Here is a 63,408-nt window from a genome sequence, read left to right on the forward strand (position 1 = left end):
GTGCATTTGGCAGCCATCACGACTTTTCACGATCAGATAGACGGCCACTCCGTCTTCACCCACCTGCTCACAAAATGTTTCTTGAAGGGCCTCCAAAATCTTTATGCACACATACTGGACCTGACCCTGGCCTCATCCTACACTCTTACTAGACCTTAATTCGAAGCAATGACAACATGTTCTTACATTCATTTATCTATGAAAACAGCATTCTTTGTCGCTATCACCTCTGCTCGAGAGGTTGGCAAAATTGGAGTCCTTATGACATGCCCCTTGTACACAATTTTTCATAAGGACAAGGTTACACTACATCAGGGGTCGGCAACCTTTCAGAAGTGGTGTGCCGAGTCTTCATTTATTCACTTTAATTTAAGGTTTCATGTGCCGGTAATACATTTTAATGTTTTTTAGAAGGTCTTTCTCTATAAGTCTATATATTATATAACTAAACTATTGTTGTATTGTAAAATAAACAAGGTTTTAAAAATGTTTAAGAAGCTTCATTTACAATTAAATTAAAATGTTGATCTTACGCCACCGGCCCGCTCAGCCCGCTGCTGGTCTGGGGTTCTGTTCACCTAGGCCGGCAGCGGGTTGAGCGGGGCCTGCGGCCGAGAGCCCGTCTGGCAAGGGTCTGGCAGCCAGAACCACAGACTGGCAGTGGGCTGTGCGGGGCCGGCGGCTGGGGCCCCAGACCGGCAGTGGGCTGAGTGGCTCACTGCCGGTCTGGGGTCCCAGCTGCCAGACCCACTCAGCCCGCTGCCAGTCTGGGGTCCCGGCCCTGCCCACATACAGTGGGTACCTACCTTCTCCCTGGTTCTGGCCCATTCTCTCCGGCAGGCAGCAGCGTGCCATTAAAAATCGGCTCGCGTGCCATAGGTTGCCGACCCCTGCACTACATCAACATCCCAAGTTTTTACCCAAGGTACCATCCTCTTCCCATCCATACCAACCTATCCACCTTCCTTGCTTTTTTCCAAAGCCACACAGCAACGAACAGCATTACACACCCTGGATGTCAGACGAGCATTAGCTTTCTACCTGGACAGAACTAAACCTTTCCAAAAATCGCACGATTATTCCTCTCAACGGCCGAGAGATTGAAAGGCGCAGCCATCTCCAAGTGGATCTCACAGTGTATACATCTGTCCTACCAACTACACAATCAACAACCACCTCCTGAAACACATTCCACCCATTTGCTCTCCACTGCAATTGCCTTTCTCAATAATGTCCCCATTGCTGACATTTGCAAAGTGGCCACATGGGCATCAGCAGACATTTTTAGCCATCACTACGCCATTATTCATGATGATGCAGCAGATACTTTACTAGGACACACTGTCCTATCATTTGCAGTAAATACTGCTCCAAAGCCTTAGCCTTTCAATTAGGGGCACTGCTTTCTAGTCACCTACAGTGGAGCAGCCATAGGGACATCACTCGAAGAAGAGGAGAGGGTTATTTGCTCTGTGCAGTAACTGAGGTTCTTTGATATGTGTGTTCCTGTGGGTGCTCCTCTACTCGCCCTCCTCCCCTCTGCTGAACCATAGGCTCTGTGGCAGAGAAGGAGCTGGGGGTGGGTGGACTGCACAGCGTTATCTGTACATCCTGCTCAGGGCGTGAGACGGGGGAGGTGTGCATGCGGGGGTGTAATCAGGAAGGCCAAAACACAATTGGAGTTGCAACTAGCAAGGGATGTGAAGGGTAACAAGAAGGGTTTCTACAGGTATGTTAGCAACAAGAAAAAGGTAAGGGAAAGTGCGGGACCCTTAATGAATGGGGAAGGCAACCTAGTGACAGATGATGTGGAAAAAGCTGAAGTACTCAATGCTTTTTTTGCCTCAGTCTTCACAGACAAGGTCAGCTCCCATACTGCTGTCCTGGGCAACACAGTATGGGGAGGAGGTGAGCAGCCCTCAGTGGTGAAAGAACAGGTTAAGGACTATTTAGAAAAACTGGACATGCACAAGTCCATGGGTCCAGATCTAATGCATCCAAGGGTGCTGAGGAAATTGGCTGATGTGATTACAGAGCCATTGGCCATTATCTTTGAAAACTTGTGGTGATCAGGGGAGGTCCCAGATGATTGGAAAAAGGCAAATATAGTGCCCATATTTTAAAAGGGGAAGAAGGAGAACCCAGGGCACTACAGACCGGTCAGCCTCACCTTACTCTCTGGAAAAATCGTGGAGCAGGTCCTCAAGGAAACCATTTTGAAGCACTTGGAGGAGTGGAAGGTGGTCAGGAATAGTAAACATGGATTCACCATGGGCAAGTCATGCCTGACCAACCTGATTGCCTTCTATGATGAGATAACTGGCTCTGTGGATATGGGGAAAGCAGTGGACATGATATATCTTGACTTTAGCAAAGCTTTTGATACAGTTTCCCACAGTATTCTTGCCAGCAAGCTAAAAAAAGTATGGATTGCATGAATGGACTATAAGGTGGATAGAAAGCTGTCTAGATTGTCGGGCTCAACGGGTAGTGATCAACAGTTCAATGTTCAATGATCAATGTTGGCAGCCGGTATCAAGTGGAGTGCCCCAGGGGTCGGTCCTAGTGCCAGTTTTGTTCAATGTCTTTATTAATGATCTAGGTGATGGGATGGATTGCACCCTCAGCAAGTTCGCAGATGACACTAAGCTGGGAGGAGAGGTAGATAAGCTGAAGTGTAGAGATAGGGTCCAGAGTGACCTAGACAAATTGGAGGATTGGGCCAAAAGAAATCTCATGAGGTTCAACAAGGACAAGTGCAGAGTCCTGCACTTAGGACGGAAGAATCCCATGCACCTCTACAAGCTGGGGACTGACTGGCTAAGCAGTAGTTCTGCAGAAAAGGACCTGGGGATTACAATGGATGAGAAGGTGGATATGAGTCAGCAGTGTGCCCTTGCTGCCAAGAAGGCTAATGGCATATTGGGCTGCATTAGTAGGAGCATTGCCAGCAGATCGAGGGAAGTGATTATTCCGCTCTATTTGGCACTGGTGAGGCCACATCTGGAGTATTGCGTCCAGTTTTGGGACCCCCACTACAGAAAGGATGTGGACAAATTGGAGAGAGTCCAGCAGAGGGCAACGAAAATGATCAGGGGACTGGGACACATAACTTATGAGGAGAGGCTGAGGGAATTGGGCTAGTTTAGTCTGCAGAAGAGAAGAGTAAGAGGGGATTTGATAGCAGCCTTCAATTACCTGAAGGGGGGTTCCAAAGAGGATGGAGTACGGCTGTTCTCAGTGGTGGCAGATGACAGAACAAGAAGCAATGGTCTCAAGTTGCAGTGTGGGAGGTCTAGGTTGGATATTAGGAAACACTATTTCACTAGGAGGGTGGTGAAGCACTGGAATGTGTTACCTAGGGAGGTGATGGAATCTCCATCCTTAGAGGTTTTTAAGGCCCGGCTTGACAAAGCCCTGGCTGGGATGATTTAGTTGGTGATGGTCCTGCTTTGAGCAGGGGGTTGGACTGGATGACCTCCTGAGGTCTCTTCCAACCCTAATATTCTATGACTCTATGTTCTGTCCGACGGGCGCTATTGATGAAGATCTCTGATCCCAGGTGCAGGGGGCACTGCCGCTTCTACAGTGAAGCACCCACAGGGACACAGCTCGAAGAACCTCAGTTACTGCACAGGCTGAGTAACCCTCTCATCTTGTGCCAACATTGCCCTTAACTTAAATAACTCCTCTGGTGTTTATCCCTCTGATGTACTTATATAGAGCAATCATATCTTGCCTCAGCCTTCCTTTAGACAGGCTAAACAAGCCAAGCTCCTTAAGGCAGGTGCTCAGCATCTTTGAAAATCAAGTCATTTGTTTAGATGCCAGCCTTTAGGAACATAAGTTTCAAAATGTTGGCTGTGGTTCCCCGTCAGCCCTTCTGATCATACCACTAGCATTTTGTGGAACATGTTTTTATTCACAGTGTGTTTGCTGTGCTGGAATCATGGACCAGTTGAGCTGTGCAGGCTCCTGGAGGGGACTCTGACTGTCTCACTCCTCAGTGTAAATGGATAGTTACTGGTATCACTGTTGCTGTCACTGTCCCAAAAAGTATTGGACAGCACACCAGTGTAAATATTGGGCCATCCTTCCTTGGCCAAGCTCCCAACTGAGTAAGGACGACAGGATGGGGCCCAAGGAGTTGGAGATTGGGGTACCAGCCAGGGCCGGCTCTAGGTTTTTTGCTGCCCCAAGCAAAAAAATTTTTGCCTGCCCACCCCCCAGCCCTGAGCTCTCCCCCCCGCCCACCAGTGCCCCCCCCACACCCCGTGCCGCCCCAGCACTGGGCTCTCTCTCCTTCCCCCACCCACACCCCCTGCCGCCCCAGCACTGGGCTCCCCCCCAAACATGGGATCCGCTACCAGCACACGGCGGCCGAGCCCTGGCCCAGCCGCGACTCTGTCCCCATGCGGGTGGAGCTGCTGGGCAGCGCGGAGCGGGAGTACTTCCAGGTGGCAGTGCGGCTGCGAGGCGGCGCGGAGAACAGAGCCCCCTCCCTGGGCTTTGCGGCGCTGCTGGTGGCCGAGGTGGATCAGTTCGTGCTCACCACCCTCACCCCCGACATGCTGGCGGCTGAGGACCTGGAGAGCCCCCTGGACCTGCTCCTCTTCAGCCTCACCATGCCCTGGCCCAGCCCCGGCGGGCGGGAAGGTGAGGATCTCCGGCTGCGGGGCTACCTGCTCAGGACCGACGAGCCCAGCCGGCCGCTCACCTCCTCACACACTCCGGGAGCCCCTCTTGCCGCCGCCGCAGCCCGGGCTCGGCTCCAGGGGACCCCGCTTCCCTCCCTCCCCGGCTCCTCACACACTCCAGGAGCCCCTCTCGCCACCGCCGCAGCCCGGGCTCAGCTACAGGGGACCCCGCTTCCCTCCCTCCCCAGCTCCTCACACACTCTGGGCAGGGCTGCCCAGAGGATTCAGGGGGCTTGGGGCAAAGCAATTTCGGGGGCCCCTTCCATAAAAAAAAGTTGCAATACTATAGTAACGTATTTGGAAATGTAAAAAGTAACTAGTGAAATACATTCAAAAATTAATTTGTAATAATTTGAAAATACACTAAATACATTATTTAAAAACATTAAATGCTTTAATGGTATGTATACATTTGCAATTACATAATGGGCTGTTACTGGGTGATGGTGATGGTTGGTGCCAATGGGCTGTCGCTGCCTGGGGGTGGTGCTGCTGTTGCCCAGGGCTGGGTGGGGAGCTGGGCTCTGGGTTGGGGAGTGCCCAGCTCACAGGGGCTGGGCTCAGGGCTGTGGGGAGATGGGGTCAGAGGGTGTCCGGCTCAGAGGGGCTGGGCTCGGAGCTGGGGGTCAGGGCTGTGGGGGTAATGGGGTTGGGGGGTACCCAGCTCAGAGGGGCTGGGCTCGGAGCTAGGGGTCAGGGCTGTGGGGGTAATGGGGTCGGGGGGTACCCGGCTCAGAGGGGCTGGGCTCGGAGCTGGGGGTCTGGTCTGTGGGGGGGATGGGACCAGGGGGGTGCCCGGCTCAGGGGGGCTGGGCTCAGAGCTGGGGGTCTGGTCTGTGGGGGGGATGGGGTCGCGGGGTGCCCGGCTCGGAGGAGCTGGGCTCAGAGCTGGGGGTCAGGGCTGTGGGGGGGATGGGGTCGGGGGGTGCCCGGCTCAGAGGGGCTGGGCTCGGAGCTGGGGGTCAGGGCTGTGGGGGATGGGGTCGGGGGTGCCCAGCTCAGAGGGGCTGGTCTCGGAGCTGGGGGTCAGGGCTGTGGGGGATGGGGTCAGGGGAGTGCCCGGCCTCGGCCCCTTACCATGCCGCTTACCCCCTCTCCCGGACAGCGCTGCAGCGGCGTGGTGTCTCCAGCGGGGCCTGAGTTCCCGCCACTCAGCCGCAGCTCGCAGCTGAGGCGCCAGGGGATGGGGGAAGACGGAGGCGGGGGGAGCCTCCGACCAGGGCCGGCTCCAGGCACCAGGCAACCAAGCTGGTGCTTGGGGCGGCACCTGGAGGGGGGCGGCGCGGCGCTCGGGCCGCCGGGGAGAGCGGGGCCACAGCCGGGCTCGCCGCCCTCCCCCCGGCGCTCTGGCCGCCCTCCCCCCCGCGCCCTCCCCCCGGCTGCCGAGGGAGCCCCCGCCGGCGCTCTGGCCTCCTCCCAGGGCTTCGGCTGCCCTCCCCTCCGGCGCCCTCCAGGGGGAGAGCGGAGCCCCCGCCGGGGCTCGCCACCCTCGCCCCGGGGCTCCGGCCGCCCTCCCCCCGGCGGGAGAGCGGAGCCCCCGCCGGGGCTCGCCGAACCCTCCCCCCCCCCCCGCGGGAGCCAGCCCTGCCTCCGACATACTCGTGGGGGCCCCTGCGGGGCCCGGGGCAAATTGCCCCACTTGCCCCCCCCCTCTCCCCCCGGGTGGCCCTGACTCTGGGAGCCCCTCTTGCCGCCGCCACAGCCCGGGCTGTGGCGGCGGCAGTGAGAGGAGCTCCCGGAGTGAGTGAGGAGCCGGGGAGGGAGGGAAGCGGGGCCTGGGATGCAGGGAGGGAGGAGGGGTCCTGCTGCCGCTGCCGCTCCAAGTCTCCCCAGGGCGGCGCGGTGTTTCCCTGAGTGGGCTGTGCAGGGCACCGCCAGGCTGGGCAGGGGGCGCGGATCCCAGCTCGTGCGCTGACAGGGCGAGTGGCTGGGCCAGGGCCGGCTCCCGGCAATGCCGCCCGAAGCAAAAAAATTAAAATTAAAAATAAAAAAGGGTGGAGGGCGGAGTGCCGCCCCTTAGAAAGTGCCGCCCCAAGCACATGCTTGGAGGGCTGGTGCCTAGAGCTGGCCCTGGTACCAGCTAATCTTTCCAAACAGAGCCATGGAGTGTTTAAGTTCCATCTGGAGATGTGGGGAGAAATGGGTGATGGCACCCCCGCCCCATCGCTGCATTGTTACTAAAGATCACAAAGTCTGGGCATGGGAAGTGCCAACCACTGGTGCCACACACACATCTGTGGTGGTTTTGCTTGTAGGTTTGAGGGCATTTGTCTCCATTTACCCCATCCTGTACTACTTGGAAGCACCAGCAATAATAATAAATAATAACAATATCTAGGTCTTGTCTAATGCTGTGGACCTGCATGTGACTGGAATGTCTGGGCCAGCAGCTACTGGCATGTACTCTGTAAATGTAGGGTGGAGTGAAGAGAGCTTCCCAAGGAGCAGTCCAGGTAGCTCAGCGACAGGCTGCAGAACTGTGCATTGGCAGGTAGCTGCTGTGTGGCTGTTGTGCCCTGCTCTCTGGTCTTGCTGTAATTAGACCCGCAGGACATATGTGTCTGTGTGTACTGACAGGATTGTTCACCAGCCTCCTGTGCTAGAATTACATGTTCTTTTCAGTACCTTTGGCACCCTCTTCCCTCCTGTTTCCTCTTTGCTGGCACTGTCTTTGTTCCACTCTGTGCCATTTATTTCTTGTGTATTTATAAAGCCTTCTCAGCCAGCCCTCAGGCACCATCCCTTACCATCATGTCTGAACTGGCAGACTGTGGCACGAGGTGGTTTGGGTGCCAGCTGCAGCCAGCTTTCCTATGCTATTCCCTAGAGCAGCTCCTTCCAGGGGTGCTGTAACAATGTGTATAGTGGGGGTGCTGAGAGCCATTGAACCAAACTGTAAACCCTGGATATAATGGAAACCACTTCAAGCCAGGGGGTGCTGCAGCACCCCCCGCACCCTTCGTTCCAGCACCTATGGCTCCTTCAGGCTGAGAATTTGGGACTAGAGTTACAGTGAATGGCCTACTCCCTAGCATGCCCCCTGCTGGGATGGCTGAGGCCCTGGCCTTGTCATATGATTTCTAATCCTGATGTCTAATGCACTGCTCACCCTTCTAGCGTATTTTCTCTAGTGCTATTAGTGGTTCCAGACTGGAATATGAATGAAAGATCTGGTGGTTGGGAGGAAGGAAGGGAGAATTAAGCCATCATTTACACTCCTTCACTCCTGGAGCTGGCAAGGGGCACAGCCAGAGGGGGGCAATCCAGGCCTCAGCATACATTAGAACAGTCTCCAGGCTACAGTAAGAACATAAGAATGGCCCTACTGGGTCAGACCAATGGTCCATCTAGCCCAGTATCCTATCTTCCGACAGTGGCCGGTGCCGGATGCTTCAAAGGGAATGAACAGAACAGGCAATCATTGAGTGATCCATCCTGTTGTCTAGTCCTAGGAGCTGACAGTCAGAGGTTTAGGGACATCTAAAGCATGGGGTTGTGTCCCTGACCATCTTGGCTAATAGCCATTGATAGACCTATCCTCCATGAACTTATCTAGTTCTTTTTTGAATCCTGTTATAGTCTTGGCTTTCACAACATCCCCTGGCAATGAGTTCCACAGGTTGACTGTGCATTGTGTGAAGAAATACTTCCTTTTATTTGTTTTAAACCTGCTGCCTATTAATTTCATTGGGTGACCCCTAGTTCTTGTGTTATGAGAAGGAGTAAATAGCACTTCCTTATTTACTTTCTCCACACCAGTCATGATTGTATAGATCCTGTCATATCACCCCTTAGTCATCTCTTTTCCAAGCTGAAAAGTACCAGTCTTATTAATCTCTCCTCATATGGAAGCTGTTCCACACCCCTAGTCATTTCTGTTGCCCTTCCCTGTACCTTTTCCAGTTCTAACGTATCTTTTTGGAGATCAGGCCATTCCAGCAGCCGGGAAGCAGCTGGGGTGAAGGGATAGCCTAGCCATGCCGCCATTGGCCTGGCCACTTCCCCTTGTGTGGGGGCTGAGAAGGAATGTATAAGAGCAGGAAGGTGCCTCTAAGCAACCCAACGATTTCTCCAAACAGGGAGCATCCTCAGGATCTGGAGCCATGTGCTTTCCAGCTGCTTGAACAGCACAAGGCAGCTGGGACTTGGATCTGGCCCCTCATCTCAAACCATCCTTGTTCTTTACGTACTCTCTTTGATGTAGTGTGAACATCCCAATCTCTGCGATTGAAGAACACCACTCCTGCTAATATACTAAGAGTTCTGTGCAAAGGGAGTGGAGGAGAGTCTTCTGTTAGAATAATGCTGTAAAAGCATTAACCTGTGGCAGGGAGGAGAGAGGTTGGTACCTGAATCTGTAATTGAATCTCAGCATGCTGATAATTGCTCCGAGTGCTTTGATCTCATGGGTCATGATTGTACCCTAACCTCTCGATTGAATTACACATTTGTAACCTATCTCTGCACATCCATTATATCCATGTATAATGTATGGAGGCCTGGAGAAGAGGCACAGAGTAGCAGTAACAAAAGGCAAACACTGTAGGACAGTGATAATGCCGATTTCACTATTGTCCTGGGCCATGGGGGAGATTTTCAAAGGCACAAATGGGAGTCAACACTCATTGACTTTCAATGGGAGCTGGGTGCCTAACTACCTTGGGTTCTTTTGAAAATGCCAACCAGCGCATATAACCCTCTGATGAAATAGCAATGGATACAGTTCCAGAAAGATGGGAGCCTTGTAAGGGGCTGATCCTGCCAGCATTCACACATGTGAGTAATGTGATGCAGGGAAGAGCTCTCCTTGAAGTCAATACGGCTACTTCTGTGAGTGAAGTTACTCCCGTGTGTATGTAGGAGCAGGATTCAGGTAAGCAGGCAGCTCCAGTTCAGTGAGCATTGTTAGGGGAAAGCCCCTCCAAGAATCCTGCACTTAGGGGGACGGGGAATAAAAGAAGTTTTGTCTCGAAGGACGTGATTCTGCTCCAACTGATATAATTCTGTATGTTCTATTGTATTGGCAAAACGCCCACTGATGGCAGTGTGCGCAAAGCTGGACCTGGCATTACTCAGATAGGCAAATATCATGCCGAGTTAAAGTTCCAGATACAGACATGTCAGCTCTGATTTCCTAAGTGTGTGTTATTTGGTTACAGGTGTTCTCCAAGTTCTTGTGTTAACCTATAATAATAGCCTCATTTTAGGGGGTTGGGTTCTGAAGCGGCAAATTGGCAGGCAACGTCTTTCTAAAAGGCATACTGGAGTTCAACAAGCAGCTATGGGCTTGATGCACAAATTACTGGGTGAGGTTCTCTGGCCTGGGTCAGACTAGATGATCATAATGGTCTCATCTGATCTTAACACCTGAGAATCTGTCAAAAAGCAGCATAACTTCCATCTCTGATGGGTATTTTCAGTGCAAAGCAAGAGAGGTAGAACCTCTGTGGTGAAGCAGAGAAAGAGAGAGGGGCCATAGGGAGAACATTGTTACCCTTATTCTAACAAAGTTCCTTGTTCAGTGTTAGAAGAAAGTGACTCTGATTCTTTTCCATTGTTACCTGCCAGCATTGGTCTTGGCTTTCTGTAGCATATGTTCGGACGGCAGCTCATTCCTTCCTCAGGACAAAATTATGCTCCTGCAAGTGCGAGATGCTCTTCAGGGGAAGCGGAGCAGCAATAGGGAAGTCTCTCCCCTATCCTGCATCTGTAGGGCAGGATGTCTCAGGGGGCTAAGAGACCAACATCCTGCAACACTCTTCACCGCTGCAACACTCTTCACCATGTGTTCCTCCTTTGTGCCAACTGCTAGAGACAGGATGTCCACTGGGGGCTACCCTCTGTAGCCAGGTGAACATGCCCTGCAAAGGCTCTGGAATGATGAGGAGTGTAACTATACTGCAGATCAAGAGAACCTTCCTCTCAGCTTCCATCCATGCTGCCAGAGAGCTCAAACATTTCATCAATCTCAAGTGCCTATAGCCTGCAACAGAACCCAGCAAAAAGCATCATGGATCTGCTCCCCTTCTAAACCCACCAAGCAACCAGAGTTCAGCACATTCAAGAAGTCCTGGGTATGCTAAAGGAGTCTCAACCCAACACCTGTGAATCTGAACCATTCCTGGTGAAACAAAACACTCCATTGCATGCCCAGTTCTCCCCCTGGGGAGAGGATGAGAGCACAAACATGAGAGAGATGTTAGTCACAGCTGGAAATGAGAATAGAATAGGTATGTTATCTGGGCCTGCTGCTTGAGTGCTAGGTCTGTATCCTGCCCCATGTTGGCCCTTTGTGTGCTGTGGGAGGGAGAACACCCTCTGACTTCCCTCCCCACAGATGATCCACACACAGCAGGTCTGAATTTTGCAGTAAACAGATGATCTGGTGTCACAGTGCCCTTTGCTCCTCACTGAAAGGTTCGCTTCTATGGAGATATACCTATCTCATAGAGCTGGAAGGGACCTCAAAAGGTCATCGAGTCCAGCCTGCTGCCTTCACTAGCAGGACCAAGTATTGATTTTTGCCCCAGATCCCTAAGTGGCCCCCTTAAGGATTGAGCTCACAACCCTGGGTTTAGCAGGCCAATGCTTGAACCACCGAGCTATCCCTCCCCCCTTGAAGTCAGTGCAATACTGTTATAGCAAATGGCAAGATTTGTGTGCCTGTTGAAATCTGACACTGGAACACTGATCAAGGGCAAAGTCAACAGCGATGGTCAGATGAAGAATTGAGACTGCAGCTGGTGCATGGCTGGGGCAAAGCAAATGGGGAATCAGCACCAGGGACAGGACAGGTTACCAGCCTGTTTCCTTTGAGAGGTGCCCCTGCAGATCCCCACTCTTTGGATTAATGCGCCCAAGCATGCAAGTTCAGCATCTTCTGGAAAGCAGCGGCCTTGCCATCACTCGCCCTTGTCCTCACACAGGGTTCTGGGCAGGGCCGGCTCCAGCTTTTTTGCCGCCACAAGCGGCGAAGCGGGGGGGGGGGGGGGGAGATAAAGCTTCATTCTTCGGCGGCAATTCGGCGGTGGGTCCTTCCCTCCAACATGGACTGAGGGACCTGCTGCCAAATTGCCGCCAAAGACCCGGACGTGCCACCCTTTTTCATTGGCCGCCCCAAGCACCTGCTTGGTTCGCTGGTGCCTGGAGCCGGCACTGGTTCTGGGGTATAAACAGGACACATGACCCCAGCTGTCCTTCACTTCTTGCTGATAGCCAAAGGTGTATTGAGCCCAGAGCTCGCCTCTGTCCTCAGCATACCCTCCATGCTTTGCTCCTCTGTTCCGCCCCTTAGACTGCTATTTTTCTTTGTTTTAGATTTTTGTTAAAGAACCAACATCCTCCAAGTGTTGGTGCCTGTGCCTGGAGCCCAGCCCTCTTGGCTGCTCCCTCTTTTCTAAATATCGGTCCTGTTGGCTGACTTCGCATCACTGCTCTCCCTGTCTTGGATCTACTGAGCCGGCAGCCAGCATGGCAGAGCAGCACTGCCTCCCTTCGTAGAGTCAGGAGCTTTCAGAAATAGCAGTGGGGAGCCAGAGGGGAGGGAGTGGAGGCAGCCAAGCAAATCTTTTCCATAATGGCCTCAGGTAAAAGATCCAGGCCCCTCCCATCCCAAGCTGCTTGCCACTTGACTCCTAGTCTTCAAATATTAATGCAATGCTAATTGTGACGCTCTGACCTCCCCTCCTGCCACCTCCTCTTGCTGCACAATACAGTCTCTGACTGTCTCCAGGCTAAAGGGCTGGGAGCGCCAGTTTCTCCTGTCAGGAAGCCACCTGGGACCAGCAATGATTCCTCAGCCATCCCAATTCTGAGCTTCCAAAGCTCTGGATCCACAGCAGAATTTACCCTCTCCTCCCCTGTGGGGGGTGCTTCAGATGAACTCTGGACAGGACTGGAGGGGTGGCACTGGTAAGCATCTTCTCATACAGATTTAGTTTTAGGCTGTAGTTTTGGCTCAGGGGCCCTCACTAAACCAGATTCCTCTTTATCTCTGTTGCCACGGTGCCCCCTATTGGTTGAGTGAGACTGCATTCCTGCCATTAGCTTGCCCCAGGGAGAAGGGAAATCTTGTCAACCCACTCATGGACAGAGCCTTGACTGCTTGCCTTCTGTACTTCAGCCTAAGCAGGTTATGTGTGAGTGTGGTCTTTGTGCTCTGGATGTGCTGTCCGGGATCCAGACATGAATCACTGATATCAGGTTGTTCTCAACCTGAAAACACAGTGGAGAATAGAAGCATGTTCTTGTCAGGACTAGTATCTTCAGGGCTTTTTCTGTACTCCAAAGAGTCCCACTCCTGCTAAATCTCTCCTAGTTGATCAGTAAAGGATAGTAACTGGCAGAGAGCGTCATAATCCAGCAGTTCACAGGACCTTGCTCCTCCATCTCTACTTTCTAAATTCAGTGACATACTGCAAACATGAAGGAGTAACTAAGCTGCTCTGGGCTTACTGGGAGCTGAGCTCCAGAACAGCTGGACATCTTTCTAGAAGAGTTGCTCTAGCTGAATGAGAAAGTAATGGGCTTGGTACAGGAATCACAGGATGACGTTCTATGGACTGGGTCAACAAGGGCTCAGACTAGATGATCGTAACAGTCCCTTCTGGCCTTGAATTCTCTGAATCTTGGAGCTGAGACACTGCGGGTCCTAATGTTACCAAAAAAGTTCATACTGATTCCTTTGCAACAAGAACAAAATGCTCCAAGGCTGACAGGATGAAATAGAAAGTAAAAGGAAAGAAGGAAAGACAGCAGCTAGTTGATCAAGCTGAGCTCTCTTGTGCAGGATTAGTCTTCTATTCAGCACAGTTTTCTGTGCTCAGCCAGCTCAGCTCTTTGGACTCTACAAACACTCCAAATGCTAGCCTAAAAGGGAGTCTAATCAGAACACTGTACAGTGTGTGGATACATGCACACAACTCCCAGCAGAGGTAAACCGCATAGAGGAGTGGGAGGGGGCACTCAGCATACTATGTTAGGAATTGATCTCCCAGTCCTTTTGGGATAATCATGCTTCTCCAATAGATTATAAAGAGTTGATGACGAAGCAATGTAAATACTGATCCCCATGTAAGGGCTAGTGCCCTAGAAAAGAGCAGGCTGCATGTTTACATGTTTAATTCATTGTAAGGGTTATTATGAATGTTCCTTGTCAATCATATAGTTAATGAGTTTATTGACCTAGTACAGTAGTGCATCATTTTGACTGATACTACAGGACTCTTATCAGAGAGATCTCTGCTGCTACAAAAACTCAGGTGAGTTACAAGCTCAGTCTAACACATTTGTCAAATAATGATTCATGTCTTTTAAAATGTCTATAACTGCATTCCTCAGGACCTAGCTATGAGGATGGATCACTTTTTTTTATTTAGACAGGAAGTACGTTTAGCCTGGCCAATGCTGCCTGGGACACTATCCTGAGTTCAGGGCCGGCTCCAGGCACCAGCCTACCAAGCATGTGCTTGGGGCGGCACCTGGAGGGGGGCGGTGCTCAGGCCCAAGAACGGGGCCGCGGCCGGGCTCGCCGCCCTCTTCCCAGCGCTCTGGCCGGTCGGTGTCAGTATGGGATGCTCCTGTGGTGCCCCATGCATAAATTCACAGTGGAATGGCCAGAGAATGGCAGAGGGTGAATTCTACCCTTCTGTTAGAACTGCCCTGCTGGTGCAGGAGGGTGCAGATTGCAGCCCCTGCAGCACTGGAGGGAGTCAAACCCATAATGTCCTACCTCAGAGGGTTACTACACTAGCAGATAACAGATCATGGTTTGGAGCACTCCTGATACAGGTGGTGTATTCTCCTAAGGGCTTCGTTGGTGTAGCAGAACTGTATGTGCGTTACAATCAAACAGTTCACTTGATCAAATTAACATTTCACGCTGAGACCTGGCCAGAAGACTGAAACTTCTAGGCATTCGATTGGCTGAAAATGAGGACCAGACATTTGTTCAAAACCCTACATTTACTTCCTGAATTAAACACACTTTATTGCATTGTGTCAAGAGCCCAGACAGTCTATTGCTGGTAGGTACATTAGTAAGGCACTGTGGTTGGTGTCACTCTGTGCTAAGCAACCAGTGTGATGAGACTTTGTTTTACAGTCTTTCCACATTTTGCTATGACTCAGGTACCTACTGCTCTTTCCCTGAGGTTGGCTTTCCTTCCTTGGAGGATGGCTCATCCCCAGGTGCTGCTTCTAGCTAACACTTAGATGGGGTCTTACATCACTGCTTAGAACCTGGGATAATAGAAATGAATATTCTGTGCAAAAAAATCTGTGCAAGGTAATCCCTTGACCTTAATGTGCCACTGATGGAGCCCATTGGCAACTGCTATGCAAAGGGTCGCAGGGCTTCTGCAATTTGTACCTCTGTGTACCAGCCAGTCAGTGTCCTTTGTACCCTCTGCTCCTCCCATCTCCTTCAATGAGAGTCCCAGTAGGAGCTGGGGTGGGTGCCCATGGCCTGGAACACTGCACAGCTGGCAGAAAAGGTACATTAGAACAGCAGAAAGATTCAAGTAGTGATTTACGGTGCCCTCCAAAGCTCTACTGTGCATGGTCATGCACTTAGGGTCTAATAAAAATTTATGCTACAAGCTGGGGGCTCATCAGTTGGGAGTGACCGAGGAGGAGAGAGACCTGGGTGTGGGGGTCCATCACAGGATGACTATGAGCCACCAATGTGATGCAGCTGTAAAAAAGGCAAATGGGGTATCAGGTAAGACATTTCCAGTTGAGATAGGGAAGCGGTAATGCCACAGTATACAGCATTGGGGATACCTCATTTGGAATACTGTGAACTGTTCTGATCACACAGTTTAAATCCATCTTTTGTGATGGTGGAACAGATGCAGAGAAGAGTTACTAGATGATCAAGGGAACAGAGGATCTATCATCTGAGAGGAGACTGGAAGAGCTTGGCTTGTTTAGTCTCACAAAAAGGAGGCTGAGAGGGGATACGATTGCTCTCTATAAATTCATTGTAGGGTAAATACCAGGGAGGGTGAAGCTTATTTAAGCTAAAGGGTAATGTTGGCACAAGAACAAAGTGGTATAAACTGGCCACAAATAAATTCATGCTGGAAATTAGAAGAAGGCTTCTAACCAGCAGAGAGGTGAGGTTCTGGAACAGACTCCCAGTAGGAGTTATGGGGACAAATAACTTAACTAGTTTTGAGAGAGACTTGGACAAATTTATGAGTGCAATTGCATGATGGGATTGTTTGTTATGGTGCGAGGCAGGGCTTGGCAGCCCTGGGGGGGTCACTTCCAATTTATGCCTTATGTTCCTAAAGCTCATGCTTCAGGACTTCTGCCAGCCACCTGCAGGAGTCAGGAAGGGATCCCCCCCCCCCAATGTATTCTGGGAGAGTTTTTTATCTTCTTCCTCTGAAGCATTAAGTACAGCCACAGCTGGAGATGGGACACTCGGTGGAATGGGCCAGGGCTCTGTGGAGACACTGAGTATTCTCTCTCTCAGCTGTGTGGCTGGCTGGTTCTTGATCACATGCTCAGGGTCTAACCGATCGCCATGTGTGGGGTCGGGAAGGAATTTCCCCCCAGCTCAGACTGGCCTTGACCTTGGAGTTTTCACCTTCCTCAGCAGCATGTGGGTGCAGGTCACTTGCCAGATTATCTGGGTGTATCTCACTTAATCATTTCCCTGCACTGTGGGATCCTCTGGCACTGGGACACCTTGGGCCCTCCTGTTCTCTGCCTGTGGCATGTAATAGTCTGGTCTCCTGGGGCTGTGAGACTTTGGTCTCATTTTGGTTGTTCGGCCCAGTGTGCAGGTGCTGGGTGGTGCTGATGGCCTGTGATGAGTTGAAGGGACCACTAGAGCAATTACTCTATATTCATTTGGGCTGTAGTGAGAGACAGGTCTGTTGTCAGTGACAGGCTAGTGCCTAAACCTGCTGGTGCTGATGATGTGAAGGGACATGGATAACGGCGCGTGTGTCTCTGTGTCTGTTACTATGTTCCTTTTGGTATCAGAGCTTTGGCACATCCCCCCACATCCCTCCCACATCCCTCCCACCCCTCTCAGAAAACCTGCCATTCTTGCTCTGTTGTGCTGGACGCTGAAATCAGTCAGAGTTATAGTGTGGTGCAGGGTCCTTTCTTTATGCAGGGGATCAGTGTTGCTGAGCAGGAGGTTTTCTGCTACTCTATCTCTGTGGCTTTTTTTTTTATAACGGTCCTTCCAAATGAGGACAAGCAGGATTAGAACCAATTTCCATGTGGCATTATTGTGACAGGTGCACCGGTTCCTTCCCCTGAGGAGAATGAGATCTGTCTCACAGCAGTAACCTATGGTTTAAGGGAGGCCATTGTGGAAGAGGCCAAACTAACAGATGGATCACTCCCAAACTCCTCCTTGGGGGATAATTGTTCATTCTCCCCTGCACTGGGCAAATGGACGGTTAGGTGTTGCGCTTCCCTGTGCTTCCTCTTTCACAATTGTCTGTGTCCCAGTAGTCTGCTCAGCGGAGGACTTCTAGCAGCCAGGAGGGTCAAATGGCCAAGATCCCAGTAATAAAGAGCCAGCACACTGGTGACTACTACCGACCGGAGAGTGGACAAGCACGCCTCAGAATGTCAAGTGAGGCCATCGCGAGGATGGAGAATGGCAAGGTACCCCACAGCCTGCGGGGGGGTTGGTGTAAGACAGAGCTCGTCTTTGCTTCTTTGGAAGGTTCCTGGAGGGGATCAACTTTCCTGTTGTTTGAATGTGTCATAATGAAATAGGTATCTCTCTGGCACACAACTGGAGAAATGAATAGTGGAAAGGTATCTTAAAAGAAACTGCTTAACTAGAGCTGGGCAAATTCTGCAAACATTTATTTGAATGACAACACTAGACCTGATTTTCCTCTTGCTTATGTCTGTTTTACACTGGCACGGCTCCCTGAACTTCCGGTGTAAATGACAGCAGAATCTAGCCCCATGAATTTCCTTCCATAGTATTCACAACCTTTTATATTTGTCTTTCCTGAACATTTTCGTAGAGAATTTTCTTCCCAAGAACATTTGTGGAACAGGAGAGTTTCGCAAATACTTGTGCCAACACGTATTGGCGCAACTGCTTGAGCTGAAACTGAAAAGAAGTAGCCGAGGGACTGGCAAATATCCAGTCAGGTCACAGGAACACTAGCAAGTAACTCAGGACATGTGAGCGAATTACAAATGGCAAATACCAGAAGTCTCATCCAGTAATTTACAAGGAATCTTTAAATTGAACACATAATTCAACACATAATTTCAGATAATGAAACACATCTGTAAAAATCTAAGTCTGTTCAGGGATAATTTGAGAACAAAAAAAGGGGCAAAAACATCAAAGAAGTGTGGGTTGTTTGTTGTTTTTCTGTGAGTATCGACTCAAGTCCTGAATCTCCCAGTAAGGAGCAGTGAGGAATCTCACCTGACTGGAATCTTCGTGGACATTCATCACAGGGCAGTGCTGTGTGGGTGTGCATAACCCCTAACATTGGCTGAGCTATGTATGCTTGATGCCAGCTGACATTGGGAAGGCAAGAGCTGTGGGGACACTCACAGTGCTGCTGTGCTAACTGGCACTACCAGTAAGTGGCCATGAAGCTGCTCTAATTGGTGCAGTCAAAAGGAAAAGCAGTAGAAAGGCCCCATGTTATACTGGAAGATGTAGACACTGAAAGGTGTTTCACATTTTCAGAGGTGAAAGAGCCCTTCTTTCTCTGTGTCTTTCTAGGCTCGGGCACCAGTGAATCCTCTGCCTATGGGAGTAAGCCACACACTAACCATGGTGAAAGAAGGAATTATCCACACACACCAGAATATAGCTAGTGAGTACAGGCTCTCGTATTTCTTCTGAAACTCTCAGCGACAGATGTGAGTGTCAGAGCTTCCTGGCTGTTCTGCTGTTAAATGGCCAGGGGCAATTCTGTAGTATTTCAGTGGTATATACTAGTGACTATCCGTGTTCACAGGAACTGTAAAATAGCAAATATGTATGCACTGTATGGGTCAGATCCTCAGCTGGTGTCAACTGGCCTCAAGCCATTGACTTCAGTAAAACTGAAAATTGACTTCCATGGAACTGTATCATCTACGCCAGCTGAAGACTGCCCCAAAGTGTTTGTATTATATTTTCAAACATTTTACAGCGAAATTGGAAATGGCTGTAAATGTTGTAATAATTTAAAATGTGTTCTCTAGGGTGACTGGGTTTTGTTAGAGGGCTAATAGAGTATTGACTTCCCTTGCTGCTGAATACCATTACTCAGTCTGTATTCTTAATAATGCAAATCACTGTAGTGCTAAAGCGAAATACCCCCTTAAAATTGTTCTCACTTGCTCTCTGTCCCCAAGCATACAGCCTGTAAAGGACAGGGTCGCCATTCAATGGAGAACTGCATCCCCTACTCTTCCCATTACCCTGAACCTCTTTTACATAAGCCTGTATTTCTTCTCTCCCTTCCAGCCACAAGGTCCTTCAACATGCTGAAACCCAGCGAGCCCAGCAAACCACTCATAGCAGAGCCGAAGCTCAGCAAATCCCTGCAGAAGGCCAGGATCACAGCTTTGTTCGCACACTCCGTATGTCGCTCACTCATCCCCGCAGCTCCCTTTGGACTTTCTCTCCCATTCTGTCTATTTCCACTTGGCCTCTCCTTTGCTCTTCAGGGATGCCTCTTCAGCAGAACTTCCCAGGTTTCTGATCAGTTCTCAAGGCAACAATCCCCATTCAGCTACAATTTGTTGTCTGTGGCGACATCACCCATCTTTCCTGAGTTGGATACTCCCTTTCTCCCAGCCCCAGCCCCTCTGCTGGATGCAGGCTGGGGAGTGGTGTAGAAGCCATTATGGTGGCTCTATACCACCAGAGGATTCTGCCTAAGGAGGGTAGATCCTCCAGCAGCTGCATAGACTGGCTGTGGAATAGCACAAAGCCACACTAACATCCCATTATAGTTACCACTGCGGCAATCTGTGTTAGCAGCCAATAGAACAAACCCCAGGGGACAGCGCTGGCGAGGTATTTACTCAGGTTCCTTGCCTCTCCCCCCACACCCCCAAGGCTATTTGGATTGCTTCTAGAAATCAGGAGAATGAATGAAGTTGTGGCATGTGAGACGTTTGTCCTTTCGACAGTCAACATGTTTCACAAACACTTTTGTGCCTCATTCAATATTTTATTTTCAAAATTTGTGTTAAGAAAATGATCAAAACCATTACTGGCCATTTCCATCCCCCCAAACCCTGGTTGTCACAGCACATCAAAGGGCTGACGTGCTGACCAGGACGTAGCTGGTGCCGTGGCCTGGTGCCGGGAGGAGTTTGGCACCTAATTCCTGCCGGCTCCAGGATTTTGGCCGCCCCAAGCAGCCCAAAAAAAAAAAAAAAAAAAAGCCGCGATCGCAATCGCGATCTGCGGCGGCAATTCGGCGGAAGGTCCTTCGCTCCGAGCGGGAGTGAGGGACCGTCCGCCGAATTGTCGCCGAATAGCTGGACCTGCCGCCTCTCTCCGGAGTGGCCGCCCCAAGCACCTGCTTGCCAAGCTGGTGCCTGGAGCCGGCCCTGCTTGTGAACATCTGTGCTTAAGCAGGGCGTTAGTGGCTGCTGTGCTGCTGAAGGTGCTGCCCTGCTCTGAACACACCCAAACGTGGCTGGAGAGGATGCTTGGCTCCTGAGGCTCCTGTCCCTCACAACCTGAGCATGTTCCATCTGCCAGGGCCTCTGGATGGTGCTAGTGCATGTCACAGCCTTGCCCTTTAGTTATCTGCACATACTCCAGCTCTCAGCAATTCAGCCTGGCAGTAGGCGGGCACTCCATACCCTGGGCTCCCAGTCTGCAGTGCTGATGGGTGGCTGGAGGGGTTGGGTGTGTAAACGCACACTCATTGAGTGAAATTCAGAGCGCAAATTTCTCCAAGACAGACTCTTGGAATTGGATCTTGGGCTAGAGCCCCAAATCTGACTGAGCTGTGCTGAGGGGGCAAGGTGGTGTCTTAAATCCCTCTATATACCCTTCAGTCAGGAGTGCACATAGCGGTCAGTTTTACCTTCAGAGTATCTTAGAGCAGCCTCGAGGCCAGTCTAAGCTATGCTGACTGGAACAGCTCCTAGTGGCTGGAACAGCTCCTGGTGGCCGCTCTGCTGGTCCAGAATTGCAATACGCTCCAGACATAGTCCCTTCCATCCCAGGCCACCCCCTGACCTACCCCAGCACCTTTCCTATATAGGAATAGGTGACAGCCGCCCCTACACAAAGCTGCTTTGCCTGTCTGAGCAGAGCAACCCAGCCAGCATAGGCAGGAGGGTCTGACCCAATGTGCTCTTACCTCACCTCCCTTTGGTACATTGCATGAAGTCCTCTTAAAAAACAGCTATACTGGAAAAACATGAGCTGTGACTCCTATCATTGTGCAGGGCGAGAAGACTGCACCAGCAGATCCTGTGCAGAGCAGCTGCATCTCCCCAACACTGGATGAGCCGTACCCATCAGACCTCGATGCCCTGGTGCCCACCCATGATGAACAAGGCCACTCGATTCCTGAGTGGAAGCGGCAGGTGATGGTGAGGAAGCTGCAGGCTCGGCTGGAAGCAGAAGAGGGCAAGGGCAGGAAGGTATGGTACTGCGGTGACTGAAGGAGAACTGGCTGTTTTAGGCTGGGTTAGAAAGTCTTTATAGGCTTCTCCTTGCTTTGCTTGTTCCTCTTTGCTTCTTCCCAGCTCACTCCCTAACTTTCTCTCAGCTATGTCATGCCTTACCTCAGTCCTGAATTCTAATGTCATGAGATCATTGCACTCCTGGTTTTCCATCACTGGTATAGTTACCTCAGTAGAACGACATGAGGGTCCAACCCACAGTCCCAGTGCAGGGCAGGGTTCAGGCCTTTGTCTATTCTTGAAGCTCAGTGCAGACAAGGGCCTCGCAAATTTTTGGTTCGAGGGGGGCCCGAACCAACATTTCTGAGGAAAAGTCCAGTTCGATTCAAACCAAAATCTTTCTTTCCCCAAAGTTTTTTCAAAATGAAAATTCAAGTAAAAGAGTTGTTTTAGTTGACTTGAGATGTTTAGAGTCAACTTGAAATGATTTTTGTTTGTTTGTGCTTTGAATCAGCCGTTTTTGAAGTGTTTCACCCTTTTTTGGTGTGTTTGTTTTTTAACGGCCAAATGTCAATTCAAAAGGCCATTTCAAATTGAAGAGTTGAAATGAAACATTTTGAAACAAAACGGTCACAAACAAACTTTTCAACTCTTTCGAAAAAAAAGTTCAACCAAAATCTTTCACTGAATTTGACTCCAACTTGACAAATAGGTTTCAGGACCCGAAAATGCTTATTTCAATGAAAAAAAAACTATCAGTCAAAACCATGTTGTCCAGCTCCAGTGCAGACCCAATGAAAGCTACGTGGTGCCAGAGCAAGGACTGTGCACTCAGACAATGCAAATGACTTTCAAGCCAACGTGCCCCTTAGAACAATAGACACAGAGGCCTTCTCAAAGCAAGGGGGAGCCCTGGACCTGTGTGTTAGGGAGCCTTCTCTATTCTTTAGCAGTCACGACCTCTCTAATCACCACAGGAGCTGTGGAAGCCAAATCCTGTGCACGTTCATCATATTGCTGGGGTGTCAGTACCCTTGTTTCACACCAGTGTGTGTGTGTGTGGGGGGGGGAATCACCTGAAGCCCCGGCTCTAGAAGATTACATTAATGACCTCCTGCAGTCTCTCACTTTCTGTCTCCCGCATGCAGAGCAGTGGAGGCAGTTCGGTGGAGATGGGGGACTGGAGGTATTCACAGGCCCACAATGGTATACTGGGCCCCTTCGGGGAGCTGCTGACCGAGGACGACCTACTTTACTTGGAGAAGCAGATTGAGAATCTGCAGCTGAGGAAGAGATGTCAGGAGTGTGAGAGAGAGCTGGGGCGCCTGGTGGAGGAGCTACAGACCATCCTTCCTGCCCCCATTGTCCATATCACCGTCAACAGCCAACTCCTGCACCAGGATGGCCAGGCACTCCCTATCTGGTGCAGCCGCATCTCTGGCATGGTGAAGAGCATGTCTGTGCTGCTCACTAATGTAAACGGCCTGAGGAAGGAGGCGGACATGCCATCCCCTAAAGAACCATCCGGGCCTGGTGAGGGGAAGTGCCCTGCTGGAGGCAGTGCAGAGAGGGAGATCCTGGAGTGTGGCGTCTCTGTCAGGAAGCTGAGAGGTAATTTTGAGAAACATGTTCTCCCAGGACAAAGAATGGCCTTGGAGCTCCGAGGGGTGGAGGCCACGCCTTGGGAACACTCAGGAAGGTGCTGGTCAGGTGAGGATCTTGTTTCTCAAAAGCAGTGGAGCACCAGTAAGAGCCAGAGAAAACTAGTCTGTGAAGAACATGCGTTTGGAGATATGGAGAATGCCAGTGACTCTGGGATCAGCTGCAAAGAGGCTTCCTCGGATGTGAGCAGGTCTCTTGTTCCAGTGGCAGAGCCCACTAGCCTCAGGAAAGAACGAATAGTGATGCTCTTTCTGAGCCACTGGAAGAAATCTGCTTACATGCCTTCCTTGAAAATCACGGCCAGAAAAACGCTTGAGTCCCAGAGAGTCAGGAAAATAAGAGAGGTGGAGGCTGCTGCCGAGATCAGAAAGGAACAGATTCCTGAGGAGAAGCCGGTGGTGGAAATGAGCAAACTGGGCTATTTAATTCAGCAAAGGAGCACCATCAAGAACCTGATTGGCAACTGGAAGGACATCATCTCTCAGGTGCCCTCACGACAGATCCGGCGCCTGAACCGCCAGCAGGCTATCTATTCCCCAGAGCAGTTCCTGCCCCACGTCAATGGGGTGCCCACCAATTACAACAGCCTCACCCTTGACCTCTTTATGCTTGGCTACTTCCACATCCTGGAGCTGGACCTTCCTCAGGAGGAACGCAAGATGAGGCACCTCCTCTGCTTCGAGGTGTTCGACCACTTGGGCAGATACCCCTGGGAGACCGTGCGAGCCTTCCACAAGGCAGTGACTGATGAAATCAGTGCTGGCAAGCGAGGCTGGAAAGACAGTTTTGAGGACATTAAGTTCAGGTTTTTTGGTAACACCAAGGACCCAGTCAGGGAGCTGGAACCAAGCAGAGCATCAGCAGAAAGCACTCTAAAGCCAGTGTCCAGAGTTAGGGTTCGGAGCGCTGCTCTTGAGCAGGCTGGACATGATCCAGAAAACTGTTCTGAGCTAGGCAGCTTCAACAATGATGAGATCTGCAGGTACATTGACCGCAGCTTTGCCTTCTGGAAGGAGAAAGAAGCCGAGATATTCAACTTTGAGGAGTGAGCTCTTTTGGCCATGTTGGAACTGCCTTCCCTTGGCCTTGTGTGAATGGGAGTTTGGGGGCTGGATTGCTCCAGGATGCTGGTTGTTCCTCCTCCCCATCTCTCAGATACTGCAAGGAATATGCCTAGAAGGGCTCAGAAATTTTTCATGAAGCAGGTTGCCTGGCCTGAGGGAGAGATTTCGGAACCAGCAGGAAGATTTTCCAAGGCACAAATGGGAATTAGGCACCCAGCTCCCATTGTGCCTTTGACAATCTACTCCGAGATTCTTCCTCTCTGCCTTTTCAGCTGTTAAGATGTGGGATGCCTCTTCTTTTCAAGCCAGCTGCCATCTCTTAAACAAGAAGCTCTCCACCTATCCCCTCCACCCCAGCCCATCCTCCTTTGCTGTGCGAACAGGTGAGGATTAGCTATTCCATCTCTGGCAGGAAAATCTCCCATGATTTGTTGTTTGCATAGCGTGACTTTAAACACTGTGGAAAGATCCAGATGGAGCTGAACCTGCCAATGGGCTGCCCTCTGCACAAACACTCACAGACCCTGGTACCGTGGGATGGCTTTGAGGGTACAGGGAATATCGAAGGACAAATTCAAGTGCAACCAGCAATGCCAGCTAAGGAAATGATTGGCAGCAGTAAAAGGCCAGCAGCCTCATGCTAGGCTGCTGGAGACTGATGGCCCTGCATATGTCACCCTTGCCCTCTCCTGACCAGTGTAGAGACTGACATGGACTGCACAGGGAGGTACATGTGGAGTGTCTGGGCCGAGGGAAAGTGTTGTGAGGAGCTCAGGAGAGGAGCTGTGGGATATTAAAACTGAGCAATGCTCTGGCTTGGGGTGGATCTGTGGTGGTCAGCAGGCAGGGGCGGGGAATTCCAGGGAGGAAGGGGAGGGAGGGGCTCAGGTCATCTCTGGCTCATGCTTGGAACATCATTGTTGGGCTCAAGAAGGAGCTCCCCCCACCTTTTAGTGACTGGATTGTGCATCATCTCAACAAGGGCCCCAAAGGGGGAAAGTAAATGGCAGGCGTGCCACAAGTCAAAGATTACAAATAAGGCAATGGACGGGTGATTGTGAACCAATGCTGGGACTGGGCCTGATTGTCCTTTCACTTACATGTACCTACAGTGACTTCGGTGGGGTGACTCCTGATTTACACCACAGTGAGAGAGGAGAAACCTGGCACTTCGTGACCATTTCACCTCCATAGCCTGCATGAGTTGGGGTTCTGTAAAGATCAAAAATCCCCAGTGAACACCTAAGTGATTCATTAACATTCAAAAGTAGTTAAATAGCGAACAGAAAACACTACTGATTTACTAAAATTCTCCAAAAGAAAGAATCTCTCTTCCTTGGTACATCATCTCCTGTTATGATTACAGACTGAATCATATTTTCATTTTATAATTGTTTCTTTAAAAAAAGCTCACACTTTTTCTTTGTCTAAACTTTTAAATAGTATTGATTTTCCCATGGGCTGAGGCTTAATAAACAGTTTTCTGTCTCATTGAAATCATCTCTGTTTTTCTTGACAATTCATTGAATTGGGTTCATTACCTTGGGAATAACTCAAAGGGTTGGGCACATTCTGCACCACCTGGCGTCTTTAGAGACTGGAAGTCTTTCTAAAGGATATGATCGAGCCCAAACCCAAGTTCTGGGTGAAGTTCTCTGGCCTGTGTTGTGCAGGAGGTCAGACTAGATGCTTACAATGGCCTTAAAATCTCTGGATCGATGAAATGCTGAGGTTTCACTGTTACAGCCCAGGGATGAAGGAGGAAAAATTTGCCCATGTATACTGGGAAATGAGTAGATATCAATGAGCACCCAGAAGAGTCCCAAAGGTAAGGCTGTAGGCAGGATCTCTACTCCCCAGACAGCTCTGGGCACCTGATTGTGCTTGCACTCTCATCAGTCCTACACTGTTGTACTGTCACTCCACTTTACCCTGCTACGTGTGACCCTAGAATCAGACTCCCTGCTGAGGGTGGGAAAGCTACAGATCTTGGTTCCAGTGTCCCTGCTGTCTTGATTTATTTGTGGGCATTCCTGCGGGAGGGGTATGGAGCCACTTAAAGGCCTCCAATCTAAGGAGCGAGATAAGTAGCATATCATACTATATTTAGCCAAGAGTAATGCGAACTGTAGATAGGAGAGGAGAAAATATATTCACTGGCGCAGAGTTATTGACTGTTTAGAACCAGGGGAATAGATTGTGTTGAAAGGGATCATTCCCTTGCTCCTCTGCACGCAGACTCAAACCACTGATCTGTTGAGCTATTTTGAATTGAATGATGGTTTTTCTTCTAATGTCCTCTGCATTTTTCCACTCGTGGGATGTGCCCATCGGTGCAGATACCTTGGTCCCACAAGTGGGACTATGCAGAGTCCATCTTGAAGAACTCCAGTTAGAGGTAAGTAACCTCCATTTAACAGAGCTGACCCAGAGAGCTAGGCCACCCCTTATCTGTATTTCAGTGCAGCGAAACAAATATGATTTGGGGGCTGGAGGAACTGATTTACAAGTTGAGATTAAAATAGCTCAGGGGGGACTTTCAAAGTCCCTCAGCATTGACTGCCATTGAAGTCAATAGTAAAACTGCTGGTGACTTTAACGGGAGCAAAGTTAGGCCAACGCTAAGCGTTTTAGAACTCCCACCCTAAATGTATAGCTTGGCTAAATCATAGCTAAAGGGGACTGTGATGGTGAACTTCAAATGCCTGAAGAGAGTGAGCAACAGGGGAGGGGGGAATTACTTAACGTGAAAAGGGTATAACCCGGAATGATGGTATGAACCATAGCAAGGGAAAATTTAGGTTGAATATAATGAAAATTTTTTCCCCATGGTGAGATGTACCTGGCTGCGGAAGTGCTGGAAACCCAATTGCTAGGGGATCTTAGCAACAGGCTGAACAAAGCAGTAGAAAAAGTCATGTCGTGGCCAGTCTGGCATAGGCAAGGAGATGGAGTGGTGGATTAGATAGGTCTTCTCCAGCTTTGGATTCTAGAATTCAGTGACCCCCTTGCTGCCTGCCTTACAATCAACTTTTTAATTTAGGAAATATGCAAAGGACTTGCGTACGCACACATGAATGCAGCATAAATGTCTAAAGGGGTAGAGTGGAATTGGTATGATAATGGATTAGTAATAGACTGGTGACTGTGAGACCTGTTTGGGTACAGCTGGAATAATGCTGGATATCATGTTCAGGCTGTCCTCAAAAGAGAGAGAACACAAGGAAGGGTTTGAAGTGGAAATACTTTAAATTATACTACCATAAAAAGCAAAGCAATAGCAACCAATGAGCTCTAAAGTGTGAGACTCCAGGCTGTGTGACAGCATTGCTGTTGCTGTGAGTATCCTTGTTAGAAACAGGAGATAAGTGTCCTCCAGTTTCTGTGCCACTCATGACAAGCCTGGAGCTGCAGTGAGCTCATTCAGCAGTCTATTACTGGAGTCAGGAGCACAGAGTCATTTGCAACACCAATTAAATCAAGAGTGAAAGACAAATCTCTTTGCTGTGTCACAGAGCACTCCAGCTAGGGTGCCATCAAGTGTCAGAGACTCAGAACATTTAGGGCTGAATGACCAGCATAGATCAACAAGTTCAACCCACCAGCCCCAAACCTAGGGCTGTATCCCAGGGACACAGCATCCAGCTGGAATAGTGTCTTGTGCACTGGGTAGCTCCCTGGGAGCACATGAGAGGATGAACTCCCAGGCTAGAGGGGTTGCAGAGATTTCCACTGAGGCTTCCCACAGGGTCCTGTTCCACCCCTATTCTGTTCTGGGGTGGAAAGGCTGGAAGGAGAGCTAGGAAGAAGTGGGGAGCTGGGGTATTTTCAGAGTGCTGATGTCACAGCTCTGTCTGTTCATTTTGTCCAATCCTGCTGAAGGGATTGAGTGATTGGTCTATGGATAAAAGCATGTGGGTGAAAGCTCAATCCAGAGGAGTATGCTGTGATGTTGGCAGGTTGGAGGAGCTGCCAGAGCACATGGTAAAGATTCTGTTGGCTCTAATGTAGAGGGGTGTCTGCTGTTTGTTAGCTGAGTTTGATATGTGGTGGTCTTGTAAGACTTCCAGCTGCTGTTAGGGAATCATATTACAGAAGTGATCAGGACAGCTTTTTCCAGGTTGTAACCCTGCCTCCTCCCTGCATGTGCATCTTGCTGTTCTCACCCTTGCACTCCAGGATTACACCAGTGCAATGGGGCATGCCTTAAATCAGTTGTTCTCAACCAGGGGTCCAGGGCCTCCTGGGGGGGCCACGAGCAGGTTTCAGGGGCTCCACCAAGCAGGGCTGGCATTAGACTTGCTGGGACCCAGGGCAGAAAGCCAAAGCCCCACTGCATGGAGCTGAAGCCCAGGGACCCAAGACCCACCACCCGGGGCTGAAGCCGAAGCTGAGCAACTTAGCTTCACAGGGCCCCCTGTGGTGTGGGACCCCGGGCAATTCCCCTGCTTGCCAACCTCTTATGCTGGCCCTGGCTTTTATATTCAGAAAAACAGTTGTTGTGGCACAGGTGGGCCGTGGAGTTTTTATAGCATGTTGGGGGGAACCCCTGCCTCAAATCAACCGAATGCTAAACCAGGGGCAGCCTGGTGAGCAGCTCACCATCAGCACTTAATATCAGGGCTCCAGAATCTGCCTGCCTACCTGGGGATTTCCAGGTGGAGTTTAAGGTGCTGGCTCAGGACCTGCCTATCTGAGGGGCCTCTCTCCTGTCCCGTGACACTGCTGCAGGTTTGCTGGTACGCCCTTGGTACAGAAGAGGTGGGGCTGGTAGGAGATTTTGGGAAGGGCTGAGATCTGTGGGGGGTTTGGCTGGAGGTTTGGATTTGTGGCAAGACCAGGGTTTGGTGGGAAATTTCATTTTTATGAACTGGCTTCTCTTCTGCAGAGAGCTGTTGATTTGCTGCTGGGTGGCAGTGCCTTGGTTGCATTGCATTGGTAACTATTGGACTCCTGGGGTCTGGCCTAGGCCTTCTATTATTTTTTATTGGGTGAAGTAAAAAATAAATACATCTACTTTGTAATGATCAAAGCGGAGCAGTTCAACGCAACAGCGGGTCCCACACCATGGCTAAAGTGATTGTTGGGATTCTCCCATGCAAGAACAACAGCAGGGGTCAGAGTTATTGCATGTGGTGCAGAGACAAACACACACTGATTCCAAAAGGGGCTATGCTTTCAGCCTTGTCAGTGTCAGTGAGGGTCGGTGTTTTAGTCTAGTGCAGGGATCGGCAACCTTTGGCACGCGGCTCGCCAGGGTAAGCACCGTGGCAGGCCGGACCGGTTTGTTTACCTGCCGCGTCTGCGGGTTCGGCCGATCGCGGCTCCCACTGGCCACGGTTCGCCGCTCCAGGCCAATGGGAGCGGTGGGAAGCGGCGGCCAGCACATCCCTCGGCCCACGCCGCTTCCCGCAGCCCCTATTGGCCAGTGGGAGCCACGATCAGCCGAACCTGCGGACGCAGCAGGTAAACAAATGGGCCGGGCCCACCAGGGTGCTTACCCTGGCGAGCCACATGCCAAAGGTTGCCGATCCCTGGTCTAGTGCTTAGGATGCTCTTTAGATACAACTGAGGAACTCAGTGGGGTAGTCACCAGCTTTTCCCTAGCAAATGTATAGGTGTGTACAAATGGGGGTAGGAGAGGGCCTGACTCTTCAAAGCATTACACACAGGAGCAATCCTTGCTCGCTGCAGACAGTGGAGCAGCCCATGTGTGTTCGGGCCCCAGCCTCCCTTGCTCCCCAGTAGAGTGAATAAAGCCCTGGCCCAGGCACTGCTGCCACAAAAAACCCAGGAGTGTCCTGCCACAATGAGCTTGGGAGCTAAGCTCTGTGTCCCCAGAGAGCAGTATTGTCTGCTCTCAAAGCCAACTCGGCCACTTGTCATTCGGGGGACAGCAAGCCCAGGCGATCCTGGGGCGAGGTGCTCTGTCACCCTGAGCTCATGGAGGAGACTTCCCCTGGGGTGGGAGGGGGCTTGCACCAGAGTTGGCCTGGGGACAAAGCAGTCATTTACCTGGTGAGGCTGCCTTCCAAAGGCCAGCAAAGCCCTGCTTACGCAGCCCCACCTTTGCCTCCTTTCTGGCCCCCTGCCTTTCTCTCCTGGCAGGTCGCTTTAAGAGCAGGTGGCCTGGAGACAGTAACTGTCAAAGAACTTCCCACCTCCCCCGCCCCACGGACAGGCTGCCGTCTAAAAATAACCCCCCTAGTCTCCAGCCAGGCTGTCCCTAAGCTGTGCCCCTCCTGAGTGCTGAGCTCCCACGGCTGGGAATCTGGCTGCACCGGGCTCTCCCCGGGCCGCCCAAGCGCCACTGATCGAACAGGCCAGTCAATCGATCGGCTGGACAGAGGCATTTCGGAGGCAGCTGAGAGGTAAGCTGGGGCTGCCAGCACTGGCCTGTGCCAGCGTGGGAAGGTGCTGGATGGAGGGCACAGCATGCAGTGAGGGCACTGTGCTGGCTGGCGCCTAGGCTCACAGTGCTGCACATAGAGAAAAGCCCCAGTTAATAACAGCTCCTTTATTTTGTGGGTGCCAGCCCTCTTCAGTGCTTGTACTGCAGGGAGCCTTCCAGAGTGGGCCCCCAAACTGCTGCTGTCGCCATGCAGCACCAGAGGAGTCACCCTTCAGCCCTCCCCACCAACCCTTCTCTCCAGAGTGTGTCAGGAATGGTGTGCCAGCTTCAGAGCCCCCCAGGCCACCTGTCCCCACTGTACCCTGGTAAATCCGGGTAGCCTGCAGCCAGAGCATGTTCCCTCATTGTCGCCATGTGCTCTCTGCAGGGAAATGTCTCTGGAGGAGCATGCAAACGCTTAGTGGGATTTGGAGCTATAACAAGGCTAGAGGGAGAAAGGAGGAAAACAGGTGATTCTGGGAGATCATATTAGGCCAGATCCTCAGATGGTGAAAATTGGGGTAGCATCATTGTAGTCAATGGCCAGTGGCAAGGGGACTGGACTGGGAGTCAGGAAAGTCTTCCTGGCTTTGCTACAGACTGCTTGTGGGACCCTGGACTAATCATTGCACCTCTTTGTGCCCCTATTTTCTCTGTCTGGTTAGACTGGCAGCTCTTCAGGGTAGGACTGTCTCGTCCTATGTGTTTGTATCATTGTCATGCCCATTGGTTGTTTTATTAGCGTAGCACATGGGAGCCCCCGTCATGGGCCAGGCGACCAGCATGCCAGGCACTGCACGAACACAGAACAAACCATCCCTGTGGTGTAAGGATATATCTACACCTAAAACTTAGGCTGACCCCGCTCCAGCTCAGGGCTGTGATGAATTCCACACCTGGTGAGACAGAGGTAGGGTGACTTCACCCCTGTTGTAGATGCAGCTAGGTCGATGGAATAATTATTATTCTACCCAGCACATGGGGAGCTGCCGCACAGCTCTCCCCCTTAGCCCCTCTCTCCAGAGTACATTGGAAGGATTCTTCCCTTGACCTAACTACTGCCTCTCGGAGAGGTGGACTAACGCCATCACTGGAAAACCCTCTTCTGTTAACGTAGGAAGCATCTACACCCTGGCGCTACAGCATCAGACCTGCGGTGCCATCGCTGTGCTGCTGTAGTTTAGATATACCTTTAATATAAGACGAGTGACAGCGGCTGGATACAGAAAGACAAATGGGGGGGGGGAAGAGAATACAAGGAAACAATGAGGCTATCAGTCATCAGGCTAGGCGGTGGTCTCAGAACACCAGCAGCCTAAACACTGTCAGGGTTCTTGTAAGCTTCATGGCAAAGGAGAGATTTAAGGCGGGTTTTGGAGGAGGACAATGGGTTAGTTTTGCGGATGTTTACTGGGAGCGGCAGCCTGGGGGAAAAGCCACATAGGCCACTGAAAATATGTTTCATTCAATCAGATTCTCTCCTCTTTCTAAGAGGAGCCAGAAATTGGTTTCCCAACAGGGGACAGTCAGTGAAGAGAGGGGCTGTAGGGGAGAGGCACTTAGTCCAGCAAGGGGAAGTGCTCTGGGATACACCTATGAGCCTGGAACCTCTGGAGACATGTGCTTCATGGGGGGCGGGGGGGGGGAGATGAGTGCATTAACCCACAAGTCACAGAAGCACACGTCATCAACCCTGCTTGTGCCTTTAAGTTGTTTGGGAGACTCAGCCTTTAAGAGGAGAACGTTGCTACTGTCCTTCCCTTCCAGGGCAACCAGCTAATCATTCATTCCCCTCTTTCATTGCTTGCTAAGCAGGGTGGAGTTTCCATGTTAGAGCCCCAAGAGCAGGAGTGGGCTTTACCAGAGGATAGCACCATGGTGAGGAACGTTGATGACTTCGATTTCTCCCTCCCATCCCACCCCCAGGCCATCCTGGAAGGCCTGCGGAGCCTGCGCTCCAATCCGAAGCTCTCCGACGTCACGCTGCTTGTGGGTGGGCATGAGTTCCCCTGCCACCGCAGCATCCTGGCCCTCTGCAGCCACTACTTCAATGCCATGTTCACTGGCGACTTTATTGAGAGCATCTCAGCCCACGTGGAGATCAAAGAGGTGGATCCTGTTGTCATGGAGACTCTGATCGACTTTGCTTACACAGGAAAGATCACCATCAACCAGGGGAATGTGGAGGCACTAATCCGGACCTCCAACCAGCTCCACTTCCCCACCATCCAGAAAGTCTGCAGCCGATACCTGAGACAGCAGATGGATGCAACCAACTGCCTGGGCATCTGTGAGTTTGGGGAGAACCATGGCTGCCCGGAGGTGTCCTCAAAGGCCTGGGCTTTCCTGCAGGAGAACTTTGAGGCTGTATCGCACCAGGAGGAGTTTCTCCAGCTATCCAAGGAGAGGCTAGTAGTCTACTTGTCCGATGACCTGCTGCAGGTACAGGAAGAACAGAGCCTAGCTGAGGCTGTGCTTAGGTGGGTGAGGTACGAAGAAGCATCTAGAGCCAAGCACCTGCCAGAGCTCCTAGACCTGGTGCACCTGGTTTCACTACCAGACCAGTACCTGCAGAACCTACTCTCATTGGAGCCACTGATCCAGGATTCGGAAGCTTGCAAAGCCATCATCTCCAGCTACCGAAGCACGGTCAGTGCTGTAAGGTATCAGAATGGCCCTGTCTAGATGGAGCTTCTGTCCTGGAGGGAGGTTGCCAGTGGGAAATGATCTGCACCAGTGTCCAATCAGATTCCTAGGTGTGAGAGCCCAGGTCAGACTACCTTTCCACTTCGATGGTGAATGTGGTTCAGAAGGTGCTATAGAAATGCTGAGGGAGATGCCCTAAAGGCCAGCAGAGGGAAGTGGGGCTTTCCCCAGAGTCAGCTAGGCACAGGAATCCAGTGCAGGCCCAGAGCCACCCCAAATCGTCTCTGTAGTCAAGCCTCTTCCAGCTCAGTGCAGAAATCCACTGTAGGCTCTGCAGGAGCTTTACCTTGATCCATTCCCTCTCAGTGAGCACAGCCACTCCTAGCTTCTCTGCCTGGGAGAGGTCTACCAGTTATAGTTGCACTACTATAGCCCACTTTGTGGACACTCCTAGTCTGGTAGATGAGTGGCCTTTTTTGGTTTAGTTTAACCTCCTGCCCAAGTTTAATGGAATAAAGGCTCCTCTTGTCCTGGAATGAGAGTGTCTGCCCAGGGATGGTGGGGTAGGAGGAGGGTTGTACTGGGATAGCTATATCAGTTTACATTTACCCCTTAGTTTATACCAGAAACATTTTCCTGTCTAGCCAGAGCCTTTAAGGAACTATATCTAAAATGTGTAATTGGTGAACAGACAAATTGAGGAGACAAGTCAGGTCAAATAACCAACCCAAACCTCCTCCCAAAGTTTGAGCTCACCCCTCCAGCTCTTGGAAGGCTGTGATAGTTTAATTGTTTCTTCATTTTCACATGCATCGGCACCGCATTTTGGTAGAGCCTAGAGGCATAAACACCACAGGAAAGGCTTATAAGGTGGGTATTTCCAACCCAGGCCAAAATGCTTGCACAGATACTGTGTGTTCACAAGATTCCCAGACCATGGAATTAGTTGGGGTAACTTTGAACAAGCACAGAAATTCTTGGGTGCTAATCTGAACCAAACCAATGAGTCTGAGTTCTTGGAGAGAGGGGGAAAGTTGTTCTTCCACCAATAATTTCGATAACTCATTCGTTCTTGCTTTATTCCAAACAAATGAACAGAGCAACCTTTACTTATTGCTTTGCTTTCTGAAATGCACCTAACTCACCACATCTCAGAATGCAGGTACAAACAGAAAGAGCTATGCTGATTTACACATAAGAACGGCCCTACTGGGTCAGACCAAAGGTCCATCTAGCCCAGTATCCTGTCTTCCGACAGTGGCCAGTGCCAGGTGCCCCAGAGGGAATGAACAGAACAGGTAATCCTCAAGTGATTCATCCCCTGTCACTCATTCCCAGCTTCTGGCAAACAGAGGCTAGGGACACCATTCCTGCCCATCCTGGCTAATAGCCATTGATGGACCTATCCTCCATGAATTTATCTAGTTCTTTTTTGAACCCTGTTATGGTCTTGACCTTCACAACATCCTCTAGCAAGGAGTTCCGCAGGTTGACTGTGCGTTGTGAGAAGAAATACTTCCTTTTATTTGTTTTAAACCTGCTGCCTATTAATTTCATTTGGTGACCCCTAGTTTTTGTGATATGAGCAGGAGTAAATAACACTTCCTTATGCACTTTCTCCAGGCCAGTCATGATTTTATAGAGCTCTAGCATATCCCCCTTTATTCATCTCTTTTCCGAGCTGAAAAGTCCCAGTCTTATTAATCTCTCCTCATACGGCAGCTGTTCCATACCCCTAATCATTTTTGTTGCCCTTTTCTGAACCTTTTCCAATATATCTTTTTTGAGATGGGGTGACCACATCCGCACACAGTATTCAAGATGTGGGAGTACCATGGATTTATATGGAGGCAACATGATATTTCCCGTCCTATTATCTATCCCTGTCTTAATTATTCCTGCTGAGGAGTTGGCTCACAGTCTTTGGCTGTTTTAGCAAAAGGTAAAACTAGAACCTTCCTCCAAAGCAAATATCAACCTGGATGGCCACAGGGAAATCTTGGATATTAGAGACAGACCTTGTCAGCAGACTCCAGCTCTATTGATGATGCAGGGGAGCAAATTCCAGCATTGAGGGCCTTCAACTGAGTGTCCACCTAACCTGCACTGGCATATACAGACAGGAGGGGAGCTGTCTCCTAGGACCCAAGTCTAAGAGATCATGTTAGATCAATGTCAACTGCTGCAATTGCACCTGACTCTAACACAAATATTAGCTGCAAATACTATAATTCACCTTGGACAGCCACCGCAAAACCTAGTTGGGTTCTTGTGCAGCCTAGGAACTAAGCAGAACACATCTATTGCTGAAAGCCAAGAATCTGGTACCTGGGCTTCATGTGAAGTGACTGATGCCATAGATTAGTACCTTGCAGCTCAGTTGCACCCTCAAAGGCTTTTCAGGCTTACCACAGCAGTAACTGCCTCCCTCAGTGGGGAAGAGTTCAAGGTGGATAAAAATGACTAATTACAAAAAAAAATAAAAAATTAAAAAAAAAAAATCAGATTTTATTTAAATCGGATTTTTTTGATAAGTTTTTTTTCCTCAAAAAGCATTTTATCTAAAGATGAGATACATTATAGCTCAAAAATATCTTTATCATGGAATAGGGATTATAAATTCTAATTCTATAGTATGAGACAATATATTAATGTAATGTTTGAGAAAAGTTTTGTAAATGAGTTCCAATAGTTCATGGATTAGGGACCCCAGCCATATGCAGTTCCAGGGGCTTCTGTATAGATTATTTAGGTTAATCTTTCTATCTACCCAATGGGACTCAGTGCTCAGTCTAGAAGATACCATCAGAGATGCTTAGTTTTGCTGTTCTCAAACTGTGGATTTGTGTCTCTAGAGATAATATGCTTGTTAACACAAAAATGGCTTAAAATAAATATCTAGAGGTGAGAAATAAGAGATCTCAACCCTATTGTCCCTCTGCAAATTTGTGTACACAGAGTCAATCCCTGACATCTCTCTAAAAGTGCAAAGTTTCAAAAAGTTCAATGAATAGAAGAGTGTTTGGGCGGAACAGATCTGGACAAGGAGACGAAGTCTCGAGATAAACGTGAGAAGGGAGGGACAGGCAGTAGAAACAAAAGTGAAACTGTTTGAGCAGCATATTCCAGAAGTCTTGAGGTCTTTCTGAGTGTAGCCTTCATTGATTTGAGATCTACCATACCATTCTCTCACTAGAAGGGAAAACCTTTAATGGCAGCAGGTTGTAAAAGAGACCCAGTTTGGGAATATTTTAAATGAGGTTCCTCTAGCTGTGGGTAAGACAGATATGTGTGCAAAATGCAAACAGTGCAACAAAGAAATGCAAGGCCTGGTTGCCCGAATGAAACAACATCATGAGAAGTGTTCTTTCTCAGGAGGAAGCTGCATTGAAGATGAAAGGAACATGTCTGAACATGCAGGATCTTCAGGTTGGTCAACTTTTTTATTTCATACTTCTTGCTTAAGGACTGCCTGCTTTCTTTCTGGACTATTCTTGAATTCTCATGTTTGAGCAAAAAAAATATAGTTGTTACTCTATGGTACTATCATTTTAGATGCAGTTGTGATAAAAAAACAAATAGCTGAAATAGGCATATCTTCCTTTTACAATTTCACCTTTAAAGTAGTACTGAGTGTCGGTGAATGCAGTGAGTAATACTAAATGAGCAGTATGGTAATAATAATTAAATAACTGCATTGACTTACAGGATTCTGAAGACTATCCATCTTCAAGATCACCATCATTTTCTATAGTTTCAGAGTGAAACACTATCGTTGGCAGATAAGTCACATCATGTATGTCACATCATACGACAGTATATACTGTCATGCTACAGGCAATATACTGTAGTAAAAAGAAAAAAAAAATCTCCATCATCCAGAAACAACCATAGATAAATTTGTGATAAGAACCAGCAGATTACAAAAAGAGGTAATTGATGAAAAACTTGCCCGGTTTATTTATGCAACAAACTCTCCTTTCCATATGACTGAGAACCAACACTTCATTAACATGGTTCAGTCATTAAGACCATGATACAGTGCACCCAAACAGAACAGATGTCACAGACAAATTGCTGGATAAAGTGTATGAAAGAAATTGAGCAGTGTGCAAAAGGTCTAGAGGGTGAAATTGTTAACTTGAGTCTTGATGGGTGGAGCAATGTCCACAATGATCCTGTTGTATGTGCTTATGTGACAACAGAAGAAGGGAATGTCTTCCTTACAGAAACAATTGATACATCAGGAAATGCACAGGCAGCAGAATACTTACAAGAAGTAGCAGTAAAAGCTATCACAAACTGAAAAAAAAAATTTCAAATGTCTAATATGCAGCTTGGTCACAGACAATGCTGCAAATCATAGAACAGGGATCAGCAACCTTTGGCACGCGGCTCGCCAGGGTAAGCACCCTGGCGGGACAGGCCGGTTTGTTTACCTGCTGCATCCACAGGTTTGGCCGATTGCGGCTCCCACTGGCTGCGGTTCACCGTCCCAGGCCAATGGGGACTGCGGGAAGCGGCGCAGGCCAAGGGATATGCTGGCCACCACTTCCCGCCGCCCCCATTGGCCTGGAGCGGCGAACCGCGGCCAGTGGGAGCCGTGATTGGCCGAACCTGCGGACGCAGCAGGTAAACAAACCAGACCGGCCCGCCAGGGTGTCTACCCTGGCGAGCCGCGTGCCAAAGGTTGCCGATCCCTGTCATAGAATATCAGCTTGGAAGAATATCAGCTTGGAAGGGACCTCAGGAGGTATCCAAGAGGAGAAGAAATTATTTAGAAGAGAGTGAAGAGAGTCCCAAGCTAATAACATAAGGTTGCAGTGCTCATTTGATGCACCTCCTAGCCAAAGACTGCAGTGTTCCAGAAATAAAGGCTAATGTTGTTGAAATGGCAAAATACTTCCGTAACAACCACTTTGCAGCAGCTGCTCTGAAAAAAGTGGGAGGAACCAAGCTAACTCTCCCACAAGACTTGCGATGGAACTCAGTAGTGGACTGTTTTGAGCACAATATCAAGAACTGGCTTAATCTGATGACAGTTTGTGAACAAAATCATGAAAAAAATAGATGGCACTGTCACCGCCAAAGTTCTCAACATTGGGCTTAAGAGAAATGTTGAAGACTATTTCTGTAGCCTTGAACAAAATGCAGAGAAATAGCTGTTTTATTGCGGATGCTGTTGACATTTGGAAGGAACTGAGTGAGATCTTAAAAAGAGAAATATGCAATGACAGAGTTAAATTACAAGCATTAAAAAAACAAATGGGACAAGCACTATCTCCAGCTCATTTTCTTGCAAATATTCTCAATAGTCGGTACCAGGGTCAAACCTTAATTGCTGAAGAAGAGGAGTTGGCTATGACATGGACATCCAGCAATCATCCCTCCATAATGCCAACTGTAATAAACTTCAGAGCTAAGGGTGAACCAGTCAAGAAATATAGGTTTGCTGATGATGTTTTAAAGAAATTCACACCAGTGACTTTGATTCACTTGGATTCAGAGACTGTTGAAGTGATAATCTCACTTTTAACAGCAGTAGCTTCTTCTGCCGGTGTAGAAAGAATATTTTCTTCCTTTGGACTAATTCATTCCAAATTGAGAAATCGTTTGGGACCTGAAAAAGCAGGAAAGCTTGTTTTTCTTTTCCAGATTATGAACAAACAGGAAAATGAAGGTGAAGACGACTGAGTTAGCTGCACAAGCCAATATTTTAAGTTTCTCATGTTGAGCTGGCTGACAGTCGATTTATTTTGTTTTCTTAAAATATATTTCTTTTAACTATTTTAGTTAAAAACAATTGTAACAAAAACAAACCTGATTTTAAAAAACTTGAATGTTTAAATTCAAAAATTCATATGCTTGTTGTGTTAAATTATATGTTTGCTGTTGAATACATAATGTTTTTGTTTTAGTTAAAACAAACAATTTAAATGTCTGTCTGGTGATGTTCTCCTCCTAATGCAGCACCTCCCAATGACTTGTTAGCACTGACCCCCAACTTGGTAAGGCAACTCCCATCTTTTCATGTGCTGTGTATTTATACCTGCCTCTGTATTTTCCACTCCATGCATCTGATGAAGTGGGTTTTAGCCCACAAAAGCTTAAGCCCAAATAAATTTGTTAGTCTCTAAGGTGCCACAAGGACTCCTCGTTGTTTTTACAGTCTGCACTGTGAGCCCTGGGAGCAGCAGCAGCACGGTCAGTCCACACAGGGCTAAAGGAGAGAGACAGAGTGATTTTCTGCCCAGATAATGGCAAAGATAACAGCCTCAGTAATGAAGGAGCATGTCAGGCAGAGAGGAGCCAGCAGGGAATGCTGGCCCAAGTTGAGGCTGCAGTGGATGAGTCCCCTCAACTCCCTGCTCAGCAGGCTTTGCTCTCTTCCCCCTATGCCCCCATCCCATTTTCAATAACATAGCTGATTTTGGGTTGGCAGCATTCACATTTCCAAAACTCCCATTGCACCATGGCTGGATAAACTCATAGGCATGTGCCCTGGCACATGACATCAGAATCTCAGCTTGCATTTAACACAGAAGGTTTGTAGCCCTTCTGGTGGCCAAGGAAAGCTTGAGAATGTGCCCTTGAGTGTAAGTGATACAGCACCATCTGCCTGAGTCTGCAGACAGCCTCCTGCAGAGGGAGCAGCAGCCACTAGAGCCAGAGAGGAAGCCACCTGGCTCTCCACCCACCACCAGAGCAGACCTACTGCCATTCTAGAACTCCTGTCCAGGAGAATGAGGGGCAGGGGCCTAGCCGCTGAGTCTGGTGACATGTTTCTTTTATCTTCTATAAGGTGGAAAACAGGTCCTTTGTCCAGAAGAGCCTGCTCGCCCTTCCACAGAAGCTGGAGGAAGTGCTGGTGGTGGTCGCGGGTCGAGCTCTGGAAGAGAACGAGGCAGAAGATGTGGAGTTGCCAGTCTCCCGGAACTTCGCCTTTTACAATCCCAAGACCAGTAAGCAAGCAAAACCAAGCCTGTTCCTAGCTGAGGTTCAGGCCAGGCCCAGTGTAGGCGTGTGTGGCCCTTCCTCACGGTCAATCTCCGAGGGAGGCCACACCCCTTTGCTGTCATACCCCGTTAAGGACAATCTAAGATAATGGGGAAGTTAGTCTTGGTGCTCAAGCCCTCCAGCGGGGTTGAGCAGTGAGTGGTTCTGCGGCCCAAGCCCTCAGGCAGGGCAGGACATCAAACAATCTAAAGTCCAACCGTCAGACAGGGTATAGTCAGGTATAGTCTGGGAACCCGGGCCCTCAGATGGGGCAGGGTACCAAACACAGTCTTGGGTTCTACACCTCAGGCAAGGGTGAGTGCCCAACACAGTCTAGGGGGCTCCAGCAAGGGGTCAGGCACCCAGGTACAATTTGTCATCCTGGCTCTGGGGAGAGCTAGACAAGCACAGGCTTCTTGGCCTGAAGAGGGGGAGTACTGCCAGGGATAGGGGGATGCAGGCCCACCTGACTCCACTGCATCCCAGCCCAGGGCCCTAACAGTGGCAGAGCAGTCTGCCACTGGGTCACAGGGAAACCCACTGCTACACACTGACCATGTTTCAGATGCCCCTGCAGCCAGACTACAGTCAGCTATCCCTGGGCTCCTTCCTACCCTTCTCTCAAGGTGTACCTGTACATCCTCCATCTCCTCAGGGTATACTGCCAGTGGCAATCCCAGCAGCTCTTCAGCATTGGTTGGGTCTGGTAGCTTGGGCAAGTCCTCAGGGTAACTGACATCCTCTGCAGGCTCCTGCCTCAGCAGTGGGGAAAACATGTCCATCTCCTTTGGCAGCTACTACCCAACTGAGCTACAGGGCCCGGCCTTTTATACCTCCTGTTCCTGTCCCACCCCTGTGCTTCTGGCATGGTGAGAGTGGCCTTCCTGGTTCCGCCCACCGGGGGGCGTCTGGCCCTCCCTCACTGTCAATCTCCGAGGGAGGCCATGCCTGTTTGCTACACCCAGGGTTACATCCAGCTCAGACAGGACTTCAGTGGTGCAGCTTGCTGAATAACTGCAGTATTGGAGCAGAGTTTCTGTTCTCTACTGGAGGTCTTACACCAGAAGGGGTGAGGCAGTGACTACATGCATGCTGGGGATTCCCCAGCTGCCCTGTTCGAACCACTCTCCATCCCCTGTGCGCTGCTGGATTAGCGCTAAGAAGATGGAGCCCTGGATTTGGCCCTAAAAATTTTGTGGGCAAAGCGTGTGATGCAATAGATATGCAGTCTTTCTCTCAAGCTTTTTCCCTTGGGAGAGAGAAATTTCTGCCAGTTACTAAGTGTTCTGGTCTCCTCTTAGCCTCTGTGTGTCACCTGTTCAAAGCCATTGAGTAGGATCGAGAGGATGAACTCACACAGCTAACCGTGCCTTGGTGAAGTTTGGGGGGGGGTTGAGGGTCTGCTGATGGTGTGTGGTCCCCTAGAGAGGACAAAGGACCAGAAATCAGGAAACCTGCCTTCTCTTCCCAGCTCTGGCACTGGTTCAGCCACATCACTTAGGCCCTATAGTTTTAAACAGAGTGGCCTAAATTCAGGGGCTACCGTTGAAAATGTTGGCGCCTCTTCAGTTTCCTGTCTGTTAGGTGGGGATGTTGCCAACCCCCCTTTGAAATGCCAGCTAGTATTGTTTGTATAAAATATATGTGGCAGGACTGAGAACCAGCAGCTGAACTAGCACTCTGCTCACTGGAAGGCCAATTAGTTTCCCAGAGAAGGGCCAGATTGAGAAAAGCTGGGGCTAATTGCTAGGGAGCTAAGGAGCTAGTTAACCCATTAACTGGAAAAGCAGAAAGGCCACAAGAAGGAAGTGCAAAGTGGGAATGAGAGACAGAAAGAGAGAATGGGAGAGGTTAGCATGACCAGAATGAAGGGATATCTCTGTGTGGAGAGATCTCTGTCCTCTTCTCTCTGGCAAAGGGGGATGATATTGGTATGTCCCTGTAAATAGAGTTGCTGCCCAGGCCTGTAAAGGGTGGTGGTTGAGATTAAAATAAGTAAACTACATGTCAGTGTTTTCAAACTGGAGGTGTGAGAGCCATTTGTGTGAGAAGACAGGAGTCACAATACACAGGTCTCTGTCAGACCCTATGCACAAGAAGGAATGGAGTCTCTCAGTCATTGTCTCCCCATAGACCAAAAAACAGATGCTTCCTCCCACCATCCCTCCCAGGATGCTGGATCCTGGTTCCACTGAAGCCAGCAGCCAAACTCTCACTGACTTCAGTGGAGCCAGATTTGACTCATTTATTCGGACTATTGCCCTTTCTTATCCACAGGGCCACTAATGGGGGCCTTAACTGGCCCTGGGAGGGTGTGTGATGAGAATGCCCCACAGCTCACACAGCTCTAGTGTCCAATTGGTTCTAAAATGCAGATTAAAAACAAACAAAAAAAGATGCCTGGGTGCTGTGAGTCTGGTCACAGTTTCCGAGTCCATAACCGGCCGTGAGCTCCTTAATTTCTCAAAGGCCTCGGCTCCTGAGAGTGGTCCTGGAACCATGCTGCAGAGCACTGTGCTGTGGCTCACAAACAAAGCGGCCGTGCCAGGGGCTAGATTACCAGCGAATCCTGTACATCAGAGATTTACACCAGACACACACAGTAACTAGCCGAGTTCATCCTAGAATGAAGCCGTTACCAGGGTGATGTAATGCTCTGAGTCATTGGCTTTTGTCATTCACTGAACAGCTGCTTTCCCCACAGACTGATGCTCCCGCAATCACACAGCCTAATGCTAGCTCTATTCTCCAGGTGACAAGCCCATGAGTCAGATTTTCTGCAGCTTGGGTGTGGAGACAGGGCATAATCCTGGCAGACTGATGCAATTGCAGGAGACTTTGACAACATTATGTACACAAGGACCAGCGCTAATTAACACACACAATTCCCCTGTAGCCAAATGAACGTAGCCAGGTCTCAGCCTCCCAGTGCTATGTTGTAAGGGCCTGAGCAAATGTCCATTGACGTCAATGAAAAGATTCCCACTGACTTCAGTGAGCTGTAGGTCAGGCCATGAGACAGCAGAGCAGTTTTAACGCAGGTATGATCTAGTGTCGTACAGAAGAGATACACTCCAGTACCCGTGCAATAGTCAGTGGGTAGCAGTTGTAGTCCTGCATGCTATGAGAAGTGGACGCAATCTCACACTTCCAGGCACAAACTGATTTCCACAGGCATGGGGTAGGTTTCCCCTCCTGCCATGTACAGCATGGCACAGACAGGTATGGTGGAAGCTCAAGGCATTGGTGACTGCCAGAGGCTGACACACGGATTCCAGAACATTTTCACAGTAACAGGGCTGGATTGCCAGCAGGTGTAAATTATTGTAATGCCACTGAAGGCAATTGGCCAGATCCCCAGTTGATTTAAATTGGTGTAGCTCCATGAGGTCAGTGGAACTGTGTTGATTTATACCAGCTGGGATCGGGCCCACAGAATCAGGAGATTTCCATTTTAATGGCAGGTTTATTTTCGATTCTTTAAGACCTGTGGGTGGAGCCATTTGGGTACCAATAGGGGAAAGGGTTCCATCAGAATTACACTTGTAAGCATTCCTCACCCATCCCCTACAGATACTGTGTTACAGCAGAGATGGCTGGAGAATATTGGGGTGTTGTCTAAGGGAGCCTGTATAACACTGTTCAGCATAGAATAAGAGCTGTTCTTAGGCTTCCCGCGTTCCTTTCCAAGAGTACATCCAGAGTGAAATGAATGGCAGTTGTGCAGTTCAATGTATTGCAAAAACTTGGTGGAGTTTGGCCAGCTTTTGTTACTGGCAGTGGCGAACTGTAAAGACTCCTTTTCAATATTCCTTCCATTGGAAGCAGTACATGAGGATCTGGCTCCACTGAATTTCCTAAAGACCCACTGTGCCGAATAGCTAGGGGAGTGTTGGAGGGGGTAGGGAAATCTGGGGAAGGGACCGTTTTAACAGTTCTGATCCTATCTCTTATTTACAGCAAAGGAGGCATGTTGTCTTGCATTTCAGTCACATGTTGGGAAGATAGGAGCACTGGGAAGTATGTAGTGGCTTATGCCTTTGGATCTGGTCTAAGCCTTTAGGTTCTTTATGGCTTTTCTGTGTTTCAGAAAGATGGATGGCTCTTCCTGACTTTCCGGACTACAATAAATGGGGCTTTTCTCTGGTGGCACTAAATAATTATGTTTATGTCACAGGTATGTAACTTGGGGCTCTCATCCAACCCCTCTGCTAAACCTAAGCTGGACCCTAACCTTTGGAATTCCTCGTGTTTCCCTTCACGTGGCTGGTCTGGTTGACCCACAGGGTATTTTTTCAAACAGAGAAAATAATTGACAAATTCATTTAATAAATGTTACTCTTTCCATGGCATCCAGAGGACATTTTGCCAATAAGCAGCAACTCAGAGGAAGTTCTATGGTATCACATAGCTCCTGGGCAGTAGTTCAGCAATTTCCAGGTTGTATAAGTTCAGAGCTCTTAGGCTGATTTAATTAAATTAATGAATGGAAGAATGGCCCATGACACCACAGTGCCATGAATTAATTATGCCCCAGGCTGTACTTCATGCTTGGATGGTGTGGTTTTTGGAGACCCCCTTCTCTATCTACCTGCTGAAGTTCATCTCGCTAGGCCTGGCAGTAGCTGGGCTTTTCAGTAGAGGGCTCTCTTCTGTGGATTTTACTCCTTCTCACAGTCTGCCTGAGTTTAAATTTGGTGACCTTTTGTTTGCTTGGGCTTTAGATTAGCTTGTTTTTATTTTCTGGGGGTTGCTTCTATTGAGCTGCAGCCAGCAGCCTGTGGTGCTGTGTTCTTGTAAAGTTGTCTTCAAATCTGTTCAGATGATCACTGTTTGATTTAATGCCTGTGAAGGGGCCTAGACATCAAGGCAAAAGATGCAGCGTAAGACCACTACCCGGGGCAGGGCTGACTCTGCCCTACAACATTTTCTCTCTGTGTGTGTGATGGATTATTCTCTTCCTAGGTGGCTCCAGGGGGACGCAGAATGACACCTGGTCCACAACCCAGTCCTGGTGCTTCCGTCTCAAGGAGGGTGCATGGAAACCCATTGCACCAATGCTGAAACCCCGAACAAACCATGCCAGTGCTGTCCTCAATGGAGAGATCTATGCCATTGGGGGTAGGCACCATCCATCTCTCTGGCCACCTCCCCTCTCTCTTGTCTGTCAGTCTCTGATAAGGCCACAATACAAAGTATCTCACAATAATCGAGTCCAGAACAATGGATTTAAACAGCAGGTGAAGAAGTTTATTAAGATGCCAATTGAAATATTTGTGTTTGCTGCTCAGTTAAAGCAGAGACGGCAGAAAATAGGAGAATGTAACCTACTATAAACTTACATAAGCATCTGCTAATATGACTGCATCCTAGCAACATTCAACCACACGCAGCTGTGCAGGCATTTAATACCTGCAGAGACCACATGCACTATCATCCATCCTATGTCGGCAGTCAGCACATACATTTACAGTAAGCAGGCTACTCCTGGATCAGCTTCTGCCTTCATTCTGCAAATGATGCCAGTCTCAGTTACCCATTTAAACCCTATTCAAACAGGTGCCTTTGCACTTTCTCCCCTGTCATCCCTTCAGTATGGAGACACCCATAGGGCCAGCTCATTGTCCTTCAGATCCCCTGCTGGGACGCCTGCAGACCATTTGACTGTGGTTATGCAGCTGGCATGCTGTGCCCCCTGCTCAGCATGCTGATCGCTCTGGTCAAATTGTTTCCTTGTGCTCTCTGTTTGTTGTATCCATCTATTGTCTCCTGTCTTGTACTGAGATTGGAAGCGCTTTGGGTCAGGGCCTGTCTCTTTGTCATGTGTTTGTACAGCATGTGGCATAGTGGGGCTCTGGACTCACGATGCTACTGCAATGCAAATAATACTCCCTGTGCTGTGCTAACCTCTCGCCTGTCTCCTCTCTTGGTGTGTAGGGACCACAGTGGACACAGTGGAGGTGGAGTGCTATGACCCTTACAATAATAGCTGGTGCTCCATCAGCCCTGCCCTGAAGTATGTTAGCAACTTCACTGCAACTGGATGTCTGGGCAAGCTCTACCTCATTGGCTCTTGTGCTGTCAAGTACAACGCACTAACCCTGCAGTGTTACAACCCCGTCATAGGTAAGGAGAAGGAACAGCAACAGGAATTTTGGACGCAAAGGCCCAAGCCTCGGAAAGGTCCCTCCTAACAATGCTGTGCCAGTCCTGGTGCATGTTCATCGTGTTCACCTACAACATGTGTGTTGCCCTGCATGAAATCAGGATGCAAGGATAGAACCAGAGCATATGTGAGTCAGTGATGCGTAAGTTATGTTTGTGTCAGCCTGTTCATCTCGAATTGGGGCCAGGGAACGTGGTGGCACTTCTGTGCCCATTGTATAGCAGGAAGGAGGGATTCCTGCTGGGATACGCTGTAAATTCTGCACTCATTCTGTGTCAAGGCCTAAATTCTTTGGCTTGGGGTGACTCGGCATAGCTCCATTGCCCTCTATGGAACGATACTGATTTCCACCAGCTGAGGGTTGGTGCCTTGTTCCCTTAGGTACGGTGAAACTCCAAACAATTGCTGCCCGTTTCATGTAGCCATTTCCAGTTATTTAAAACACAGGAGACATTGAACTGTCTCTGGTTATTTACTTACATGGAGTTTCATAAGACCCAGTATGAGAACATTAGTGAGCGTGAACCAAATTTAAATGGGGCAAAAGTGCTACCTACAGTGTCCAAGATATTTCTGATTTACAGTATTGTGGATGAGCAAACTGAGTCAGCTTCAGCTATCATCTCTCCCCCAAAGTGAACTCCAGACTCGCGTTCTCTTCTAGTTCAGAAACTGTTCACTGTGAGCCAGATTGTGAACTTCTTATTCACCCTAGTGAGCATTAACTTACACAAGCTAGCTCCATTGAAGGTAAGTGGAGGCAGTGTGGCCTAGTGGATAGAGCACTGGACTGGGACTCAGGAGAGCTGGCTTCTATTCCTGGTGCTGCAGTTGGCCTGTGGGTGACTTTGAGCAAGTCCCATCGCCTCTCTGTGCCTCAGTTTCTCTATTTGTAAAATGGAGATCATGATACTGACTCCTTTGTAAAGTGCTGTGAGAGCAACTAATTAAAAGCATGACATAAGAACTGGGTATTATTATTATAATATTGCTCATGTGAGTAACTGTTCCCCAGTGGGAGTAAGGGTCTCACATTCTGGCCCTGTGTCTCCATTGTCATCTGGACACTCTTTCCCACATCTGATGTGGTTCTTCATTGGAAGGCCAGGTGTGCTGGCTCCTTTGTGATCCCCTTTCCAGCGCCGCCACTATGTGTGTCTCAGAGGGACAAATATGCACATGACATCAGCATGATACGGCAGTGGCACATGACAATGTGATGATTTGTGAGCCTGGAAAGTTATTTTGGAGCTATTAGTGGCTCACATGTTTGAGAAACCCTTTACTAGCACCCATCCTCTTACTCAGTAGGTCTTAGATACATTGCCCTGAAGTCATACAAAGTGACTGAGCATTAGAATACCTTGAGTAAAGGAGTCATATAACAAGCATATGTTAGCTGGTACCCAGAATCACCCTTTGCTCTGTCCCTACATGATACACCAAAATGGTTAAAGCGAGATTGGTGCTGTCTAGTTCCCATGAAAGAAGAGATGTGTCTTCACTCCATTAGCTGATTTAAATACCATAGCCCAGTTTAACCTCATGTTGACTAACCAGAAGCTTTAACCTTTGAAACTAGCACAAAGATAGATAAACTGAGACAACTCCAAAATATGCTCCCTCTTTTGCCTCTTCACATCCACGCCAGTGTCCAGCTGGCCTGAGGACAACAGTTTGCTCCCTACAAATGAATTACATGCGAGGCTAATGTTAATCACGTCAGACAATGCATGGCGAAAACCTCACATGACTGGCTTGTATATTGATACAAGGCCCAAATGGTAAGAGGTCAGTTATAGGGCCTAATTCTGAGAGTATTTACACCCATATAATGCCATGAATGTAAATGGATTGACTCCTGATTTACACCAGTGTAAGTGATATGAGAATCAGCCCAGTAAGCTACTGTGGTGGGCCAGCCTGCTCTCTCCCCTCCTTGTGACTCTGTCACCCTAGGGGTAACTCTCATTAACACCCTGTGATAACTTCATTACTAGTCCAGGCTCCTAAGCACTTTCACTAACTGTTGATGGCTGTTTCTGGCAGATGTGTGGAGTGTAATCGCATCCCCGTTCATCCCAAAGTACCTCTCTGCCCCGCGCTGCGCCTCCCTGCATGGAGCAATTTACCTCATTGGGGACAACACAAAGAAGGTGTATGTGTATGATCCGAATGCTAACATCTGGCAGAAGGTAGGTGGAGTGGGTCACTGGGGTGCACCATGCTGGACATGGATTCCCCAGTGCCATGTTGAAGGGAGCGCTCTATTTGATATGTATGTGGATTTCATAATGCCTAACCCAGCGTATTGGGACACCCCTTCTCTATAACCCTGTCCTGGGAGAAAGCAAGGCTTGGTCGCAATAGTTATTCAATCCTAGGCTTCTCCACATTGACCCACTAATATGGCCTTGGGTCAGACCACTTCTTCTGTGGCTCATGGGCAATTTGGCCTGGAGGCCAAATACTCTGTATTCCTTTTGAGTAGTGTCTGCCAGAACCATCTATTGAACTGACTAAGGTTGGAGCAAGGGGCCAGTGAGCTGAGACCCCCCAAACTCATTTCCCCACAGCTCTAAGTAAAGCTCCAGCCATTGCTGCTTCTACCAGGGATTGTTTCTACCAGGGATTGAGGGAACTGGGATTATTTAGTCTGCAGAAGAGAAGAATGAGGGGGGATTTGATAGCTGCTTTCAACTACCTGAAAGGGGCTTCCAAAGAGGATGGATCTAGACTGTTCTCAGTGGTACCAGATGACAGAACAAGGAGTAATGGTCTCAAGTTGCAGTGGGGGAGGTTTAGGTTGGATATTAGGAAAAACTTTTTCACTAGGAGGGTGGTGAAGCCCTGGAATGGGTTACCTAGGGAGGTGGTGGAATCTCCTTCCTTGGAGGTTTTTAAGGTCAGGCTTGACAAAGCCCTGGCTGGGATGATTTAGTTGGGAATTGGTCCTGCTTTGAGCAGGGGGTTGGACTAGATGACCTCCCGAGGTCCCTTCCAACCCTGATATTCTATGATTCTACCTCCCAAGCCCCTGGGAATGGGACCCTCAAACAGAGGCTTATCCTCTTCTCTGAGTGATTCTCCAGTCAAAGGGAAGCTGGGAGCTGGTGGCTTTGATCTAACCCCCTAAATGCCTATCCCAGAGTCCCAGGAAGTCCTGTCTTGGAGTGAAGGGACCCCAGGAAGCAGCATGACATAGCCCACTTCCCTGGGCCCCGTTGGCCTTCGAGGAGCTGTGTGTAATGTTGTTGCAGGGCTGGGTTACACAAGATCATTCTGAACTCCTGCGGCAGCTGTTCACATGGCGTCAGTGCTCAGCTGACCAAGCTGCCAATACTCCAGACAGGTGCGGAGAGAGCCCTGCCAGTCTCTCCCTCCCTCCGCTCCCTTTTTTTTCTGCTTATGAATAACGTTCAGTGCCCCATTGGTCACCCATTGGTTCCAGTTCTGGGACTGGTTCTGTTAACTCTTTCAGCATAGCATGCACAGTTCTTCTTCCTTCTCTGCCTATAGAGCAGAGTGTTCCTCAGGTCTAGGGTCACCCAGCACAACTCTAGTAGCATCGTCTCTGACCTTTTTCTCAACGTTTTTCTTTCTGAGGCCCCCCGAACATGCTCGTTGGCCCAGCTGTGTCACAACCACTTTTTTTTTTTTGCTTATAAAAGCCAGGATCCGCATTAGGAGGTAGTAAGCAGGGCAATTACTCTGGGCCCCATGCCACAGGGAGCATTGTGAAACTAAATTGCTCAGGCTTCAACTTTAGCCCCGGGTGGTGGGCTTGGGGTTACATTCCTGCGCAGCGGAGCTCTGGCTTTCTGCCCTGGGTCCTAGCGAGTATAATTCCGGCTATGCATGGCGGACCCCCTGAACCCTCTCACAGCCCTCAAGGGGGCCCCAGACACCTGGTTGAGAACCACTCGTCTAGGAGAAGCTGGAGGTATCTTGATCAAGTGTCCTTGTGCAAAGTGGGACAAGCAGGCAGACAGGATGGGCTGGTAACTTGGCTGATTTCAGTTCCAGCCCCAGTTTCACTTTGTCTATTCCTTTCATGTCATCCCACCCACCTGTCCTGATGTCAGGATTCAGTGTAAGCACTGCAACTCCTGGGTATTGCTCTGGTCAGGACTACCTTTCCCTCCCCCTCCTCGCCACAGCTTGGTCTCGCCACCTGTCATAGCCTGTAAGCTCCCAGTAACTGTCATTGCTTTCCAGGTGTGTACAGCACCTAGCACAGCAGAGCCCTGAGCCCTGTCTCAGCTTAGACACTACTGTAATAAAAGTGATACTGATACTCAAAAAGACGGGATAGGGCCTGTGATCCTAACTGGGTCTTATGCCACTTTTGTCCTGTATGTATTGTGACAAAGTTCATCCTCTATCTTGGTGGGTCCTGCGCTTATTGGTGGATTTTCTTGCCTCAGAGATTCACCATGTGGGTTGGGGAACAGCCCAGAGACCTTCCCCTCTGGAAGAACCCACAGTCCAGGTCAATTGGGAGGTTTGGGGGGAACCCGGGCCCGCCCTCTACTCCGGGTTCCAGCCCAGGGCCCTGTGGACTGCAGCTGTCTATAGTGCCTCCTGTAACAGCCGCATGACAGCTACAATTCCCTGGGCTACTTCCCCATAGCCTCCTCCTCCAAACACCTTCCTTATTCTCACCACAGGACCTTCCTCCTGGTGTCTGATAACGCTTGTGCTCCTCAGTCCTCCAGCAGCACCCCCTCTCAGCTCCTTGCGCCTCTTGCTCCCAGCTCCTCACACTCACACCACAAACTGAAGTGAGCTCCTTTTTAAAACCCAGGTGCCCTGATTAGCCTGCCTTAATTGATTCTAGCAGCTTCTTCTTAATTGGCTCCAGGTGTCCTAATTAGCCTGCCTGCCTTAACTGGTTCTAGCAGGTTCCTGATTACTCTAGTGCAGCCCCTGCTCTGGTCACTCAGGGAACAGAAAACTACTCATCCAGTGACCAGTATATTTGCCCTCTACCAGACTCCTGTACCCCATAGGTCTGGGTCTGTCACAGTATCTTGAGGTGGGGTTATGGAAGTGGAGCTCCTGTAATTCCCAGCCACCATGGCTAAGTGAGCTGCACTGAAACCTACTTAGCCATGTTGATATGGGGGTCTAAATTAGCTGTTACTGGGGTCTAAATTAGCTGTTACCACTCAAGAAAGAGATCTTCGAGTCATTGTGGATAGTTCTCTGAAAACATCCACTCAATGTGCAGTGGCTGTCAAAAAAAGCAAACAGAATGCAGGGAATAATTAAGAAAGGGATAGATAATAGGACAGAAAATATCATGTTGCCTCTATATAAATCCATGGTACTCCCACATCTTGAATACTGTGTGCAGATGTGGTCACCCCATCTCAAAAAAGATATATTGGAATTGGAAAAGGTTCAGAAAAGGGCAACAAAAATGATTAGGGGTATGGAACGGCTTCCGTATGAGGAGAGATTAATAAGACTGGGACTTTTCATCTTGGAAAAGAGACAGCTAAGGGGAGATATGATTGAGGTCTATAAAATCATGACTGGTGTAGAGAAAGTAGATAAGGAAGTGTTGTTTACTACTTCTCATAACACAAGATCTAGGGGTCACCCAATGAAATTAATAGGCAGCAGGTTTAAAACAAATAAAAAGAAGTATTTCTTCACACAACGCACAGTCAACCTGTGGAACTCTTTGCCAGAGGATGTTGTGAAGGCCAAGACCATAACAGGGCTCAAAAAAGAACTATATAAATTCATGGAGGATAGGTCCATCAATGGCTATTAGCCAGGATGGGCAGGAATGGTGTCCCTAGCCTCTGTTTGCCAGAAGCTGGGAATGAGTGACAGGGGATGGATCACTTGAGGATTACCTGTTCTGTTCGTTCCCTCTGGGCCACCTGGCACTGGCCACTGTCGGAAGACAGGATACTGGACTAGATGGACCTTTGGTCTGACCCACTAGGGCCAATCTTATGTTCTTATGATATGTAAGTGTCATAATTAGGCTTCAGAGTTAACACCTCATTGACACGTAAATCCCAGTGTGATAGGTGCCATAGAAATACCATAGACAGATTAAATGAGTTAAGATGTTTCTGGGGCAGCTGAGAGCTCTTTTAATAATAATACTGCTTGGCTCTCACCAGCACTTTTCATCAGTAACACACAAACTATCATTATCTCCATTAGGCTGCTTTTGTTATAAGCTACCTGTATTTATTGGGTGGGATTTACAAAGTTTTCTTTACAGCTATCTGAGCTACAAACTTAGGCAAAAAGTTTCACATCTTGGCACCTAAGTCCACAGTTAAGTATCTGCATGAAAGCAGCCGGGTTTTTCAGAGGTGCTCACCACCTGCAGCCCTCCCTGTGGATTTAGGTGGCTCATTTGGAAAATGATTTATTTATTTATTTTAATGAAGACTTTAAATTCTTCAGTAACTGCTGGACCCCAGGGCATGGAACGTTGTTCCAGCCCCAGTCCAGCACTAGATGTGCTGTGCTCTTCCTGATTGATGCACACAAGTCACGGCACTGTCAGCAGAGCCCCTCATACAATTCCCATTCAGCTCAGTAACATGGACGTCTCATCACATCTTAACAAAGCCGCTGGGTCCTCTAGGAGCTGGGCTGAGATCCCGGAACCTCATTCCACTTATGAGGTCTTTGAGATTTGAGCCCAGAAATGACTCCTTATTGCATATGTGCCCTGTGCAATTCACTCAGGGTCTTCCTTGGGGGGTTTCTCTAGCCCCCAAAAGAGCTCACCTGGGTTTAGTGGAACTTTCAGCCCAGGAAAGCTGGCCTGGCTGGGTTATGTGTTAGGTAACGCACCCACTCTGCAGTGAGGACACAGGATAAATCCCTCCAGTGCTGACAGTCCTCCAATGCCTTCCCACAATTCCCCCTGCGTGCCCAGAAGGACAGGGAAAGAATCACAGAAGGGCTCAGCTCACTGCAGTGCAAAGAACCATAGGATGTGCCCCTAGAAGTCCTAGTGAGTGTAGAGCCAATAAGGGCACAGCAACTGGGGTGTGGCTTTGATTGGCCTCTTACAATTGGTATGCGTACTTCCACCTTTTCATGTTCTCTGTATGTATAAATATCTTCTGTCTGTGTGTTCCACTCTATGCATCTGAAGAAATGAGCTGTAGCCCACGAAAGCTTATGCTGAAATAAATTTGTTAGTCACTAAGGTGCCACAAGTACTCCTGTTCTTTTTGCGGATACAGACTAACATGGCTGCTACTTTGAAACCCAGACTAGGCTAATCTGGGTGTCAGTCACCCGAGTTAACTCTGCACTGAAGACATATCTGTTCTTCCACCCCCTTTCCTCTTGTAAGAAATGGAGATGGAAAGATGTTTACTTGAAGGATGTTACTCAGACCCTCCATGTTTCGGTATGCTGTACAGAGTTCCAGCCAGGGTGTGGCACCAGGTAAGGAACCGGAGACAAAGCTGGAACTCAAGCTGTGTGGAACCCTGCTTGTCTGTTTGTATATAATGAATGCCTTCTGTGTAAGGCAGCCTGGATTCCATATATCATGATGTGGTGTGAGTGGGCTATAGCCCTATATCATGACTGATATCTCCTACAGGTGCAGCTGCTTCACACTCTGCATGAAAACGGAGGCATGGTGCCACTGGGAGGCAAACTCTTTGTGACAGGTGGACGCTGGAAGGGCCTGGATGGTGACTACCGGGTGGAGATGGAAGTTTATGATTGTGCCAAAGATATTTGGACAAGGGAGGGAGCCCTGCCCTGCCTTTGGCTCTACCACAGCTCTTCCTCCATCTTCATGGATACGTCAAAGTGGACAGAGCCCTTCCTGGGAAACCATGTCCAGTAGGAGAGGCTGGGACTCTTACCCAGGGCTTGAATGGTCCTGCCCAGGATTTGGAAGGACAAAGTGATGGTTTATTTGTTTGAATTATCACCATTTTTGCATGTATTTTTGCCTTCACGTTTCATGTGGACCTTGGATTAGAGCAGTGGTCACCAACCGGTAGATCGTGATTGACTGGTCGATCCTGGAGCCTCTGACAGTTGATCGCGATCTCTGGCCGCTAAAAGTCCAGCAGTGCAGCGGGGCTAAGGCAGGCTCCCTGCCTGCCCAGACTGCGGCCCTGCGCCGCTCCTGGAAGCGGCCAGCACGCCGCTGAGGCCCCTGGGGGGGGGGGCAGGGGTCTCCGTGCGCTGCTCCTGCCTACAAGCACCGCCCCGCAGCTCCCATTGGCTGGGAACAGGGAACTGCGGCCAATGGGAGCTGCGGGGGCAGTGCCTGCAGAGAAGGGCAGCACACAGAGCCATGTGCCCGCCGCAGGGGCATGTCGGCTGCTTCCAGGAGTGGTGTGGGGCCGGGGAAGGCAGGGAGGCTGCCTTAGCCCCGCTGCGCTGCCCTCCCGGAGCCAGTACCCTGTACCCCCTCCTGCACCCCAACATTCGGCCCCAGCCCAGAGCCCACTTCTGCACCCAAATTCCCTCCCAGAGCCTGCATCCCGCACCCCCTCCTGCACCCCAACCCCCTGTCCCAGGCTCAGGCCGGAGCCCTCTCCCACACTCCAGACCCCTCGGCCCCAGCCCAGAGCCTGCACCCCCTCCTGCACCCCAACTCCCTGCCCCAGCCCAGTGAAAGTGAGTGAGGGTGGGGGAGAGTGAGCGACGGAGGGAGGGGGGATGTGGAGTGAGCAGGGCGGGGCCTTGGGGAATGGGTGGGGTAGATCCTGGGTTGCACTTAAATTCAAAAATGATCTTTTGTGTAAAAAGGTTGTAGACCACTGGATTAGAGGTACTAAGCCAGGGATCAGCAACCTTTGGCACGCGGCTCGCCCGGGTAAGCACCCTGGCAGGCTGGGCCGGTTTGTTTACCTGCCACATCCGCAGGTTCGGCCGATTGCAGCTCCCACTGGCCACGGTTCACCGCTCCAGGCCAATGGGGGCAGCGGGAAGTGGCGGTCAGCACATCCCTCGGCCCACGCCGCTTCCCGCAGCCCCCATTGGCCTGGGACGGCGAACTGCAGCCAGTGGGAGTCGCGATCGGCCGAACCTGCGGACGCAGCAGGCAAACAAATGGGCCCGGCCCACCAGGGTGCTTACCCTGGCGAGCCACGTGCCAAAGGTTGCTGATCCCTGTACTAAGCCCTTCTGCTATACAGTGACACCTGCTGGGAGCAGTCAGCATTACATACTGAAATCCCTAGGCCTAGCTCATGAAATGGGCTTGAAATACAACTCTTCCATGGCAGTGGTGGGTCTGGTTTCGTAATTTGTCTTTTGCCTGTTGCTTTCGAAGGCCCTGTGCTAAGTCCTGTGAGGCTCCTGCAGGCTCCACCTGTTTATATGCTGAGAGTAGGGAAAAAGGTAACCCAAACTGACTTGAGCCAAACTCTGCTATCAAGAGAATCCGAATCTGAAACTGGATTTCTGTAGCAACACAGAGAGGATGCTGAGTGCAATCCTGGTGAAGCCTGTCCTGTATGTGCACCTTGAGGGTTATTGGAAGTGATAGCCAGAATGTTCTATACAATGTGTGAGACTCATCAGCCACACTATCAGAGGCTCGTTCACCTGCACATCTACTAATGTGATATATGCCATCATGTGCCAGCAATGCCCCTCTGCCATGTACATTGGCCAAACTGAACAGTCTCTACGTAAAAGAATAAATGGACACAAATCAGACGTCAAGAATTATAACATTCAAAAACCAGTCGGAGAACACTTCAATCTCCTGGTCACTCGATTACAGACCTCAAAGTCACAATACTCCAACAAAAAAAAGTCAAAAACAGACTCCAATGAGAAACTGCAGAATTGGAATTAATTTGCAAACTGGACACCATTAAATAGGCTTGAATAAAGACTGCGAGTGGATGGGTCATTACACAAAGTAAAATCTATTTCCCCATCCTAATTTTTTCCCCTACTGTTACGCACACCTTCTTGTCAACTGTTGGAAATGGGCCATCCTGATTATCACTACAAAAGTTTTTTTACCCTCCTGCTGATTATAGCCCACCTTAACTGATTACTCTTGTTATAGTTAGTATGGCAACACCCGTTTTTTCATGTCCTCTGTGTATATATATCTTCCTACTGTATTTTCCACTGCATGCATCCGATTAAGTGGGTTTTAGCCCACGAAAGCTTATGCTCAAATAAATGTGTTAGTCTCTAAGGTGCCACAAGTACTCCTCGTTCATTTTATTTAGTGCTCTCTATGCCATAGCCCTAACTAGTCCAGACCACTCAGACAGCCTCAGTCCAATACTGAGTCAGCTGCTGCTTTAGTAGAAAGGAGTCGTGTTTCTGCTGCCGCCATCTGCAGTTAGCTCTCAGCGATACTAACGAGCAGAGAGAAAAGGGCCTGGTAATTGGTCATTTCTTTTTTTGCTGTCTGCAAGTATGTTGTTTCTTTCAAACTGAGTCCTTCACCTACAACCCGGGTTCAAAGCCTACAGCTGAGCACTTGTCAGTCCTGTCCTCCACGTTCACTGAGTATTGTGCTGTGGGGCCACATTCTGTTCTCAGTTACACCAGTGAAATACAGAGTGACTTCACTGGGTCACTTTGGATTTACACTAGTGAAACTGAGAACAGCCATTGGCCCATCAAGAGTCTGAGGACAGCAAGAGTCTGTGGGCCCCTCTCACAGAGTCGGACTGTGATTTAGCCGTGCCATCTCCACTAATGCTGCTAAATCCTCCTGTGCTGCTTTGACTATCACCCTGACTCAGTTCAGCCTGGGCTTGCCAGCTCTCTCTCCAAACAGACTTCCTGGAGAAGGTTCAGAGAAGAGCCTCTCCAACAAAATCTTTTTGGGGCGGGTCATCCCCAGTCAGTGAGATTGAGGGTTTGTCTACACTGCAGCTGGCAGGTATGATTCCTGATGGACACATAATAGCTCTGCTTGAGCTAGCACATAAAATAGCTGCAAGGCCACTGTGCCTAGCTGCCTGAGGACAGACCCAGGATCCCCAGCCTGAGTTGTGCTCGGGGGGGTTGCCTGAGCCACCCTGAGGCCATGGTGTCCAGGCTGCTAATTTTAGGTGCTAGCACGAGCACAGCTAAAGCATGTATGTCAGCCCGAGCCAGGAATGATACTGCCAAGAATGCCCTTGAGCGGATCACTGCAGACTACGTGGCTCTGGGAAGAAGGATAAAGGAATTTGAGGTGCAAGTGGTGTTCTCGTCCATCCTCCCTGTGCAAGGAAAAGGCCCGGGTAGAGACCGTTGAATCGTGGAAGTCAACGAATAGCTACGCAGGTGGTGTCGGAGAGAAGGCTTTGGATTCTTTGACTATGGGATGGTGTTCCAAGGAGAAGGAGTGCTAGGCACAGACAGGCTCCACCTAACGAAGAGAGGGAAAAGCATCTTCTCAAGCAGTCTGGCTAACCTAGTGAGGAGGGCTTTAAACTAGGTTCACCGGGGGAAGGAGACCAAAGCCCTGAGGTAAGTGGGGAAGTGGGATACCGGGAGAAAGCATGAGCAGGAGAGCGCAAGAGGGGAGGACTCCTGCCCAGGAGCACCGCCAGCTTTTTTGCCGCCCTAGGCAGTGGAAGGTCCCTCCCCCAAAATGCCGCCCTGGACAGAGGCGGTGGAAGGTCCTGCCCCCGAAATACCGACGACGACCGGGGCGGCCGAAGATCCGGCCACCGCGGTCGCCGCCCCCCAAATGTTAGTGTCCTAGGCGACCACCTAGGTCACCTAATGGGTTGCGCTGGCCCTGCTCCTGCCTCATACTGAGAAAGCAGGACGATCAGCAAATTATCTTAAGTGCCTATACACAAATGCAAGAAGCCTGGGAAACAAGCAGGGAGAACTGGAAGTCCTGGCACAGTCAAGGAATTATGATGTGATTGGAATAACAGAGACTTGGTGGGATAACTCACATGACTGGAGTACTGTCATGGATGGATATAAACTGTTCAGGAAGGAGAGGCAGGGCAGAAAAGGTGGGGGAGTTGCATTGTGTGTAAGAGAGGAGTATGACTGCTCAGAGCTCCAGTATGAAACTGCAGAAAAACCTGAGAGTCTCTGGATGAAGTTTAGAAGTGTGAGCAACAAGGGTGATGTCATGGTGGGAGTCTGCTATAGACTGCCAGACCAGGGGGATGAGGTGGACGAGGCTTTCTTCCGGAAACTAACAAAAGTTACTAGATCACAGGCCCTGGTTCTCATGGGGGGCTTCAACCACCCTGACATCTGCTGGGAGAGCACAGAAAAACCAGGAAGTTTTTGGAAAGTGTAGGGGACAATTTCCTGGTGCAAGTGCTGGAGGAACCAACTAGGGGCAGAGCTCTTCTTGACCTGCTGCTCACAAACCGGGAAGAATTAGTAAGGGAAGCAAAAGTGTATGGTAACCTGGAAGGCAGTGACCATGAGCTGGTCAAGTTCAGGATCCTGACACAAGGAAGAAAGGAGAGCAGCAGAATACGGACCCTGGACTTCAGAAAAGCAGGCTTTGACTCCCTCAGGGAACTGATGGGCAGGATCCCCTGGGAGAATAACATGAGGGGGAAAGGGGTCCAGGAGAGCTGGCTATATTTTAAAGAATCCTTAATGAGGTTGCAGGAACAAACCATCCCGATGTGTAGAAAGAATAGTAAATATGGCAGGCGACCAGCTTGGCTTAACAATGAAATCCTTGCTGATCTTAAACACAAAAAAGAACCTTACAAGAAGTGGAAGATTGGACAGATGACTAGGGAGGAGAATAAAAATATTGCTCAGGCATGCAGGAGTGAAATCAGGAAGGCCAAATCACACTTGGAGTTGCAGTTAGCAAGAGATGTTAAGAGTAACAAGAAGGGTTTCTTCAGGTATGTTAGCAACAAGAAGAAAGTCAAGGAAAGTGTGTGCCCCTTACTGAATGAGGGAGGCAACCTAGTGACAGAGGCAGGGCCGGCTCTAGGCACCAGCAAAACAAGCTGGTGCTTGGGGCGGCACATTTTTAGGGGCGGCATGGCCGGCGCCAGAATGCCGCCCCTAAAAATGTGCCCCGGCCGCCCTAGCTCACCTCCGCTGCTGCTCGCGCGCCGCTACTCGCCCTCCCTCCCAGGCTCTCAGGGAGGGGGAGAAGCAGCGCCTGCACCGCGGCCACTCGGAGTCTCCCCCTCCCTCCCAGGCTCTCAAACCTGGGAGGGAGGGGGAGATCCCGAGCGGCCGCGGCGCGCGAAACACTTGTTTCGCGCGCCGCTGCTCCCCCTCCCTCCCAGGCTTGAGAGCCTGGGGGGAGGAGGCAGGGCTGGGGATTTGGGGAAGGGGCGGAGTTGAGGCGGGGCCGGGGGTGGGGGTAATTAAAAAACGGGGGGGCGGCCAAAATTGTTTTTGCTTTGGGCGGCAAAAATCATAGAGCCGGCCCTGGACAGAGGATGTGGAAAAAGCTAATGTACTCAATGCTTTTTTTTGCCTCTGTGTTCATGAACAAGGTCAGCTCCCAGACTACTGCACTAGGCAGCACAGCATAGGGAGGAGGTGACCAGCCTTCTGTGGAGAAAGAAGTGGTTCAGGACTATTTAGAAAAGCTGGACGAGCACAAGTCCATGGGGCCGGATGCGCTGCATCCGAGGGTGCTAAAGGAGCTGGCGGATGTGATTGCAGAGCCATTGGCCATTATCTTTGAAAACTCATGGCAATTGGGGGAGGTCCCGGATGACTGGAAAAAGACTAATGTAGTGTCCATCTTTAAAAAAGGGGAGAAGGAGGATCCGGGGAACTACAGGCCAGTCAGCCTCACCTCAGTCCCCGGAAAAATCATGGAGCAGGTCCTCAAGGAATCAATTCTGAAGCACTTAGAGGAGAGGAAAGTGATCAGAAACAGTCAGCATCGATTCACCAAGGGCAAGTCATGCCTGACTAACCTAATTGCCTTCTATGACGAGATAACTGGCTCTGTGGATGAGGGGAAAGGAGTGGACGTATTATTCCTTGACTTTAGCAAAGCTTTTGATACGGTCTCCCACAGTATTCTTGCCAGCAAGTTAAAGAAGTATGGGCTGGATGAATGGACTATAAGGTGGATAGAAAGCTGGCTAGATCGTCGGGCTCAACAGGTAGTGATCAATGGCTCCATGTCTAGTTGGCAGCCGGTATCAAGCGGAGTGCCTCAAGGGTCGGTCCTGGGGCCGGTTTTGTTCAATATCTTTATTAATGATCTGGAGGATGGCGTGGACTGCACCCTCAGCAAGTTTGCAGATGACACTAAACTGGGAGGAGTGGTAGATATACTGGAGGGTAGGGATAGGATACAGAGGGACCTAGACAAATTAGAGGATTGGGCCAAAAGAAATCTGATGAGGTTCAACAAGGACAAGTGCAGAGTCCTGCACTTAGGATGGAAGAATCCTATGCACTGCTACAGACTAGGGACCGAGTGGCTAGGCAGCAGTTCTGCAGAAAAGGACCTAGGGGTTACAGTGGACGAGAAGCTGGATATGAGTCAACAGTGTGCCCTTGTTGCCAAGAAGGCTAACGGCATTTTGGGCTGTATAAGTAGGGGCATTGCCAGCAGATCGAGGGACGTGATCATTCCCCTCTATTCGGCATTGGTGAGGCCTCATCTGGAGTACTGTGTCCAGTTTTGGGCCCCACACTGCAAGAAGGATGTGGAAAAATTGGAAAGAGTCCAGCGGAGGGCAACAAAAATGATTAGGGGGCTGGAGCACATGATTTATGAGGAGAGGCTGAGGGAAGTGGGATTGTTTAGTCTGCAGAAGAGAAAAATGAGGGGGGGGGGTTGATAGCTGCTTTCAACTACCTGAAAGGGGCTTCCAAAGAGGATGGATCTAGACTGTTCTCAGTGGTACCAGATGACAGAATAAGGAGTAATGGTCTCAAGCTGCAGTGGGGAAGGTTTAGGTTGGATATTAGGAAAAACTTTGTCACTAGGAGGGTGGTGAAGCCCTGGAATGGGTTACCTAGGGAGGTGGTGGAATCTCCTTCCTTGGAGATTTTTAAAGTCAGGCTTGAAAAAGCCATGGCTGGGATGATTTAGTTGGGGATTGGTCCTGCTTTGAGCAGGGGGTTGGACTAGATGACCTCCTGAGGTCCCTTCCCACCCTGATATTCTATGATTCTATGCTTCTATGAATTACACCTCCAGCTGGTGCTGACATTAGCAACATTTGCCACAATATTTTTGCCAAATGTTCATCGAAGCTGCGAGTGAATCTTGATGTTGTTGTTAAATGTAACGTTTGGAAAATGACTTTGATAAAAACGACAGCAGACAATTTTGAGAAAAAATTTCAAACCCTGCAAAATGGCAACAACTTTGAAATATTGCTGTTTTCTGCACAATTTTCCTAGTTTTTGAGGAGCCCATGGCCAGAACCCAGTCATCCTGCTCACAACAGGTTGCAAACCTGCCCTGGTACAGGAATTGACCAGGTGTGCGATCATGCTCCATGGTACCTAACTGAGGTAACTGTGAATGGCTACCATACTAGACAATATTTCTTTCAGCGTGACTGTTGGGAGCTGGCAGCGCTCTGCAGCACAGTAGCAGCCATGCAGCATTTGATGTGCTCAGCAGTATTGTTTCAGAATGTTCCTAGTGAAATAAAAATTTCTCATGTAAAAACAAAGGGTGCAGTGTTCAGCTTTGCGAGGCTCATGTTCAGTGTATCTAGGAGGAGAGGCAAAGGTAGCGCTAAATCACCTTTATGTCTCCTCCCCATCCTGGGCTGGCAGGGGCCAAACTGGTAGCTGGCACAACTTAGAGGAGCCACAGGACTGCTCTAAGTTGCAAGAGCTAGAATGGTCCCCTTGCAATGCTGTTGCTGGCCAGACAGCAATAAGGCACAGCTGACCCTGACACGCTTCCTGCACTAGTTCAGGATTCTGCCAGCTCTGGGGAATCAGTAATGGCCTCTTCGTGGCAGCTTTAAAGTTCTACATGCCGCTTTGGCAACACATGGACCTCAGCAGCTCCGAGGATCTGGCCCCAAATGTTCAGTGTGTGCAGCAATGATGCTAACCAGGTCATTTTAGGGGATCTGAGGTCCCAATTTGTATCCAGCTCAAGCAGGTGCCTCCGGAGTCATATAAGTGGCACTAATGTGTCTCACCGTTTACTCTTCTTACCACGTTTGCAAACTGGAATGAAGCACCGTTTCAGAGCACAGCAGCAAATAAACAGCTCTCCCCCGGCTCTGCTGCTGTACTGTTTTCTTTCCAATGTCACTCCTCTGTCTGCAGCTCAGGGCCTTCTTCCTACAGTGTGCTGCAGCCAACACTGGGGCCTGCAATGAGATGCTCGCCCCCTTTGCCTCCTGTCACCTTTCCTACCTACTGAAATCGGAAGTGTGTCCTGCGCTGGCTCTGGCTTAGTGCTGTGTCTGCACTAGCCCCTCGTTCCCAGACACAGATATCTAGTCCATACTGGAACAGAGTCATGGCCCACACCCAAACCACTCAAATCTGCAGGGTGACAGTGGGGAGAGCACCCAGCTATGCTCACCTCAAAGGCACAGGCCTCTGTCTCATTAGCTGAAGGCGAATCTGCCAGTCTGAAACACAGCACAGGGCAGTGGTCTTTCTCTCATTCCTGCACCACCACCACCCCGCACAGAGTTCATGCCAGCATTGCAAAATGTGAAGTCATCTGTAGCTTGTATTACACATCTTTAACCCTACCTTGATGAATCACAGGACTTTCATAGGCTGAGCACCCTGGAGCCCCAGATTCAGTACGACCTAGATGGTGGCAATATTGCCCCTTCTCAGACAGAGTATATTAAAGGTTGTTTGCTCACCGCCTGGCTAAGACTTGAGATACTTAGGACGGAAGAATCCCATGCACCGCTACAGGCTGGGGACCGACTGGCTAAGCAGCAGTTCTGCAGAAAAGGACCTGGGGATTACAATGGATGAGAAGCTGGATATGAGTCAGCAGTGTGCCCTTGCTGCCAAGAAGGCTAATGGCATATTGGCTGCATTAGTAAGAGCATTGCCAGCAGATCGAGGGAAGTGATTATTCCCATCTATTAGGCACTGGTGAGGCCACACCTGGAGTATTGCATCCAGTTTTGGGACCCCCACTACAGAAAGGATGTGGACAAATTGGAGAGAGTCCAGCGGAGGGCAATGAAAATGATTAGGGGGCTGGGGCACATGACTTACGAGGAGAGGCTGAGGGAACTGGGCTTGTTTAATCTGCAAAGAGAAGAGTGAGGGGGGATTTGATAG

The 63,408-nt window shown here is 49.6% G+C and overlaps 2 protein-coding genes across 2 annotated transcripts; both read left to right on the forward strand.

The window, feature by feature from the left end:
• The first annotated feature begins 4,412 nt into the window (after window positions 1-4,412).
• On the forward strand, window positions 4,413-24,001 carry ESPNL (espin like). The gene is made up of 5 exons (XM_065411391.1): window positions 4,413-4,656; window positions 18,430-18,462; window positions 19,162-19,277; window positions 21,111-21,308; window positions 22,439-24,001. Exons 1-5 carry the CDS (start codon window positions 4,413-4,415, stop codon window positions 23,999-24,001), a joined length of 2,154 nt encoding a protein of 717 aa, XP_065267463.1.
• An 8,281-nt stretch (window positions 24,002-32,282) lies between these two features.
• Window positions 32,283-54,067, forward strand: KLHL30 (kelch like family member 30). The gene is made up of 8 exons (XM_065411209.1): window positions 32,283-33,056; window positions 36,429-36,482; window positions 39,856-40,015; window positions 44,140-44,226; window positions 45,015-45,170; window positions 45,987-46,175; window positions 48,265-48,410; window positions 53,816-54,067. The coding sequence occupies exons 1-8, from the start codon at window positions 32,283-32,285 to the stop codon at window positions 54,065-54,067; spliced, it is 1,818 nt and encodes a 605-aa protein (XP_065267281.1).
• The last annotated feature ends 9,341 nt before the right edge of the window (window positions 54,068-63,408 follow it).

The sequence above is a fragment of the Emys orbicularis genome, chromosome 9 (genome assembly GCF_028017835.1).
Source record: "Emys orbicularis isolate rEmyOrb1 chromosome 9, rEmyOrb1.hap1, whole genome shotgun sequence".
NCBI classification, from domain to species: Eukaryota; Metazoa; Chordata; order Testudines; family Emydidae; genus Emys; species Emys orbicularis.

Excerpts from the sequence above, each read along its gene's own strand:
- KLHL30 (XM_065411209.1), top strand. The coding sequence starts at position 32,283 with ATGGTGAGGAACGTTGATGACTTCGATTTCTCCCTCCCATCCCACCCC. Across the intron at positions 33,057-36,428 it reads TCTCCAGCTACCGAAGCACG|GAGGAAGCTGCATTGAAGAT; the intron begins GTCAGTGCTGTA and ends GTTCTTTCTCAG. Across the intron at positions 45,171-45,986 it reads AGAGATCTATGCCATTGGGG|GGACCACAGTGGACACAGTG; the intron begins GTAGGCACCATC and ends CTTGGTGTGTAG.
- ESPNL (XM_065411391.1), top strand. The coding sequence starts at position 4,413 with ATGCGGGTGGAGCTGCTGGGCAGCGCGGAGCGGGAGTACTTCCAGGTG. Across the intron at positions 18,463-19,161 it reads TGAATCCTCTGCCTATGGGA|CCACAAGGTCCTTCAACATG; the intron begins GTAAGCCACACA and ends TCTCCCTTCCAG. Across the intron at positions 19,278-21,110 it reads CAGCTTTGTTCGCACACTCC|GGCGAGAAGACTGCACCAGC; the intron begins GTATGTCGCTCA and ends ATCATTGTGCAG.